Below are 72,089 nucleotides of genomic sequence, written 5' to 3' on the forward strand. Positions count from 1 at the left end.
GGATTAACGAATAAACATGAGGAATGGCAAGAAAGAATCAATGAGAAGTCCCCAGACATCATAGCAGTTACAGAAACAAAACTCACAGAGACAATAACAGATGCAATCTTCCCACCATGATACCAGATCATGAGGAAAGATAGAAGGGGCAGGGGGGGAGGTGGGGTTGCTCTGCTCGTAAAAAAACAGATGGAAATTCGAGAAAATGGAAGGCATAGATGAGACGGGAGAAAGAGACTACATAGCAGGTACACTTCAGTCTGGGGAACACAAAGTGGTCATTGCAGTGATGTATAATCCACCACAGAACTGCAGGAGGCCAAGAGAGGAATATGAAGAGAGCAAAAGAGAAATGGTGGACACACTTGCTGAGGTGGCAAGAAGAGCTCATTCCAGCAGAGCAAAGTTGCTGGTTATGGGGGATTTCAACCACAGGGAGATTGACTGGGAAAACCTGGAGCCACATGGGGGTCCCGAAACATGGAGAGCCAGGATGTTGGACGGGGTGCTGGAAAACCTCATGCACCAACATGTTAAGAACACTACCAGAGTGAGAGAGAGGATGAACCAGCAAGATTGGACCTTGTGTTCACCCTGGGCAGCTCAGACATTGAGGACATCAAGTATGAGAGTCCCCTAGGAGCTAGCGACCACGTGGTTCTGTGCTTTGAATACATAGTAGAGCTGCAAGTGGAGAGAATAACAGGAGTTGAATGGGAAAAGCCTGACTATAAAAGAGGGGACTACATAGGGTTGAAGAACTTCCTGCGGGAGGTCCAGTGGGACAGAGAACTGGCAGGAAAGCCAGTAAATGAAATGATGGAATATGTAACAACAAAATGCAAGGAGGCAGTTGAAAGGTTTATTCCCAAGGGCAACAGTAACAACGGGAAGACCAGAACGAGCCCCTGGTTTACCCGACGGTGTAAGGAGGCAAAAACAAAATGCAATAGGGAATGGAAAAAGTACAGAAGGCAGAGAACACACGAAAATAGGGAGATCAGTCGCAGAGCCAGGAATGAGTACGCACAGGTAAGGAGGGAGGCCCAGTGACAGTATGAAAATGACATAGCATCGAGAATCAAGACTGACCCGAAACTGTTCTATAGCCACATCAGGAGGAAGACAACAGTCAAAGACCAGGTGATCAGATTAAGGACAGAAGGTGGAGAACTCACAAGAAATGATCAGGAGGTATGTGAGGAGCTGAACAGGAGATTTAAGGAAGTTTTTACAGTAGAGACAGGAAGGACTGTGGGAAGACAGCACAGAAGGGAACATCAAGAGGGAATATACCAACAAGTGTTGGATGACATACGAACAACTGAGGAGGAGGTGAAGAAGCTCTTAAGTGACCTTGACACCTCAAAGGCGATGGGACCAGACAACATCTCCCCATGGGTCCTTAGAGAAGGAGCAGAGATGCTGTGCGTGCCTCTAACCACAATCTTCAACACATCCCTTGAAACTGGGCAACTACCTGAGAAATGGAAGACAGCTAATGTAGTCCCCATATTTAAGAAAGGAAACAGAAACGAGGCACTAAACTACAGACCTGTGTCTCTGACATGTATTGTGTGCAAAGTCATGGAGAAGATTATCAGGAGGAGAGTGGTCGAACACCTGGAAAGGATGTTAGTTAGGTAAGACACATATGCAACAGTTAGGTATCTTTATTATGAAACGTTTCGCCTACACAGTAGGCTTCTTCAGTCAAGTACAGAAAAGTTGATAGAAGCAGAAGATACTTGAAGACGATGTAATCAGTCCATCACCCTTAAAGTTTTGAGGTGGTCAGTCCCTCAGTCTGGAGAAGAGCATTGTTCCATAGTATGAAACAATATGGAGATGAAGTGACAGGATGGAGCTTTTATAGCGCCAAGAGGTGAGACGTAGGCCACTAGGAGAGGTAAGAACTCAGATGTTGAAAGGTCAGGTCCCTCTCAAATCCAGCCGCTCTCACTAGTGGAAGTTGTCGAAGTTGATTGCAGGTCTGTACCAAGATACCCTTGTGTTGCAGTGTCTGACAGATTGAACATTAAAATGGTATAAAATACCGACAGGTTGTTAGGTAAGACACATATGCAACAGTTAGGTATCTTTATTATGAAACGTTTCGCCTACACAGTAGGCTTCTTCAGTCAAGTACAGAAAAGTTGATAGAAGCAGAAGATACCATTTTAATGTTCAACCTGGAAAGGAACAAGATTATAAATGAAAACCAGCATGGGTTCATGGAAGGCAAATCTTGTATCACAAACCTCCTGGAGTTTTATGACAAGGTAACAGAAGTAAGACACGAGAGAGAGGAGTGGGTAGATTGCGTTTTCCTAGACTGCAGGAAGGCCTTTGACACAGTTCCCCACAAGAGATTAGTGCAGAAGCTGGAAGATCATGCGCATGTAAAAGGAAGGGCAGTGCAATGGATAAGGGAATACCTGACAGGGAGGCAGCAACGAGTCATGGTATGTGAAGAGGTATCAGAGTGGGCGCCTGTTACGAGCGGGGTCCCACAGGGGTCAGTTCTAGGACCAGTGCTATTTTTGATATATGTGGACGACATGATGGAAGGAATAGACTCTGAAGTGTCCCTGTTCGCAGATGACGTGAAGTTGATGAGAAGAATTAAATCGGACGAGGATGAGGCAGGACTGCAAAGAGACCTGGACAGGCTGGACATGTGGTACAGTAACTGGCTTCTCGAATTCAATCCAGCCAAATGCAAAGTCATGAAGATTGGGGAGGGGCAAAGAAGACCGCAGACAGAGTATAGGCTAGGTGGACAAAGACTACAGACCTCACTCAGGGAGAAAGATCTTGGGGTGACCATAACACCGAGCACATCACCGGAGGCACACATCAACCAAATAACCGCTGCAGCATACGGGCTCCTGGCAAACCTGAGAATAGCGTTCCGATACCTTAATAAGGAAGCGTTCAAGACACTGTACACTGTGTATGTTAGGCCCATACTGGAGTATGCAGCACCAGTCTGGAACCCACACCTGGTCAAGCACGTCAAGAAGTTAGAGAAAGTACAAAGGTTTGCAACAAGGCTAGTCCCAGAGCTCAAGGGAATGTCGTACGAGGAAAGGTTAAGGGAAATCGGACTGACGACACTGGAGGACAGAAGGGTCAGGGGAGACATGATAACGACATACAAGATACTGCGGGGAATAGACAAGGTGGACAGAGATAGGATGTTCCAGAGAGGGGACACAGGGACAAGGGGTCACAACTGGAAGCTGAAGACTCAGACGAGTCACAGGGACGTTAGGAAGTATTTCTTCAGTCATAGAGTTGTCAGCAAGTGGAATAGCCTAGCAAGTGAAGTAGTGGAGGCAGGAACCATACATAGTTTTAAGAAGAGATATGACAAAGCTCAGGAAGCAGAGAGAGAGAGGACCCAGTAGCGATCAGTGAAGAGGCGGGGCCAGGAGCTGAGTCTCGACCCCTGCAACCACAATTACGTGAGTACAATTAGGTGAGTACACACACACACACACACACACACACACACACACACACACACACACGCACACACATACACACACACACACACACACACACACACACACACACACACACACACAACTCACACTCACTCAAGGAAAAAGATCTGGGGGTGAGTATAACACCGAGCATATCTCTTGAGGCACACATCAATCAGATAACTGCTGCAGCATACGGGCGCCTGGCAAACCTACGGATAGCGTTCCGATACCTCAGTAAGGATTCGTTTAAGACTCTGTATACCATCTACGTCAGGCCCATACTGGAGTATGCTGCACCAGTTTGGAATCCACACCTAGTCAAGCACGTCAAGAAATTAGAGAAAGTGCAAAGGTTTGCAACAAGACTAGTCCCAGAGCTACGGGGATTGTCCTACGAAGAAAGGTTGAGGGAAATCGGCCTGACGACACTGGAGGACAGGAGGGTCAGGGGAGACATGATAACGACATAAAATACTGCGCGGAATAGACAAGGTGGACAAAGACGGGATGTTCCAGAGATGGGACACAGACACAAGAGGTCACAATTGGAAGTTGAAGACTCAGATGAATCAAAGGGATGTTAGGAAGTATTTCTTCAGTCATAGAGTAGTCAGGCCATGGAATAGCCTAGAAAGGGATGTAGTGGAGACAGGAACCATACATAGTTTTAAGGCGAGGTATGATAGAGCTCATGGGGGCAGGGAGAGAGAGGACCTAGTAGCAATCAGCGAAGAGGCGGGGCCAGGAGCTGTGAATCGACCCCTGCAACCACAAATAGGTGAGTACAAATAGGTGAGTACACACAGTACCAGGACGGCACCAGAACGGGTCCTGGACAGTACCAGGACAGCGCCAGAACGGGTCCTGTACAGTACCAGGACGTCACCAGAACGGGTCCTGGACAGTACCAGGACGGCACCAGAACGAGTCCTGGACAGTACCAGGACGGCACCAGAACGGGTCCTGGACAGTACCAGGACGGCACCAGAACGGGTCCTGGACAGTACCAGGACGGCACCAGAACGGGTCCTCGACAGTAACAGGACGGCACCAGAACGGTTCCTGGACAGTACCAGGACGGCACCAGAACGGGTCCTGGACAGTACCAGGACGGCACCAGAACGGGTCGTCGACAGTACCAGGACGGCACCAGAACGGTTCCTGGACAGTACCAGGACGGCACCAGAACGGGTCCTGGACAGTACCAGGACGGCACCAGAACGGGTCCTCGACAGTACCAGGACGGCACCAGAACGGTTCCTGGACAGTACCAGGACGGCACCAGAACGGGTCCTGGACAGTACCAGGACGGCACCAGAACGGGTCGTCGACAGTACCAGGACGGCACCAGAACGGGTCCTCGACAGTACCAGGACGAGTTCTGGACATTATCAGGACGGGTCCTGGAATGGCATCAAGACGGACCCTGGACTTTACCAGGACGGTACCAGGACGGTACCAGGACGGTACCAGGACGGTACCAGGATGGCACCAGGATGCATCCTACACGGTACTAGAACGACCACGTTAAAAAATAATACAACTAGGGAGAAAAGGATTTTAAGAGTCGAATTCAAAATGATATGGCAACTCTCACACCCGTGTCCCGAAAGAAGACACACAACGATAATAACCGCCTCCGTTACTCCCGGGACACGAGCGAAACACATCTGATCAGCTGCTAATATTATACCAGTATGAAAGTGAGCTATAGCTCTGTATCGGTGAACTGGACGATGAATATCATAACGGTATACAATACAGACAAGTTAGTAAGTAAGATACATACCTGGAGTATACATGGAATGGGTTCCAAGGGTCACCGTCCCCGCGGCCAGGTCCGAAACCAGGCCTCGCTGTTACTGCTGGTCGAACGCAAACCCCCGTACGAACCCCAGCTTGGCTAGTCAGTTACTGACTTTACATGTACAACAGTCAGGTTTCTTTATTCCGAAACGTTTCGCCTACACAGTAGGCTTCTTCAGTCGAGTACAGACGAGGCAGCATAAGCAGTAGAGGTGTAAAGACGATGTAATCAGTTCATGACTCTATACTGTGGAACATTGTCCCAGACTATGGAGCAAAACTCTTCTCCAGGCTGAGGGACTGACTACCTCAAAAGTGTTAGAATACCTACGATAGTTTGACATTTGTTGGACAGCAAGAATTTAAGTGGATTTAAGTTTCTGAAGAACGGAAGAAGACGGTGATGGTAAGAGAGACTACATCAAGATATGAAAAAGGGTAAAAATGTAGAGTTCGTCGGGGATCTGCTGCTGACTTTTATTCTTCAGCTGTGATGTTGCGTGTGAGTCGAAGATGGAGCTGTGGTCGTAAAGTAAACACTGCGTGTGTGCCTGGCCTGACAAACTGTGGTGCCTGGCAGCAGTAGATCTCTATCGATCAGTAACTACCCACTTAGCAGCAAACAAAAAAAGTTTATCTCACGCGGAATCACTCGGCAGATGAAATGTCGCTTTGCTTTAAATTACCATCAGTTAGCAAATATACTCTGCAGCAGTTTTGTTCAAAGGCGGCACCAACTAGAAGTGAATCCATAAAGAAAATGGGGAGTCCATATTTGACTTAATGCCTGTGGGATACGCTGTGAGAGACGCTAAAAATTCTTGTGACTGGTCTTATAACTGGAAAATAGCCAGTGTGGCGACCCAGCAGTTAGGGAAGCCGCTCGCTCTACCTCGCTACTACAACGCGCCCTGTTAGATCAAATGCCTAGATTTATTTTTTTATTTTTATTAAAAAATGGATGCATCAGTATTTTCCTCCTACCCTGTTATATATAACAGTTACACAGTGGAAAGTAAGCTAGCTATGATTTCCTGTCACATTCCCTCACACAGTAGAGAGTTTTTACAAGATGCTGAAATCTGTCAGTCTGAGCTGGGCGACTTCAGAGAGGCATTGAAGATGACATCAAGTATTCCAGGAAGGATTCATTCGAAGGTCGTTACCGTCAAATTACCGCCCAATAAGCCTGACCTCAATTGTAGGCAAATTACTAGAGTCAATTATAGCTGAGATTATAAGAAGCCATCTCGATAAGCATAGCTTGATTAATGATACTCAGCATGGATTCACAAGAGGCCGGTCTTGTCTAACTAATTTATTAACTTTCTTCAGTAAAGCTTTTGAGGCTGTTGACCACGATAAAGAATTTAATATTATTTACTTAGATTTTAGTAAGGCTTTTGATAGAGTTCCGCACCATAGACTGTTAAAGAAAGTGGCAGCTCATGGCATTGGGGGAAAAGTGCTCTCGTGGATCGAGTCTTGGCTCACTGACAGGAAGCAGAGAGTGTCCATAAATGGGGTTAAATCCGAGTGGGGATCTGTAACAAGTGGCGTTCCACAGGGATCAGTCTTGGGCCCGTTGTTGTTTATAATATATATCAATGATCTTGATGAGGGAATTACTAGTGATATGAGCAAATTCGCCGATGACACAAAGATAGGTAGGATAATTGATTCAAACGTAGATGTTATGGAACTTCAGGAGGATTTAAACAAACTCTATTCTTGGTCAGAAAAGTGGCAGATGCAGTTCAATGTAGATAAATGCAAGTACCCTAGATAAGTACCCTAGTACTTATAAGTTAAATGATGTAGAACTTAGCCATACAGATTGCGAAAAGGACTTGGGGGTTATGGTGAGCAACCTTAAACCAAGACAGCAATGCCTAAGCGTACGTAATAAGGCAAATAGATTACTGGGATTTATATCAAGAAGTGTAAGCAACAGAAGTCCAGAGGTCATATTGCAGCTTTATACATCATTAGTAAGGCCTCACCTAGATTATGCAGCTCAGTTCTGGTCTCCATATTACAGAATGGACATAAATTCGTTAGAAAACATTCAGCGTAGGATGACTAAATTAATACATAGCATTAGAAATCTTCCTTATGAAGAAAGATTGAAGACTCTTAAGTTACATTCACTTGTTAGACGAAGAATGAGGGGATACCTGATCGAAGTGTATAAGTGGAAGATAGGTATTAATAAAGGGGATATTAATAAGGTCTTGAGGATGTCTCTCCAAGAGAGAACGCGCAGTAATGGATTTAAATTAGATAAGTTTAGATTTAGAAAGGACATAGGAAAGTATTGGTTTGGAAATAGGGTAGTTGATGAGTGGAACAGTCTACCTAGTTGGGTTATTGAGGCTGGGACTTTGGGTAGTTTCAAATTTAGGTTGGATAAGTACATGAGTGGGAGGGGTTGGATTTGAGTGGGACTTGCACATCAGAGCTTATTTCTTGGGTGGCATTGAAAATTGGGTTGGGCAAATGTTTTGTTAGTGGGATGAATTGTAAAGGACCTGCCTAGTATGGGCCAACAGGCCTCCTGCAGTGTTCCTCCTCCTTTCTTATGTTCTTATGTTTAAGGTTTCCTTCCAACAACTCGAGATGAAGATGCTGGGGTAACGTTGTCTAAGGGCCCTTGATGCTACCCATCCTACCCTTTAATTAAACCTGAGCTCCTCCTATTTCCCAGATGTTGTATGGCCCTTACTGGTTTACCTTTCCCCGTGAATATAATATCACAGGATATGCACGAATTAGAAAATCCATAGCAGTAGTCTGGATATATCCATTCATAAGGAACAGTGACCACAGGGCGATCGAGATTACTAGTTAGAAACAGTGACTATGGTAAACATTACGTCAAATTTCTACTGTTTAAGATGCCTTTATCAGTCTCCCAGTTGACTGTCTTAACAACAGTTAAATAATATCCGCAGTGACCGTATACGGCCACTGCGAACTTTATTACGCTTATTTTCAACACAGAATATCTCTTTCTTATCCAGAATGTATTTCATGTGTTCTCAAGCTTATAAGCGGGTTGCTTGTTGCATTCTATTTGCCGTAGAGGGAAGAAGAAGTAGATGAGGGCCCCGCATATACAGCACCTCTTGTTGGTGTTCCACGTTTTCGTCGGCTTTCAACTGAAAGACGAAAAGGAGGTGGTGTACCTCTTGTACAAGCAACGGTAATGCTCCACACACACGTTCGTTCTGAGGAATTTGCTGATGATGTTTTTTGTTTAATTGCTTCCTAACTGAGCTGTTTGTAAGCTCGGATGTGCGTAACTTGGGGGAGGGATGTGTGTTAGAAGTCTTCACGTGTGCTTATACACTAAATTTACCAAGTAACTAGTCGTTGTGAGTTAGAATGTTGATCACGTCAGTCAGCAGTGGTGATCCTTGTGGTCCCTGACACCTGCAGTGGTGAACTTTATGCTCCCTGACACCCGCAGTGGTGAGCCTTGCTATGTCAGGCAGCAATATTAAACCTTACACTCCCTGACACTTACAATGTACGAGCCTCGTTATATCAGGAAGCAGTATACCGCAGGTATACGAACTTAACAAGTGAGTAGCAGTATCACCACAAGACACTAGACACACCCCAGTCAACTGATACTTCAGAAAGACTTATACAAACCACTTAGAACATAAGAACATAAGAACGAAGGAACACTGCAGAAGGCCTACTGGCCCATGCGAGGCAGGTCCAAGTCTCCTACCGGCTTAAGCCAATGCACCCAACCTAGTCAGGTCAGGTCACATTGACTTAAGGGAGGAACACGGCAACCGAGCTGGTAGCACAAGCTATCAGGTCTAACTCACACCCACCCACATCCACTCATGTATTTATCCAACCTATTTTTAAAGCTACACAACGTTCTGGCCTCTATAACGGTACTTGGGAGTTTGTTCCACTCATCCACAACTCTATTACCAAACCAGTACTTTCCTATATCCTTCCTGAATCTGAATTTTTCCAACTTAAAACCATTGCTGCGAGTCCTGTCTAGGCTAGATATTTTCAGCACACTATTTACATCCCCTTTATTTATTCCTGTCTTCCATTTATACACCTCAATCATATCCCCCCTAATTCTACGTCTTTCTAGAGAGTGCAGATTCAGGGCCGTTAGTCTATCCTCATAGGGAAGGTTTCTGATACATGGGATCAACTTTGTCATCCTCCTTTGTACATTTTCCAGAGAATTTATATCCATTCTGTAATAAGGTGACCAAAACTGTGCAGCATAATCTAAATGAGGCCTAACCAAGGATGTATAGAGTTGAAGAACAACCTGAGGACTCCTATTATTTATGCTTCTTGATATGAAGCCAAGGATTCTATTAGCTTTATTGCGAACACTTATGCACTGTTGTCTTGGTTTCAGATTACTGCTAACCAGAACTCCTAAATCTTTTTCGCAATCCGTAATATTAAGATCTACATTATTTAGTTTATATGTGGCATGGTTATTGTCCTGTCCAACATTTAGAACTTTGCATTTGTCTATATTAAACTGCATCTGCCACTTCTCCGACCACTGCATCAGTCTATTCAAATCTTCCTGGAGTGCTCGAATGTCCTCGTCAGAATGAATTCGACGGCCTATTTTGGTGTCATCGGCAAACTTGCCGATGTCGCTCTTTATGCCCTCATCTATGTCGTTTATGTAGATTGTGAACAGCAGGGGGCCCAACACTGACCCCTGTGGAACACCGCTCGTGACGCTTCCCCACTCTGATTTCTCCCCATTTATGCAAACTCTCTGCTGCCTATTTGTCAACCATGCCTCTATCCAGGAAAAAATTTCTCCTCCTATTCCATGTGTTTTAATTTTCCTCAATAGTCTCTGATGTGGGACCCTGTCAAAAGCCTTACTGAAGTCCATATACACAATATCATATTCATTACCATGATCTACCTCCTCAAATACCTTAGTGAAAAAAGTTAATAAATTCGTAAGGCAGGAACGCCCCTTTGTAAAACCATGCTGAGATTCGTTGATTAATTTATGCTTTTCAAGGTGGCTACGAACTGCCTCGGCAATTATTGATTCCATAAATTTTCCCACTATGGAGGTTAGGCTTATTGGTCTATAGTTCGAAGCTAAGGACCTGTCACCTGTTTTGAAAATAGGTATCACATTTGCCATTTTCCACTTATCTGGCACCATGCCAGTTTGTAGTGATATGTTGAAAAGATTAGCCAAAGGTGTGCTAAGCTCCTCTTTACATTCCTTTAGAACCCTTGCATACAGTTCATCAGGGCCTGGGGATTTGTTAGGTTTTAATTTATCTATTTGCCTAAGGACCATGTCACTTGTGACCCTAATAGTGCACAGTTTATTATCGTCCTGTTCTACATAATTTATCATTACTGGAATATCGCTGGTATCCTCCTGTGTAAAAACTGAGAGGAAGTATGTGTTAAAAATTCTACACATTTCCTTATCACTGTCAGTGAGCTGACCCGAGGAACTTTTGAGTGGGCCTATCTTGTCCCTGATCTTACTTCTGTATACCTGAAAGAATCCTTTTGGGTTAGTCTTCGATTCTCTTGCAACTTTAACCTCATAATCTCTTTTTGCTTTTCTAATTCCCTTTTTTATTTCTCTCTTTAACTGAATATATCGATTTCTCAATTGCCCCTCTCCTCTTTTGATTTGCCTATATATGCCTCTCTTTTGACCAATCAGATATTTTAATCTATTGTTCATCCATTTAGGGTCATTTTTGTTTGATCTGATTTCCCTATTTGGAACATAATTTGACTGAGCAGCTAGAACTATGCCCTGGAAAGCATCATATCGGCAACCATCACCACCTACCTGACCCTTAGTCAGGTCATTCCAGTTCAGCCCACCTAAGTAATTTTTCAGTCCTATGAAATCAGCCAAGCGAAAGTCAGGGACGGAGACTTGATTGCCATTATTAGGGGAATTCCATGATATATTAAAACTGAGTGATTTGTGATCACTTTCCCCAAGCTCATCATTAACCTCAAGATTATTAATTAGTGTTTCCCTACTGGCAAGAACCAAGTCAAGGAGGTTACTTCCCCTAGTTGGCTCTGTCACAAACTGTTTTAAAAAACAATCCTGGATCGTATCAAGAAAGTCACCTGACTCTAAATTTCCTGTCAAATTGCTCCAGTCAATCTGTCTATAGTTGAAATCTCCCATTAGCACAACATTTTCGTATGTAGATGCCTTACGAATTTCGTCCCATAGAAGTTTACTGCACTCCCTATCAAGATTTGGGGCCCTGTAAATCACACCCAAAATTAGTTTTTCTCGGCCCTCGAGAAGCTGTAACCAAACAGATTCAGTGGCTGACGCTTCTAATTTAATATCTTGCCGATAATATACCCAAGTTCACGTACCAGAGTGTATATACCCAAGTGTATATATCGTCTATTGTTGACGGTATACACTACCGACAAACTGATTAATAAGGCACCTTTCCATCACACTGGGATCTTTACTGTCAGAACGTTTCGCCTCTACAACAGACTTCTTCAGTATTGTGATGTAAATGGCTCAGAAAATCGACAAGTTGAAGAATGAGAAACTTGTGCAATATTTGGAAATCTTTACTGAGGAAACGTTTCGTTAGCCAGTGGCTTCTTCAGTCCAATACAGAGAAGAACGGTGGAAGAGGAGGGGAACGAGGTAATCAGTCCCTCAGTCGATGTGCTCAGCCCAACAGTCTTGATTAATGGACAACGCTACATCTGGTACTCCAGTAAAGCGAGTACTACTTATACCACGGTACATCTGGTACTCCCATTATACGAGTACTATTATTTTTGTCCCGCGTGACGTCAAAAAACAAAAACTAATCGCTATGTATGCAGTCAAAACACAGATTAATGTTTGGTCCAGCAGGCTGGTGCAGGATAATTGTTCACCGGTTAGTTGCTTGGTGTGTGCAGCCATGGTGGTCTGTGGTCTTACTGGCGAAGTGGTCTGTGGTCTTACTGGCGAGGTGGTCTGTGGTCTTACTGGCGAGGTGGTCTGTGATCTTACTGGCGAGGTGGTCTGTTGGTCTTACTGGAGAGATGGTGGTCTGTGGTCTTACTGGCGAGGTGGTGGTCTGTGGTCTTACTGGCGAGGTGGTCTGTGGTCTTACTGGCGAGTTGGTCTGTGGTATTACTGGCGAGGTGGTGGTCTGTTGGTCTTACTGGCGAGATGATCTGTGGTCTTACTGGCGAGGTGGTGGTCTGTGGTCTTACTGGCGAGGTGGTCTGTGGTCTTACTGGCGAGGTGGTGGTCTGTTGGTCTTACTGGCGAGATGGTCTGTGGTCTTACTGGCGAGGTGGTGGTCTGTGGTCTTACTGGCGAGGTGGTGGTCTGTGGTCTTACTGGCGAGGTGGTCTGTGGTCTTACTGGCGAGGTGGTTTGTTGGTCTTACTGGAGAGGTGGTGGTCTGTGGTCTTACTGGCGAGGTGGTGGTCTGCTGGTATTACTGGCGAGGTGATCTGTGGTCTTACTGGCGAGGTGGTGGTCTGTGGTCTTACTGGCGAGGTGGTGGTCTGTTGGTCTTACTGGAGAGGTGGTGGTCTGTGGTCTTACTGGCGAGGTGGTCTGTGGTCTTACTGGTGAGGTGGTGATCTGTGGTCTTACTGGCGAGGTGGTGGTCTGTGGTCTTACTGGCGAGGTGGTGGTCTGTGGTCTTACTGGCGAGGTAGTGGTCTGTTGGTTTTACTGGCGAGGTGGTGGTCTGTTGGTCTTACTGGCGAGGTGGTGGTCTGTGGTCTTACTGGCGAGGTGGTGGTCTGTTGGTCTTACTGGCGAGGTGGTGGTCTGCTGGTCTTACTGGCGAGGTGGTGGTCTGTTGGTCTTACTGGCGAGGTGGTGGTCTGTTGGTCTTACTGGCGAGGTGGTGGTCTGTTGGTCTTACTGGCGAGGTGGTGGTCTGTGGTCTTACTGGCGAGGTGGTGGTCTGTTGGTCTTACTGGCGAGGTGGTGGTCTGTGGTCTTACTGGCGAGGTGGTGGTCTGTTGGTCTTACTGGCAGTGCTACATCCCCGTCCCTTAGCACCACTGGTGATGCTATCTTCCCTCCCACAGCACCACTGGTGGTGCTACCTTCCCTCCCTTAGTACCACTGGTGGTGCTACATTCCCCTCCCTCAGCACCACTAGTGGTGCTACCTTCTCTCTCTCCCTTAGCACCACTGTTGGTGCTACGTTCCTTCCCTCAGCACCACTAGTGGTGCTTCCCTCCCTCAGCACTACTGGTGTTGCTACCTTCCCTCCTTCAGCACCACTGGTGGTGCTACCCTCCCTCCCTCAGCACCACTGGAGCTGCTACCTTCTCTCCCTCCCTTAGCGCCACTGGTGGTGCTACCTTCCTTCCTTAGCACCACTGGTGTTGCTACCTTCCCTCCCTTAGCACCCCTATTGGTGCTACCTTCCCTCCCACAGTACCAATGGTGGTGCTACATTCCCTCCCTTAGCACCACTGGTGGTGCTACCTTACCGCCCTTAGCACCACTTGTGTTGCTACCTTTCCTCCCTCAGCACCACTGGTGGTGCTGCCTTCCCTTCCTCAGCACCACTGGTGGTGCTGCCTTCCCTCCCTTAACAACACTGGTGCTACCTTCCCTCCCTCAGCACCACTGGTGGTGCTACCTTCCCTCCCTTAACAACATTGGTGCTACCTTCCCTCCCTCAGCACCACTGGTGGTGCTACCTTCCCTCCCTCAGCACCACTAGTGGTGCTACCTTCCCTCCCTCAGCACCACTGGTGCTACCTTCCCTCCCTCAGCACCACTGGTGGTGCTCCCTTCCCTCCCTCAGCACCACTGGTGGTGCTACCTTCCCTCCCTCAGCACCACTAGTGGTGCTACCTTCCCTCCCTCAGCACCACTAGTGGTGCTACCTTCCCTCCCTCAGCACCACTGGTGCTACCTTCCCTCCCTCAGCACCACTGGTGGTGCTCCCTTCCCTCCCTCAGCACCACTGGTGGTGCTCCCTTCCCTCCCTCAGCACCACTGGTGGTGCTACCTTCCCTCCCTCAGCACCACTAGTGGTGCTACCTTCCCTCCCTCAGCACCACTGGTGGTCCTCCATTCCCTTCCTCAGCACCACTGGTGGTGCTACCTTCCCTCCCTCAGCACCACTGGTGGTGCTACCTTGCCTCCCTCAGCACCACTGGTGGTGCTACCTTCCCTTCCTCAGCACCACTGGTGGTGCTACCTTCCCTCCCTCAGCACCACTGGTGGTGCTACCTTCCCTCCCTCAGCACCACTAGTGGTGCTACGTTCCCTCCCTCAGCACCACTGGTGGTGCTGCCTTCCTTCCCTCAGCACCACTGGTGGTGCTACCTTCCCTTCCTCAGCACCACTGGTGGTGCTACCTTCCCTCCCTCAGCACCACTGGTGGTGCTACCTTCCCTCCCTCAGCACCACTAGTGGTGCTACGTTCCCTCCCTCAGCACCACTGGTGGTGCTACCTTCCCTCCCTCAGAGGGAAGGTAGCGTGTTCGGTTCACAATCCAGGGACCCGGGTTCTGTTTTGGTCAGGGTGAGACGTATTGGCCAGTTTCCTAACAACTACTACCTCTATTCACCTAGCAGTAAAGAGGTACTTAGCAGTAAAGAGGTACTTAGCAGTAAGTAGGTACCTAGCAGTAAACAAGTACTTAGGAGTTAGTTGGCTACCATGGGTTGCATCCTGGGGAGGAACACAGAAAACCCTGCTGGAAATAAACCGCACTGGCTTTCTTCAGTAATCCTGGCTTAGTAATCCCTGTGAAGTGCTTCCAGGATCATCAAGTGTATTTACCCGAAGCCTTCCATTCGATGCTGGTGAAGGGCTCTTGATCCAGTGAACTGAAGCTTACCTCTTTCCTGGATCAAACTTATACGCTCCCAAGTCATTCCATTTTGTTCCACCGTCTTTAAACGTCCAAACCACTCAAATAACTCTTCCTCAGCCTTCTGGATAATGCTCCATGCCTCCTAATCTCCAAACTACGGATTCTCTGCATTATATTCACACCACACATTGCCCTCAGACACATCTCCACTGCCTCCAACCTTTTCTTTGTTGTAACATTCACCACCCATATTTCACACCCATGTAAGAGCATTGGTATTACTGTACCCTCATACATTCCCTTCTTTGCTTCCATGGATAACGTTCTTTGTCTCTCCACAGACTCTCCAGTGCACCACTCACCTTTTTTCCCTGGTCAGTTCTATGGTTTACCTCGTTTTTCATAGACCCATCTGCTGACACGTCCACTCTCAAATATCTGAAAAATCACTTCCTCCAAACTCCCTCCCTCCAGTTTGATATCCAGTCATTCATTACCTATTTTTTTTATGTTGTCCTCATCACCTTGCTCTTTCCTATGTTCACTTTTAATTTCCTTCTTTTACATACTCTTCCAAACTCATCCACCAACCTCTACAACTTCAGAATCTCCCAAAAGCACAGTGTCATCAGCAAAGAGCAACTGTGACAACTCCCACCTTTGTGTTAGATTCTTTATCTTTTAACTCCACACCTCTTGCCAACACCCGAGCATTCACTTTTCTTACAGCTCCATCTATAAATATATTGAACAACCATGGTGACATCACACATCCTTGTCTAAGGCCTACTGTTACTGAGAAATAATTTCCCTCTCGCCTACATACTCTAACCTGAGCCTCACTATCCTTATAAAAACTTTTAACTGCTTTCAGTAACCTGCCTCCTATTCCATACATTTGCAACATCTGCCACATTGTTTCCCTATCCACCCTATCACATGCCTTTTCCATATTCATAAATGCAACAAAAGCCTCTTTACCCTTATCTATTGTTCACCTATATGCTTCACTGTAAACACTTGGTCTACACACCACCTAACCTTCCTACAGCCTCCTTGTTCATTTGCGATCATGTTCTTCGTCTTACTATTAATTTTCTCAATAATAACTCTGCCATACAATTTATTGATGATCGGTATTAAAGTCAATTAACAATGTAATGATATTTGGAAAGTTTACACAGCAAACGTAGTGTTACAGTAAACGCCTGGTTATGGTAACCACACGCTTATACTGATACGAATATAAATATCCGGTTTCATTTTGCGGAACGTATTGAAAAGTCCGGCTATAATCACATAAGGTTACATTAGACATACGGGTATTATAAACACACGGCTGTGATAAATATAGTTATAAACAATAAGTCGGTTTAAACGTTTAATTAACAGCACATCAGACACAACAATCGGTTAATCTATACAACAATTAGGGAATCTACACAACGGTCAGGGAGTCTACACAATAATCAGGGAATCTACACAACAATCAGGGAATCTACACGACGGTCAGGGAATCTACACAACAATCAGGGAATCTACACGACGGTCAGGGAATCTACACAACAATCAGGGAATCTACATAACGGTCAGGGAATCTACTGGCGAATTAATGGTTTCTAGCTCATCTTTTTCTCATGTGTTTTGGCAGAGAGCGAATATTCCCCATACTTGTTGTATCCCTCATCCTCCATACTCCCCGGGAGCCCAAGACGTCCCCCTCACCCTCCATATTGATCCTGACGTTTACGAGGTGTAATGCTAAACCAGTGTGAAAATAAACCCCCATTTTCAATAGTTTTACGAAGAGGCCAACACAGAAAGCCGTCGTATTACGTCATCAAAACTTGAGATTAAACTCGTAAACTTTACCCTTCTCCTCCCCCTCCTCGTTGATTAAAGGTGTAAACCGCGTACAGTTTACCCCTGAAGCAATTTGTAGCTACGGGACGGAACGACGGCATTAACCGCCTCAGTACGTAACTATTTATGACGTGATGGTTGTGTGTCAGCCTCTCATGAAGGCCGCTCTGAAATATTACAGGGGAGAGGGTCGAAAACGAGCACTTTTAACCTAATCTATTGGAAGCGTTTAGCAGAAACGACCTGTCAAAAGTGTCGGGTGGTGGGAGGCTGTAATAAAATTAAACAGAGGAATCCAAGTTTATCGGGAATATTCATGATGGGAGGATAGAAGATAGGGGATCAGCTGTTTTTGTCTCTCTCTCTCCCCTACATCAAGGGGAGTGCCTTGATGCTGGCGAGGTACTCTTGATCCAAGGAACAGAAGCGGTCCTTATCCTCGGAACTAATCGGATAACCTGCCATTGCTCAGACACAGCATCCAGATACTGTGTCTGATGCACAGAGCAACCTTTCTTTAGCACAAAATTTCGCTCTGTGTAGACCCTTATCGTGATTTGATGAAGCTCTTCACTGGGTGAAACGTTGTTTTGTTTAAAACTTGCTGTCTAAAACGCTTTTCTTTTTACTTCACTGTTTTGCCCAGGCGCCGCGTGGCCCTTACGGGATTACCTCTTACATGTTTATAACTAACATACATTTTTATTTTAGGAATTAAAATATTTTCCGCTAAATTTTCTCTCTTACCCCATCTATTATTTGCTTCTGTGAGGAAAAAACAAGTAATTCATTTTTTCATAATTCGCGAGACTCTCAGCAACTTCATCACCCTTGGGATCATGCACAGTGCCATCTCTGGAGTAGATTTAGAGTTGCAGGGGACTTCTATATTTTCTGGAATGGGTTAAGGCATCGCTTCCGGATAGCTTGATCTTTACCAGGTGTTTGGCTGAGTGAGGGAGATCACCTCACCTTCATCTTCCTTCAGACAAGCCCTAACTACTGTCTGGTCAGCCGCGGAAGACACTGTGGTTTGAAACAGACTCCGGAAGCATTCTCTTTCGTATGTAAAGAAAATAGGAGGAACATTGCAGCAGTCCTGTTGGCCCATACAAGGCAAGTCTTTCTCAAACCCAAACCCACTAACATAAGTTTTTGCAAGTCCCATTCAAATCTAACCCTTCTCACTCGTGTATTTATCTAACTTAAAATTGAAACTACCCACTTATCTCTCTCTCGGAACTCCACATTTTTCATGTGACCTGTGTTGCTAGGTAGTGGTCTTTTGGAAACAGTCAGCTGTTATTTCATTATGAATAAGTCAGCTTTCCACCACCATCATCACTGCCTACTCCATCTATGTCTGGGCCTTCTAGACGAGGCCTACCTCTTGGTAAGTAAGACACATGTGCAATCACCCTTGAAAACAGAGTCACTCCTTCAAGGGTGATGGACTGATTACATCATCTTCACATCTCTACTGTTTCTGCAGACTCCTCTGTATTCGCCCCTCAAGGAAGGTTCCTTGATGTTGGTGAGGGGCTCTTGATTTAGGGAATTGGATCTGTGCTCCAGTTCCCCGAATTAAGCCTGAATGCCTTCCACATCCCCCCCCCCAGGCGCTGTATAATCCTCCGGGTTTAGCGCTTCCCCCTTGATTATAATAATAATAATAATAATCCTCTGTATTCGACTGAAGAAGCCTACTGTGCAGAACAGCAACACCTAACTCGCGTTGCAGAGACTGGTGTCACTTATTGCAGAAGCGAACCGGAAGTCAGCTGCAAAGCGACCGTGTTGACGGTCACTTACAGTTGCCAATGATCAGCATAACATTTGAAGTCAATTCCTTTTTTCCTTTGCAATCTCACTTTTTTTCCTCTCTCACTGTTTTTTATCTTTCATTATTTCTCACTGAGGAGTCAATCCTATAACTGAAAACTGAAAAGAATGAGAATGAAGTGTTTATTAAGTATGGCGTGAGGGACGTAACACAAGCCCGTAAAACACTGGAGATGTTTCAGTCATTCTTAAACGTAGGCTTTTAAGCAGATTCATCGAAATAGCGGTGTAAATCTTAAGAGGAAACACGTGCAAATAACAGCAATAGACAATGTTGATTCAGTGGAGTTACCAGTCACTAGATTCAGCCTATCGAATCGAATCGAATCGAGGACGACGAGAGCTGTCGTAAGATGGGAAGGAAGAAGGATATGGAAGGATGGAAATAACTGGAAAAGGATGGGGAGGAGGGGAAGAGGATAACTGGTTACCAATCACTAGGTAAATATACATCTAGGTAAGTGGTTACCAGTCAATAAACTAAAACGACGCACCCAGGTAACTGGTTACCAGTTATTAGACTCAACCTACATACCGATGTAACAGGCACTAGGTAAATATACATCCAGATAACTGGTTACCAGTCAATAAACTAAAACTATGCACCCAGGTAACCGGTTACCATTCAACAGACTAAAACTATGCACCCAAGTAACTGGTTACCAGTCACTAGATCACAACTATGCAACAAAGTGACAGGTGTTACTGGTGATGTGCACCTGGACCACTAATTATGACCTGCAACAATCCGCATACAGCAGTGGAACTTCCTATTCGTGTCCGTGGCTCAGTCAGCGACCACGGAGATGACCGACAACTGTCTAGATATCGCAGTGAGAAGGCAAACGAACGGCCACAACTTTAGCTGAAAGGACACGAGTGTCTTAAGTGATTGTATTATTGGTGAGATTTCACTTGATAAACGGAAACGTCTGATTCCTGTTCTCTTCTCGGGATCAGGTGTATCATAGCCCATGTTGAGCATGCTTCCTAGCACCTGTTTAACTAGCGGTGTGTTGGTACTTGAATGTTAGTCGACTGTTGTGGGTGGCATCTTGCGAGGTGGTAGGATGCCTTAGAGAGGTGCTGGACTTTGAAATGAACTAAGTTGGCATAACAGCTCTTAGCTTGTAAATGAATCTGTGGATAATAGCTCTTAGCTTGTAAATGAATCTGTGGATAATAGCTCTTAGCTTGTAAATGAATCTGTGGATAATAGCTCTTAGCTTGTAAATGAATCTGTGTATGATAATAGCTCTTAGCTTGTAAATAAACTAAGTTGGCATAATAACTCTTAGCTTGTAAATGAATCTGTATAAAATAATAGCTCTTAGCTTGTAAATGAATCTGTGGATAATAGCTCTTAGCTTGTAAATTAATCTGTGTAAGATAATAGCTCTTAGCTTGTAAATGAACTAAGCTGGCATAATAACTCTTAGCTTGTAAATGAATCTGTGTAAATGAATCTTAGCTTGGTGTACTGCCAACCGTGTTGAAGTTGCAGAACAAGTGTTTAATGTGAAAACATTTCTCTCAAGAGCTTTAACAAGTTTTGATGCGTTGTAAATATTGTGAAGTACTTACCCAAGTACTTAAAACGGATAAAAACATCCTTTTAACTTTCCAATACAAGGCTGTGAAGAGTATATATTAGTAACTATGTTTAAGAGGGAGACTGGGCATTGATCAGGAGGTAATAAGTAACCGGCAGCGGAGAGTATAGATAACACGAGGCTGTGGTCAGGACACCACTAAACCAGATCCATAATAACTAGGAGTAGATCGAGCTGAACATGGCACCTCAGTAACCACAGCAATTGTGGCTGCTGATAATGCAAGTGATTATGTAAAGTCGTATTATTGACCAAACACTTAACTCATCACCAGCACTTGTACTCTGTTAATTACTATCTTGATTACTGATGCTGATGTGCGGATTCTCCGCCTCGTCCTCTCGAATTTCGAATTTAGGTCGTTTTTGTTCGTCGCTACGTGATGACTATCATTTCTTGCTCTTCTGAGCGAGTGGAATTTGCGGCTAACATCTGATTATTGGTCTCGGAAAGTACGAGAAGTGATTACCCAGGCTAGGGGTGTCGTTCCGCCCGTCGTTCCGAGCACTTAAGAGCGACGGTTGTACCAGAAGGAAGGTAATAACAAGGGTGAGGCCGCTCGCCCTCAGCCACGCTGAGACAGTCTTGGTGGAGTCAAAGAATGTTTGTGGGCTCACAAACATATGTCCACCATCTTGCCCTCATGTGTCCACCATCTTGCACTCTTCTGCCCAGCGTCTTGCACTCTCAAAACCTCAATGGCACAAAATACCGACACAGTGGACTTTATAAAGACTTGATAACCCCCCTCCATTTTGTAGCCGAAAAGAAATCAGTAATGGATCGCATTATACAAACTACATTTGTATCTAGGCAAGAAATTCTTGACATTATACCATGAGCTGGCCTATGGGAGCCATGGCGTCTCAAAAATTGCGTTCAAATTCCTTAATAAAGCGCTTACCTGAGTGAACTCTTCTCTGCAGATACGAAATATATTCTGCTACCATACTAAACGCATTTGGGACAAATTTCCCACAAAAGCCCCAATTAATGCCAGGTGGAAAAGCAATTAATAGCTCGACTCAATGAGTGAGATGGAAAGTGTGTCAGACAAAAGGATGCAACACACACGGTGAGTGCCCCATAAGGTATCATGAAGATGAGTCGGTGAATGTGTCCGACGTGACGAGTCAATTACCTTATGGCGTCACGATTCAGTGTTTGAACCGATAAACCTTACTCCGAGAGCGTGGGACTGACGTTGTGTACAGTTGTGTATGCGTCGCTTTAAAATTCCATTTACTGTAGTGTGCTTGTCTGTATAGGCTAAATCCCATGTATACACGAGACAGTGAATAGCTGTATGCTAGCAAGACCCTTAGACCACCATTTGCTGTGTCCTCAACGGATTACCTGGAGTTTACCTGGAGAGTGTTCCGGGGGTCAACGCCCCCGCGGCCCGGTCTGTGACCAGGCCTCCTGGTGGATCAGAGCCTGATCAACCAGGCTGTTACTGCTGGCTGCACGCAAACCAACGTACGAGCCACAGCCCGGCTGGTCAGGAACCGACTTTAGGTGCTTGTCCAGTGCCAGCTTGAAGACTGCCAGGGGTCTGTTGGTAATCCCCCTTATGTATGCTGGGAGGCAGTTGAACAGTCTCGGGCCCCTGACACTTATTGTATGGTCTCTTAACGTGCTAGTGACACCCCTGCTTTTCATTGGGGGGATGGTGCATCGTCTGCCAAGTCTTTTGCTTTCGTAGTGAGTGATTTTCGTGTGCAAGTTCGGTACTAGTCCCTCTAGGATTTTCCAGGTGTATGTCAACATCAGACAAATTCTAGTATCGTCTGATAAGGTGCATCGATTTAAGCCTTTGTCTATGTCGGATGTGAGAATGAGGAACAGGATGGGAACGAATGCTCTACCTTGTGGAAACGAGCTTTTCACTGTTTCAGCCATTGATTTAACTGTGTTTACTTTTGCTTTGCGTTGTTTTTCTTAAAATGTTTAAAATCCATCGGACCACTTTCCCAGTTATTCCTTCTGTTACACCTTGACCACGTTTGTCAAAGACTTTTGTAAGGTCTGAGTATGTCTCATCCGTACTGTGCATGTCTTCTGTGCATCCAAGACCATGCCATAATGATTCAGTAGATGTGAGAGGCAGGAGTGACATGCTGTAAACCCATGCTGCCCTGGTTGTGCAGTTATTATGAATCTATGTGGCTTGGGATTTTGCTAATTAATAACTCTCAAAGATTTTTACATTGTAGGACATCAGTGCTCTTGATCAAGAGTTCTTTGCTATTATTTTACTACCACTTTTGTGCAGTAGGGCTACATCTATTGTTTTTAACGGCTGTGGGATGACCTCCATGTTTAGGCTTCCTCTCCATACAGTATATAAGGCGTGATACCAGCTTCTTGAAGTCCTCGAAAAACATTGGAACTCCATGGATGTTAAATATATATAAAGTGATTAACGATATATATAGTAGAATTTTGCCAAAAAAAAAAATAGTTTAGGTTAGGTTAAGTAAGGTTTCAAAGTTAAGCTTAGTTAAAAAATAATTTTATTTACATCATTGTCCACGAGTCTATCAATCTGTATTTTTTTTGTGTGTGTGCGTATGGAAGAGTCCATTTTTTAAGGAATCGACACCATGCTTAACCCTTCTAGGGTAGGGTAGGTGCCTGAGCCCGAGCTTACAGTTCACAAGACTGTCATTCCCATTAGCTCCCTTGGGGCGGGGATGGCAGACCAGAGAGGCCTAGCTTGTGGCTAGGCCTGGGGACAGTTGGTCCCAAAGATGAGGAGGTACTTGTGCCTCCTCCCATGGGAGACTTAGGTCTCAGACACTCCCTAAAGAGGGAGCCAAGGCCGGGCCACCACTTGAAAAAGGACCGGGCCGGGAGAATACCGGCGAATCTTTAATAATAATAATAATAATAATAATAATAATAATAATAATAATTTTTAAGGAATTTCGGCCTTTTCGGCAAGTTCGATTTATTAGGCACCACACACACACACACACACACACACACACACACACACACACACACACACACACACACACACACACACACACACACACACACACACACACAAACTGGAGGACCAAGCAGGGATAACAGGGAAGGCACTACAATGGATCAGGGAATACTTGTCAGGAAGACAGCAGCGAGTCATGGTACGTGGCGAGGTGTCAGAGTGGGCACCTGTGACCAGCGGGGTCGCACAGGGGTCAGTCCTAGGACCAGTGCTGTTTCTGGTATTTGTGAACGACATGACGGAAGGAATAGACTCTGAGGTGTCCCTGTTTGCAGATGACGTGAAGTTGATGAGAAGAATTCATTCGATCGAAGACCAGGCAGAACTACAAAGGGATCTGGACAGGCTGCAGACCTGGTCCAGCAATTGGCTCCTGGAGTTCAATCCCACCAAGTGCAAAGTCATGAAGATTGGGGAAGGGCAAAGAAGACCGCAGACGGAGTACAGTCTAGGGGGCCAGAGACTACAAACCTCACTCACGGAAAAAGATCTTGGGGTGAGTATAACACCAGGCCCATCTCCTGAAGCGCACATCAATCAAATAACTGCTGCAGCATATGGGCGCCTAGCAAACCTCAGAACAGCATTCCGACATCTTAATAAGGAATCATTCAGGACCCTGTACACCGTGTACGTTAGGCCCATATTGGAGTATGCGGCACCAGTTTGGAACCCACACCTAGCCAAGCACGTGAAGAAACTAGAGAAAGTGCAAAGGTTTGCAACAAGACTAGTCCCAGAGCTAAGAGGTATGTCCTACGAGGAGAGGTTAAGGGAAATCAACCTGACGACACTGGAGGACAGGAGAGATAGGGGGGACATGATAACGACATACAAAATACTGAGAGGAATTGACAAGGTGGACAAAGACAGGATGTTCCAGAGATTGGACACAGTAACAAGGGGACACAGTTGGAAGCTGAAGACACAGATGAATCACAGGGATGTTAGGAAGTATTTCTTCAGCCACAGAGTAGTCAGTAAGTGGAATAGTTTGGGAAGCGATGTAGTGGAGGCAGGATCCATACATAGCTTTAAGCAAAGGTATGATAAAGCTCACGGTTCAGAGAGAGTGACCTAGTAGCGATCAGTGAAGAGGCGGGGCCAGGAGCTCGGACTCGACTCCCGCAACCTCAACTAGGTGAGTACAACTAGGTGAGTACAACTAGGTGAGTACACACACATTTAATGTATATATATCAGTTGTGAATTAATAGAGTAAAATACACAGCATCAGAAGACTTGCGTTCCCTCCCCGTCAGCTTTGTGGTGGAGAACGCCATCTATCCGCTGCTAAAAACACTATTTCCTTTTCATTTTTCCCCGGACGCTAAATGCTACAGTATTAATTGTACAAAACATTATAAAGAAATCTCGCATGTGGAAGATGACACGCGTCATGTTGTATCATCTCCTTCCATACAATGTTATGTTCATCCTGCTGCTGTTATCCTCTTCCTGTGTCTTTATTTTGGTTATTAATGATTAAATATGAGGACATTTGGGATGTTTATCGATTATGTAAGATATTCCAACTTAAAATAACTGTAATTATTGGTTCAATACACAAAGAATCCGGGAGGCCTGGTCATGGATCCGGGAGGCCTGGTCATGGATCCGGGAGGCCTGGTCATGGATCCGGGAGGCCTGGTCATGGATCCGGGAGGCCTGGTCATGGATCCGGGAGGCCTGGTTATGGACCAGGACGCGGAGGCGTTGATCCCCGGAATACCTTACAGGTAGGAAGACCCTCCAGGTATAGGAGACTGAAATATATGACATTTCGGTCCGATTAGGACCATTAATTATTCATATAGAAGCCTTTCTGTGTGTGACTAGGTAATGGCCCTAGTCGGTCCGAAACGTAGGCGTAAGTTTCTGTCTCCCCCGAAGAATTAGACACAGGTGCAACATCTGGGTATCTTTACAGTTGACGTTTAGCCATCCAGTGGCTTTATCGATATAAATTCAAGGACAAAATTGGAAGACAATGTAACTATTTACAAAAGATAAGTTAATCAGTCCCTCAGCCTTGGAGTTGGTGAAGACACCGTAGTCGTGAAGAGTCTGAAGCACAGGCATGATGACTGGTACTTATATACTGGCGTCAGGTGAGGGAGGTGCAGCAGACGAAGACACTGTCACTGGTAGGCGGGATTCCCCAGTGGTAGTTAAGAAGGTTGTGGAGATGTCTTCTGAACCAAGATTCCATGATGTTACGGTGACAAGTAGTACATGTATAGTATACAATAGAGGTACCATTAATGTGCATTCCGTCTCCCATAAGCGGGCAGTTTGTGTGTTGTCCCACTCGTGGTATATCCCTTTCGTATTCGGTAATTATTGGACCAGGTAATTTGTCAGGAATGTATGACGGAAGAAGACCTTAGTATAAATAATCCCACAGGGTTAGTAACCCAGGGTAACCAAAGAAAGTTAAACATTGAGGCTTATTTCCAGTGGGGTCTTAGGTCTTCTGCCAGGATGCGACGCACAGCAGTTAACTAACAACTAGGTACCTATAGTGAGAGCTTGATGGCTAATTATAATTGTAGCCATAATTTTTAAAGGGTGGACCGGTAAGCCAGCGGAAGGCGGGTCATCATATGACAAAGACCAGGAAACACTTGTCCTGTTTCCTGACAAACCTTATCTAACCTAACCTAGGTACCTATCAATTTCTAGGTATGAAAAGAGCAATACGTATAAAGAGATTTGCCCATAAACATCGTCTTGCCTGGGTATTGATCCCGGGTCCTTTCGACAAGCTTTGAGACTGAGCTACGAGATCGTTGGAAAACAGACGAAATACAACGCTTTAGAAAACGAACGATATATTATGAGGACAGGTTTGCACGCCCAGGCAGTGGTGATGCCTGGTGATCAGCAGCCTCCAGCGGCCTGGTCCAGGATACTGGCTATGATTTGTTGGGGTAAACGGGAAGATTCTTCCTGGAGCAAGTCACACGATGACCCGCGCCGCGGAGCTTTTGGTCATCTGACCGAGATCTTCACCTAGCTTACCGGTCCATCCCTTAACAAAAAAAATAAACATTCGATAATAAAATATTTAATTTCATCAGCATCACCTAAAAGAGAATCACTTCTTTTTTTTTCGTGTCCTAAGAATCCAGACACTTTTATCGAACATCTATGCGCCTGCGCGCCTCTATTATTTCGACTCTTTAATCAATAAATCAAATATGACAAATGGGTCTTTTAACTCCCCGGGTTGCTCTAAGTGAGTCGATTATGAGTGCTAAGATACAAAAAGATAGCAGCCAGGTCTCACGCCTCAGAGGAGTCGTGTCTAGGGGGAGATAAAGAGAGGTCGCTGGAGCCTCCAAGGAGATACATTGTTAGTACGCACGAACACAGGCCAGGCATAAGATACCGTGGGAGCAATCCTGTCTGCCTGGTCCCCGGACTACACGTGTCTGCTCGTGTCCGTACGTGTCTGCTCACATCTCTGCTTATGGCTACAAGCTAAGCATTTACACACACATAAAACGAGGCGCACACACATCCCGTGTTGGACATGTCTGTAAGTGATGGACGTGTTTATACACTATATACATCCTTAGTTCCATAACTCATTGTTGATCAGCTCTGCCATATTTACTATTGAAATAATGGGTTCTCTAATATCTTAGATCTCTCCACACACGTCTTTATATATACATATAATATGTAGATATTTAAGAATTAGATAATTCCCATTGGGAAAGTTTGGGCATTTTCTTCAGACCTTCTAAGTGAAAATATTAATTAATATGATACTGCTGGGACTGCGTTATCATGTACAATATTATTTAATTTCTGCGTTCATTAGATTCCTAATTAACCAACATAAATCTCCAGCATCTCTCAGATGGCGGGAGTGACTCTGGGAATCCTAAATGTAAATATCTCCTTCCATAAGCTACTTAAAGTTGAAATTACAAAGGCGATTCGATCCGACTTGCTCATTCATTTTCAGGCCGTCAGACTCGTGGATGGAAGAGCCACGGGAGGTCCTCACCAATGGAGTTGAAGCATTTAATCAAAATTGCTATGCGATTTAATTCTATTGCATCACAGAGTAAAGGATGAAATCGCTTCTCACACCATGACATAGTCTCATCAAGTTGAGAACTGCCAGTGGAATCCAATCTTGTTCCCCTGCTGAGTCTTTGTTTCAGAGAGTTTATAGGTAGGCTTCGAATCTCTTAACAGGTTGAAGAGTAATGTGATCCATAGCCCAGATTAATGTATTTAATTCACCTGCTGTGTTGTTATTGTTGCAGTAATGAGGTGAATAACTGTGATGTCAGCCACAGTGAAGAAAAACATCTAGGCAGCTGTTTTAAGTGCGTCGTAAACCGGGCAGTGTTTCAGTAAGTGCGGATCATCAAGAGTAAATGCACTGGCATACTTTTATTCTAGATGACTTTAACAATATACCATTTTATTTATAGTTCATAGGTGCGTTCAGTATACTTTGCAAGTGTACCTCGAGCATCTATAACAAAACAGGTGTGAGCTGAGGGAAGCCTTGACACCTGTCAGGGGCTAAATATAAAAAAATATTTATGTAATCACAAGAAGGTCAATCATGTCGGCCATAGTAGTGAAATTCAATGGCACAGTTAAACGCATTTAGATCATACTCTTCATCTTAGTTGCTTTCAAGGAATCTGAGAAGTATCACTCTTAGATCATGTCCAGTCTTTCATCAGTACCCAGGAGCTGTTCCATGACAAATGGTAGAAAAACAGATGTAGCATATGTAACAAAGTTTATAGCTTTGCTTCCTCAGAGGACTAACCAAGTCCTTCAAGCAGCGACGCTTCAACTTGAGTCTCGTTAGAAGGCTAGCCAGGTCCTCTAAGCACCGGTGCTTCATCATTTACGTTGTCACCGTCAACAACAAGAGTCTCGCCATAAGGCTGGCCAAGTCCTTCAAGCACTGCAGTAGCATAGTCTATGGTAGCCTCGAAAACAGGAGTCTAGCCAGGTACCAATAGCACTGCAACAAATCTGATTTTCCACATGTTCCTATATTATCACGACAGATTACTATCCGGTTGGTAGAAGTTCTGTCTACGTTCTTCCAAGTATCCAGTTCTGCAAACTGCAAGCTGTTCCTGATGTCCTTTTCCTCCGAGACTTCCTGTTCGTTGCGCTGACACCTGAATCCTTCTGACAGATCTGTCAAACATGTATAATGATATTTAACTTTTTCATGAAATGTGTTTGGTTAGATATTTCGTCCTCTAGTTGAAAAACCACTTGTAAGTTAGTATGGAGAGTTGATGTACTACTTAAGTTTTCATAGCATCAAGTTTAGTTCCTCCAGCAATGTAGTCCGATGGGTTTTCTTTTTTTCCTTAAAAACAACAATGAAAAGTATGTTGGGTGACATGATTTATGCCATGATTTTTTTTGTAATCGTCTTGTGTGTGGTTGCAGGGATCAAATCACAGCTCCTGGCAACGCCTCTTCGCTGGCGGCTACTAGGTCACTCTTCCTGCCTCCACTACATCACTTCCCAGACTGTTCCACTTCCCGACAACTCTGTAACTGAAGAAATACTTCCTAACATCCCTGTGATTCATCTGAGTCTTCAACTTCCCTTGTTGCCGTTTTCTATTTCTGAAACATCCTGTATTTGTCCACCTTGTCGATTCCTCTCAGTATTTTGTATGTCGTTATCATATCCCCCTATCTCTTTTGCCCTCCAGTGTCGTCAGGTCGATTTCTCTTAACCTCTCCTCGTAGGACATACCCCTTAGCTCCGGGACCAGTCTAGTTGCAAACCTTTGCACTTTCTCTAGTTTCCTTACGTGCTTGGCTAGGTGTGGGTTCCAAACTGGTGTCGCATACTCCAATATGGGCCTAACGTACACAGTGTACAGGGTCCTGAACAATTCCTTATTAAGATATTGGAATGCTGTTCTTAGGTTTGCTAGGCGCCCGTAAGCTGCAACAGTTATTTGGCTAATATACGCCTCAGGAGATTTGCCCGTTGTTATATCACCTCAAGGTCCTTTTTCTTGTGTGAGGTTTGTAGTCTCTGGCTCCCTAGACTGTACTCCGTCTGCGGTCTTCTTTACCCTTCCCCAATCTTCATGACTTTGCACTTGGTGGGGTTGAACTCTAGGAGCCAGTTGCTGGACCAGGCCTGCAGTCTGTCCAGATCCCTCTATAGTTCTGCCTGGTCCTCGCGTGTGTGTGTGGGGAGGGAAGGTTCTGTTTCGCTGCTTAATTGGTCCCTATATATCATCAGTATGAAGCCTCGACACTCTGAAGCTTCGACAGTGACGCGTGAATCCTCGCCAGGTATGTTGGTTAACTGGGCTTCAAGACAGTTGACTACACGAAGGTCATTGAAGCTGCATGTACCCTGCACATCACAAGCCAAGACTACTATAATCCTTTTCAGCATATGTACACAGAGAGAGATACACACCTCTCGGTGTAGATATCCCTAAGACCACTCGATACTGAAAAGCATCAGTCTTGTTCTCTTAAGAGCGTGACTAAGGATCAGTTTGTTGTGAAGGTGAGGCGAATTGTTTGGATGCTCCGAGGAAATCAAGGTGTGCCTTGCTTTCACCATTACTGCCACAACGGAATTCATTGTTCTTGTCGACAGGTCAACAGCCCTGTAACTTTCTTCACTAACAGAACTTTAGGCCCTAGTCCTTAGACCCATTATGTGCCTCTGTAACCGTTTCACTGCAGCCCATAGGACGGGGATAGTAAAACATATATCAGTACTGAAATAATGTTGTGTGGAAACACCCATATCTCCATAATTATGGGATAAAAAAATGAGTAAATTCTTAATATTTTATAGGTAATTTTAAAGGCATTTTTTTTAGGTAAATTGCTGCCAAATTACTCTGTTTCCCTTAAATAGTAATTAGGGTCGCAATAATGTGCTTAAGACAATAATGTGCTGAAGACAATAGTGAAGAAAGGGCAGGTTGCTAAACAAGGTTTGTGCTGAGAAAAGCATTTGGTTTAATAAAGCCCTACACGGAGCCAAATATCGTCCAGATGATACATCTACTACTATATCCGGGTATAATCTCTCTCGCTCTCTACATAAGTGTTCCTAGAACCTGGAATGTGCTTCTGTAGTCTCAGATGTGGTGCTAGCACTGAGATGTGGTGCTAGCACTGAGATGTGGTGCTAGCACTGAGATGTGGTGCTAGCACTGAGATGTGGTGCTAGCACTGAGATGTGGTGCTAGCACTGAGTATGGTCCTGGCGCCCAGGATGTGTGCCTACCTGGAGTCGACCTGGTAGATGTCTCGGGGGTTAACGTCCCCAGAACACCTGGTGGATCAGGGCCTGATCAATCAGGCTGTTACTGCAGGCCGCATGCAATCCAACGTACGATTACAGCCCGGCTGGTCAGGTACTGACTTTTTTAAATCTATCCAGCTCCCTCTTGAAGACAGTTAGGGATCTATTGGTAAACTCCTTATTTATGATGGGAGGCTGTTGAACAGTCTTGGACCCCTGACACTTTTTATGTTTTCTCTTAGTGTAATTATGGCGCTCCTGCTTTTCATTGGGAAGATGTTGCACCATCTGTCAAGTCTTTAGCATTTGTAGGAAGTGATTTCTGTGTGTAGATTTGGGGCCAGTCCTTCTAGGATTCTCCAGGTGTAAATTACGATGCATCTTTCTCGCCTGCGTTCCAAGGAACTTCAAATGTTCCCTGTAATTAAGGTGCTTGACCGCACTTATACAAGCAGGGAAGGTTCTCATTACATTCTTCAGATCCACTATTATACCGGCCCCGAAAAGGGCTGTTAGTTTACACCAGTATTCCACCCCTAGATAGAACAATTGGCTTGGCATCCCTTGTTCTGAAGGTTCTCATTATCCATCTTACTATTTTCCTCGCTATTGTGAAGATGACATTGTTGTGATCTTTGATGGTGGGATCTTCTGACATTATCACTCCCAGGTCCTTCACATTAGCTTTTCTCTCTGTGATTAGAATTTATTATATACTCCATTCTATATTTTATTTCCTCAAGTTTTCCATAAGGGAATAACTGAAATTTGTCCTCATTAAACTTCACATTGTTTTCTGCGGCCCATTAGAATACTTCGTTGATATCCACTTGAACATTTACTATGTCCTCATTGGATGGCATTCGTGTAAATTCATTGAGAATATAATCCTAGTGTCTAGGATGTGCTTATCCTTAACCTTAGCGCAGGTCCTAGCGTCCAGGATGTGCTTATTCGCATCCTTAGCGCAGCTCCTAACGCATAGAATGTGTTTAACCTCAGCGCAGCTCATAGCGCCCGGGATGTGTGTAACCTTAGCACAGCTACCAGCCACTACGTTACCTGCCGTGAATATAAATGTGAACCTTACATCTGCATTATTAATGACGGTAATTTATGTTCTGTATCGCTACGCAAATACACGAAAGCCTCCGACTACATGCTGGAACAACACCTCCAGTTCCATTTCTTTCAGTTTCTTGATCCAGAGAATTGAGGTCACCTCTCAGTAAATATCTAATCCCTCTGCGCCTCCCCATTCCTCAGGAGTCGTACGACCCTTACGGGTTTAGCGTCTCCTAGTAAATATTAAAGCTTCGGTTGCAGGATTTTTGTTGCTGTTGTTGATGTTTATCTGTTCTTGGTTCCAGGGATCGTTGATCCAAGACCTGCTTTTCTTTTGACAGCCTGGTCAGTCAGGCTGTTGGTGTTCCTCTGCTTACAGTCTAACACAGGCACCAACAGTTCTAACAGAAGTACCAACATCCCTAACACAGGCACCAATAGTTCTAACAGAAGTACCAACATCTCTAACACAGGCACCAATAGTTCTAACAGAAGTACCAACATCTCTAACACAGGCACCAGCAGTTGTAACACAGGCACCAGCAATTCACCAGACTGTTCACCTCACCAAGTGCTGTATCACGCTTAATTACGATAATAATAATAATAATAATAATAATAATAATAATAATAATAATAATAATAATATAATAACAGTAACAATAATAATGATCACTTCAGATTACCTCGTCATCTCTTCCACAGTTTGCTGTCAACCTTGGAACCATAAAACCAGTGGTGGGCGAAACGTCTCCACAATACAGATAACCAAAAGTTGCACGTGTATCTTATTCCTTTATGCTTATTTATGTATCTCTTAACTTTGATATGCCTTTGATGAGTTTCGAGAGTCTTACTACTCTCGTCTAGTGCTTGCCTGGTCAACCACGCTGTTGCTGCTGGATGCCCGCTGCCCCCACATACCCATCACAGTGTGCTGATTTACAAGTAGTATAATTTCAGGAATTATAGGAGTTAGAAAAAAATATTAGACTCTTGCCTTTAAAATTACTCTGTTTATGTCATTATTTTCACTTTTCGGAAATATGTTGTTAGTGCATAGACATAGTCTTGAAGCTGTGTATGAATCCTGCTGTGTATGTACTGACCACCTCCAACCATGAGTGAGGGACTGACCACCTCCAACCATGAGTGAGGGACTGACCACCTCCAACCATGAGTGAGGGACTGACCACCTCCAACCATGAGTGAGGGACTGACCACATCCAACCATGGGTGAGGGACTGACCACCTCCAACCATAGATGAGGGACTGACCACCTCCAACCATAGATGAGGGACTGACCACCTCCAACCATGGATGAGAGACTGACCACCTCCAACCATGGGTGAGGGACTGACCACCTCCAACCATAGATGAGGGACTGACCACCTCCAACCATGGATGAGAGACTGACCACCTCCAACCGTGGGTGAGGGACTGACCACCTCCAACCATGGATGAGAGACTGACCACCTCCAACCATGGGTGAGGGACTGACCACCTCCAACCATGGGTGAGGGACTGACCACCTCCAACCATGGGCGAGGGACTGACCACCTCCAACCATGGGTGAGGGACTGACCACCTCCAACCATGGGTGAGGGACTGACCACCTCCAACCATGGATGAGGGACTGACCACCTCCATCCATAGATGAGGGACTGACCACCTCAAACCATGGATGAGGGACTGACCACCTCCAACCATGGATGAGGGACTGACCACCTCCAACCATAGATGAGGAACTGACCACCTCCAACCATAGATGAGGGACTGACTACCTCCAACCATGGGTGAGGGACTGACCACCTCCAACCATGGATGAGGGACTGACCACCTCCAACCATGGATGAGGGACTGACCACCTCCAACCATAGATGAGGGACTGACCACCTCCAACCATAGATGAGGGACTGACCACCTCCAACCATGTGTGAGGGACTGACCACCTCCAACCATGGATGAGGGACTGACCACCTCCAACCATGGATGAGGGACTGACCACCTCCAACCATGGATGAGGGACTGACCACCTCCAACCATAGATGAGGGACTGACCACCTCCAACCATAGATGAGGGACTGACTACCTCCAACCATGGATGAGGGACTGACCACCTCCAACCATAGATGAGGGACTGACCACCTCCAACCATGGGTGAGGGACTGACCACCTCCAACCATAGATGAGGGACTGACCACCTCCAACCATAGATGAGGGACTGACCACCTCCAACCATAGATGAGGGACTGACCACCTCCAACCATAGATGAGGGACTGACCACCTCCAACCATAGATGAGGGACTGACCACCTCCAACCATAGATGAGGGACTGACCACCTCCAACCATGGGTGAGGGACTGACCACCTCCAACCATGGGCGAGGGACTGACCACCTCCAACCATGGGTGAGGGACTGACCACCTCCAACCATGGGTGAGGGACTGACCACCTCCAACCATGGGTGAGGGACTGACCACCTCCAACCATAGATGAGGGACTGACCACCTCCAACCATAGATGAGGGACTGACCACCTCCAACCATAGATGAGGGACTGACCACCTCCAACCATGGGTGAGGGACTGACCACCTCCAACCATGGATGAGGGACTGACCACCTCCAACCATGGGTGAGGGACTGACCACCTCCAACCATGGGTGAGGGACTGACCACCTCCAACCATGGGCGAGGGACTGACCACCTCCAACCATGGGTGAGGGACTGACCACCTCCAACCATGGGTGAGGGACTGACCACCTCCAACCATGGGCGAGGGACTGACCACCTCCAATCATGGGTGAGGGACTGACCACCTCCAACCATGGATGAGGGACTGACCACCTCCAACCATGGATGAGGGACTGACCACATCCAACCATGGGTGAGGGACTGACCACCTCCAACCATGGATGAGGGACTGACCACCTCCAACCATAGATGAGGGACTGACCACCTCCAACCATGGGTGAGGGACTGACCACCTCCAACCATGGATGAGGGACTGACCACCTCCAACCATGGATGAGGGACTGACCACATCCAACCATGGATGAGGGACTGACCACCTCCAACCATGGGTGAGGGACTGACCACCTCCAACCATGGATGAGGGACTGACCACATCCAACCATGGATGAGGGACTGACCACCTCCAACCATGGATGAGGGACTGACCACATCCAACCATGGATGAGGGACTGACCACCTCCAACCATGGATGAGGGACTGACCACCTCCAACCATGGGTGAGGGACTGACCACCTCCAACCATAGATGAGGGACTGACCACCTCCAACCATGGGTGAGGGACTGACCACCTCCAACCATGGATGAGGGACTGACCACCTCCAACCATGGATGAGGGACTGACCACATCCAACCATGGATGAGGGACTGACCACCTCCAACCATGGGTGAGGGACTGACCACCTCCAACCATGGATGAGGGACTGACCACATCCAACCATGGATGAGGGACTGACCACCTCCAACCATGGGTGAGGGACTGACCACCTCCAACCATGGATGAGGGACTGACCACATCCAACCATGGGTGAGGGACTGACCACCTCCAACCATGGATGAGGGACTGACCACATCCAACCATGGATGAGGGACTGACCACCTCCAACCATGGATGAGGGACTGACCACATCCAACCATGGATGAGGGACTGACCACCTCCAACCATGGGTGAGGGACTGACCACCTCCAACCATGGATGAGGGACTGACCACATCCAACCATGGATGAGGGACTGACCACCTCCAACCATGGATGAGGGACTGACCACCTCCAACCATGGGTGAGGGACTGACCACCTCCAACCATAGATGAGGGACTGACCACCTCCAACCATGGGTGAGGGACTGACCACCTCCAACCATAGATGAGGGACTGACCACCTCCAACCATAGATGAGGGACTGACCACCTCCAACCATAGATGAGAAACTGACCACCTCCAACCATAGATGAGGGACTGACCACCTCCAACCATAGATGAGGGACTGACCACCTCCAACCATAGATGAGGGACTGACCACCTCCAACCATAGATGAGGGACTGACCACCTCCAACCATGGGTGAGGGACTGACCACCTCCAACCATGGGTGAGGGACTGACCACCTCCAACCATGGATGAGGGACTGACCACCTCCAACCATGGATGAGGGACTGACCACCTCCAACCATGGGTGAGGGACTGACCACCTCCAACCATGGGTGAGGGATTGACCACCTCCAACCATGGATGGGGGACTGACCACCTCCAACCATGGGTGAGGGACTGACCACCTCCAACCATGGATGAGGGACTGACCACCTCCAACCATGGGTGAGGGACTGACCACCTCCAACCATGGATGAGGGACTGACCACCTCCAACCATAGATGAGGGACTGACCACCTCCAACCATGGGTGAGGGACTGACCACCTCCAACCATAGATGAGGGACTGACCACCTCCAACCATGGGTGAGGGACTGACCACCTCCAACCATGGATGAGGGACTGACCACCTCCAACCATGGGTGAGGGACTGACCACCTCCAACCATGGGTGAGGGACTGACCACCTCCAACCATGGGTGAGGGACTGACCACCTCCAACCATGGGTGAGGGACTGACCACCTCCAACCATGGGTGAGGGACTGACCACCTCCAACCATGGATGAGAGACTGACCACCTCCAACCATGGATGAGGGACTGACCACCTCCAACCATGGGTGAGGGACTGACCACCTCCAACCATGGGTGAGGGACTGACCACCTCCAACCATGGATGAGGGACTGACCACCTCCAACCATAGATGAGGGACTGACCACCTCCAACCATGGATGAGAGACTGACCACCTCCAACCATGGGTGAGGGACTGACCACCTCCAACCATGGATGAGGGACTGACCACCTCCAACCATAGATGAGAGACTGACCACCTCCAACCATGGATGAGAGACTGACCACCTCCAACCATGGATGAGGGACTGACCACCTCCAACCATGGGTGAGGGACTGACCACCTCCAACCATGGGTGAGGGACTGACCACCTCCAACCATGGATGAGGGACTGACCACCTCCAACCATGGATGAGAGACTGACCACCTCCAACCATGGGTGAGGGACTGACCACCTCCAACCATGGATGAGGGACTGACCACCTCCAACCATGGGCGAGGGACTGACCACCTCCAACCATGGGCGAGGGACTGACCACCTCCAACCATGGATGAGGGACTGACCACCTCCAACCATAGATGAGGGACTGACCACCTCCAACCATGGATGAGAGACTGACCACCTCCAACCATGGGTGAGGGACTGACCACCTCCAACCATGGATGAGGGACTGACCACCTCCAACCATAGATGAGGGACTGACCACCTCCAACCATGGATGAGAGACTGACCACCTCCAACCATGGATGAGGGACTGACCACCTCCAACCATGGGTGAGGGACTGACCACCTCCAACCATGGGTGAGGGACTGACCACCTCCAACCATGGATGAGGGACTGACCACCTCCAACCATGGATGAGAGACTGACCACCTCCAACCATGGGTGAGGGACTGACCACCTCCAACCATGGATGAGGGACTGACCACCTCCAACCATGGGCGAGGGACTGACCACCTCCAACCATGGGCGAGGGACTGACCACCTCCAACCATGGGTGAGGGACTGACCACCTCCAACCATGGGTGAGGGACTGACCACCTCCAACCATGGGCGAGGGACTGACCACCTCCAACCATGGATGAGGGACTGACCACCTCCAACCATGGGCGAGGGACTGACCACCTCCAACCATGGGTGAGGGACTGACCACCTCCAACCATGGGTGAGGGACTGACCACCTCCAACCATGGGTGAGGGACTGACCACCTCCAACCATGGATGAGGGACTGACCACCTCCAACCATGGGTGAGGGACTGACCACCTCCAACCATGGGTGAGGGACTGACCACCTCCAACCATGGGTGAGGGACTGACCACCTCCAACCATGGGTGAGGGACTGACCACCTCCAACCATGGATGAGGGACTGACCACCTCCAACCATGGGTGAGGGACTGACCACCTCCAACCATAGATGAGGAACTGACCACCTCCAACCATAGATGAGGGACTGACCACCTCCAACCATGGGCGAGGGACTGACCACCTCCAACCATGGGTGAGGGACTGACCACCTCCAACCATGGGTGAGGGACTGACCACATCCAACCATGGGTGAGGGACTGACCACCTCCAACCATGGGTGAGGGACTGACCACCTCCAACCATGGGTGAGGGACTGACCACCTCCAACCATGGGTGAGGGACTGACCACCTCCAACCATAGATGAGGGACTGACCACCTCCAACCATGGGTGAGGGACTGACCACCTCCAACCATGGGTGAGGGACTGACCACCTCCAACCATGGGTGAGGGACTGACCACCTCCAACCATGGGTGAGGGACTGACCACCTCCAACCATGGGTGAGGGACTGACCACCTCCAACCATGGGTGAGGGACTGACCACCTCCAACCATGGGTGAGGGACTGACCACCTCCAACCATGGGTCAGGGACTGACCACCTCCAACCATGGGTCAGGGACTGACCACCTCTAACCATGGGTGAAGGACTGACCACCTCCAACCATGGGTGAGGGACTAACCACCTCCAACCATGGGTGAAGGACCGACCACCTCCAACCATGGGTGAAGGATTGACCACCTCCAACCATGGGTGAAGGACTGACCACCTCCAACCATGGGTGAGGGACTGACTACCTCCAACCATGGGTGAGGGACTAACCACCTCCAACCATGGGTGAGGGACTGACCACCTCCAACCATGGGTGAGGGACTAACCATCTCCAACCATGGGTGAAGGACTGACCACCTCCAACCATGGGTGAAGGACTGACCACCTCCAACCATGGGTGAAGGACTAACCACCTCCAACCATGGGTGAGGGACTGACTACCTCCAAACATGGGTGAGGGACTGACCACCTCCAACCATGGGTGAGGGACTGACTACCTCCAACCATGGGTGAAGGACTGACCACCTCCAACCATGGGTGAGGGACTGATCACCGCAAAACTGCCCGTTCTATTGTCTCCAGTGTTATATTCATCGCTCTTGAACTGAAGAAACCTGAGAGACAGTAGAACTATATACAAAGGATAAGGTAATCAGTCCTCAGCCAGTCTTCTTGCCTGTGCTTCAGAGTTCAAGGCTATGGTCTTCTTCACTAACTCCAAGACTCAGGGACTGATTACCCCGCCTTTCGTATATAGTTCTACAGTCTTCATATTGTGTCCTTTAATTTGTATTGATAAAGCCACTGGATGGCTAAACGTCTACAATAATGATACCCAGATGTTGCACATGTGTCTAAGTCTTCGTATTGTCGATATTGTAGACCATCAATGTACAACACTTACCATTGATAACAATGTTCGTTCTTTAAATGTTGGTGGAGCTGCCTGCTGCCTGTTGTTGCTGCTGCCTGTTGTTGCTGCTGCCGCCTGCTGCTGCTGCCGCCTGTTGCTGCTGCCGCCTGTTGCTGCTGCTGCGTGCTACTGCTGCCTGCTGCTGTTTGCTGCTAGCGCCTGCTGCTGCTTCTGTTACTGCTGCTGCTGCTGCTTGCTGCTGCTGCTGCCTGCTACGGCTGCCTGCTGCTGCTGCTGCTGCTGCTGTTACTGCTGCAGCTCCACAATTACCTTAAACAAAATTCACAATAAAACGAATCAAATTTATTAACACAACCAGAACTAACTTTAACAAACAACAATACAAAGATAACTTACTGAAAAATTCGTAATAAAACAACGTAACGTCAAAAATGAAGCAACAACCAAAACAGCTGTGGTAATTACGTCGTTAATTCTGTCGTTTACAAGATAATTAATACGTCAGGTTAACTACGTAAATTGACTAATGTGAATAAATAGTTTTTTCCTGCCTCTTATTTCTTAGCTAAGATAGATAGAATATATTAGAAAGGAGATAGATGGGATGAGGGAAGAGCTGAGAGAAAGAGAGGAGAAGGAGAGGAGGTGCGGAGAGACAAGGAGAGAAAACTAGCATTTATTCCAAGTTAAAACGCACGTTTAATTACGTTACCCATTTGAATGCTCTTTCTCTCTCTCGTTTATTGTAGGATTTTTTTTCTCTCTCTCGTTTTAGCCACAGTTAAATTTTTTGAGAAGAATCTTGTTGGGGTTCCTCATTCTGGGGACAGTGCAATAGTTAGAGGGGAAGCGTTAAAGTCTTAGGGGTTCTACAGCGCCTGGGGAATGGGAGGTATATAGGTTTGATCCGACTAAACAAGATACCACTAGTGTACCAGTGTTGGATCTCAGTAAGTTACCACTAGTGTACCAGTGTTGGGTCTCAGTAAGTTACCACTAGTGTACTATTGTTGGATCTCAGTAAGTTACCACTAGTGTACCAGTGTTGGGTCTCAGTAAGTTACCACTAGTGTACCATTGTTGGATCTCAGTAAGTTACCGCTAGTGTACCAGTGTTGGGTCTCAGTAAGTTACCACTAGTGTACCATTGTTGGATCTCAGTAAGTTACCGCTAGTGTACCAGTGTTGGGTCTCAGTAATTTACCACTAGTGTACCATTGTTGGATCTCAGTAAGTTACCACTAGTGTACCATTGTTGGATCTCAGTAAGTTACCACTAGTGTACCAGTGTTGGATCTCAGTAAGTTACCACTAGTGTACCAGTGTTGGGTCTCAGTAAGTTACCACTAGTGTACCATTGTTGGATCTCAGTAAGTTACCACTAGTGTACCATTGTTGGATCTCAGTAAGTTACCATTAGTGTACCAGTGTTGGATCTCAGTAAGTTACCACTAGTGTACCAGTGATGGATCTCAGTAAGTTACCACTAGTGTACCAGTGTTGAGTCTCAGTAAGTTACCACTAGTGTACCAGTGTTGGGTCTCAGTAAGTTACCACTAGTGTACCAGTGTTGAGTCTCAGTAAGTTACCACTAGTGTACCAGTGTTGAGTCTCAGTAAGTTACCACTAGTGTACCAGTGTTGGGTCTCAGTAAGTTACCACTAGTATACCAGTGTTGAGTCTCAGTAAGTTACCACTAGTGTACCAGTGTTGAGTCTCAGTAAGTTACCACTAGTATACCAGTGTTGGGTCTCAGTAAGTTACCACTAGTATACCAGTGTTGGGTCTCAGTAAGTTACCACTAGTGTACCAGTGTTGGGTCTCAGTAAGTTACCACTAGTATACCAGTGTTGAGTCTCAGTAAGTTACCACTAGTGTACCAGTGTTGAGTCTCAGTAAGTTACCACTAGTATACCAGTGTTGGGTCTCAGTAAGTTACCACTAGTGTACCAGTGTTGAGTCTCAGTAAGTTACCACTAGTGTACCAGTGTTGAGTCTCAGTAAGTTACCACTAGTGTACCAGTGTTGGGTCTCAGTAAGTTACCACTAGTATACCAGTGTTGAGTCTCAGTAAGTTACCACTAGTGTACCAGTGTTGAGTCTCAGTAAGTTACCACTAGTGTACCAGTGTTGGGTCTCAGTAAGTTACCACTAGTATACCAGTGTTGAGTCTCAGTAAGTTACCACTAGTGTACCAGTGTTGAGTCTCAGTAAGTTACCACTAGTGTACCAGTGTTGAGTCTCAGTAAGTTACCACTAGTGTACCAGTGTTGGGTCTCAGTAAGTTACCACTAGTATACCAGTGTTGAGTCTCAGTAAGTTACCACTAGTGTACCAGTGTTGAGTCTCAGTAAGTTACCACTAGTGTACCAGTGTTGGGTCTCAGTAAGTTACCACTAGTATACCAGTGTTGAGTCTCAGTAAGTTACCACTAGTGTACCAGTGTTGAGTCTCAGTAAGTTACCACTAGTGTACCACCGTTGGATCTCAATAAGTTACAACTAGTGTACCAGTGTTGGATCTCAGTAAGTTACCACTAATGTGCCAGTGTTGGATCTCAGTAAGTTACCACTAGTGTACCAGTGTTGAGTCTCAGTAAGATACCACTAGTGTACCAGTGTTGGGTCTCAGTAAGTTACCACTAGTGTACCAGTGTTGAGTCTCAGTAAGTTACCACTAGTGTACCAGTGTTGAGTCTCAGTAAGTTACTACTAGTGTACCAGTGTTGGGTCTCAGTAAGTTACCACTAGTGTACCAGTGTTGAGTCTCAGTAAGTTACCACTAGTGTACCACCGTTGGATCTCAATAAGTTACAACTAGTGTACCAGTGTTGGATCTCAGTAAGTTACCACTAGTATACCAGTGTTGGATCTCAGTAAGTTACCACTAGTGTACCACTGTTGAGTATCAGACTTCTGTATCCTTTGGATAAACGATTAACTATTTATGTAACATTAAACGCAAACTTAACGAAGCTCATTAATATTTACTTTCCTCCCGGACACATTCCACTTATCCCAGTATAATAAATCACAGCAATAAAGGTCGTGCTGACACGGGTTTCATTTCAACTCTTTCTCCTGCAACACTAATAAAGTCACAGACTTGAGCAGCATCGCACGTTATTTCAATAAAATCTCTAATAGGTTTTTTCCCCATTATCGTTGAGGAGCAGCAAAAACAGCCGTGGTTATCTATAATTTCACGCGGCCGCCACAATGGAATCCAGAGAAGGAGTAAAACCTTCACTTGTGACTCAGTTGACGGTAAACACTCGCTGAGAGAGATGTAATTATCTTACCCTGTAGCAAGACACGTCCTTCCCTGCTCAGTGTGGAAGAGGAGGAGGAGGAGGAAGAGGAAGAGTACAAGGAAGAGGAGGAGGTGAACTACGAGGAAAAAATGGAAGAATGGTAGGAGTAAAGTCATAAGATTTAAAACTACTAAGAGCCACATCATATCTGTACCGTTAGTAATATGACTCTTACACTACCCGCTACCTACACTAACACTTCCAGATGTCAGCGGATTCAGTTGTGTGGAAAGCTCTCTGTCACATTGAAAGAAGGGAGTCACAGTATTACCACTCAGAGGCGGCGCCATGTGGGAGCTACAGGGACTTCAGCCCCCCAATAAAAATAGCCCCTCACCCCTTCCAATCATATAGCCACCTCTAAGACCTCGCCCAGGTTTAGAAATTCCGGTGGCACCCATGTGAACACCAAGATCCGGGCTTGGTCATTTAAGTAACGTGTGAGTATCAGTCTAGCACGAGTGATCATCGATCAAGCATCACACAGACTAAAATCATACACAACAGTCGGGGTAAAAGAGTTACTATGATTCACTACTACTCAGAAACTTTCCCGACTGTATAAACTTATATACATATTTTTTTTTATACTCTTTGTACATTTGTAGTGACCGTAGTTCCAAGAATTAATATTTCCCATAAAATACCCAAAAGTATTCACATCAACCCCCCGCTGCTTATCGGTATCTTACAGGTTTATAAGACTGATTAATCAGTGAGAGAGTCATAAATGACAGACAAGTTTCATGAGACAGGTTCCTATTTCCTGACTCCCCCCCCCAAAAAAAAAAAAAAATCACATTTTACCCCCTGTTTCTGATCCTGAACCGATGCTTTGTGATGAAATTCATGTTCTCAAGAGGTCTGACTAGACGTTTATTATTTTTTGCATAAATTTGCATGTAAAAATACTGGTTGGGGATAGTAATCGATAGTTGAATTGACTGCGTGTCGCCCGTGAATATAAAACTTCAGTCATCTTGCAAGTGTCGTGTAAGCTCCGTGTTTCCGGTGATTTATTGAAGTTGAGCACAATAGTTTGTTCAGTGTTGTTGTGACCTCTATCAGTAACCCAGGCATTATCTTAGTTATTATTTAATTTTGTGGTGTTCAGTGATGTTGTGATTTTATCTTCCTTATTTGATACTTTGTGTGTGTGTGTGTGTGTGTGTGTGTGTGTGTGTGTGTGTGTGTGTGTGTGTGTGTGTGTGTGTGTGTGTGTGTGTGTGTGTGTGTGTGTGTGTGTGTATGTGTGTGTGCTCACTTATTTGTGGTTGCAGGGGTCGATTCACAGCTTATGGCCTCGCCTCTTCTCTGGTCGCTACTAGATCCATTCTCTCTCCCTGCTCCATAAGCTTTATCAAACATCTTCTTAAAGCTATGTTTTTATCCTACCTCGACTACATCGCTTTCCAGACTGTTTCACTTCCTGAAAACTCTGTGACTGAAGAAGTACTTCCTAAGATCCCTGTGACTCGTCTGAAATTTCAGCTTCCACTTACGACCCCTTGTCGCTGTGTCACATCTTCCAAACATCTTGTCCTTATCCCCCTTGTCAATTCCTCTCAGTATTTTATATGTCGTTATCATGTCCTCCCTATCTCTCCTGTCCTCCAGTGTTGTCAGGTTGAGTTCCTATAATCTCTCCTCGTAGGACATTCCCCTCAGCTCCGGGACTAGTCTTGTTGCAGACCTTTTCCTTTCTCTAATTTCTTGACGTGTTTGACTAGGTGTGGGTTCCATACTGGTACTGCATATTCCAATATGGGCCTCACGTACACGATGTACAGTATCGTGAATGACTCCTTACTTCGATGTCGAAACATTATTCTCAGGTTTGCCAGGCGCCCATTTGCTGCAACAGCTATTTAACTGATGTTCACCTCAGGAGATGTGCTTGGTATGATACTTACCCAGAGATCCTTTTCCTTGAGTGAGGTTTGCATCCTTTGGCTCCCTAGCCAGTACTCCTTCTGCGGTCTTCTTTGACCCCACCTTAATCTTCATGACTTTGCTCTTGGTGGGGACAATTTCCAGGAACCAGTTGTTGGACCATGGTTTCAGCCTGTCCAGATCCTTTTGTAGTCATACCTGATCCTCATCCGTTTCAGTTCTCCGCATTAAGTTCACATCGTCTGCTGAGAGGGACACTTCTGAGTCTATCCCTTCCGTCATGTCACTCACGTATACCAGAAACAGCACCGGCCCTAGGACTGATCTTATGGAACCCCACTCTGACACCTCGTAGTTTCCTTCCTGTCAGGTATTATCTGTTCCATTGCATTACCTTTCCTGATACATGCCCACTCCTCTAGCTTTTGGACTAATCTCTTGTGCGGAACTGTGTCAAAAAACTTCTTACAGTTCAAGAATATGCAGTCCACCCACCCCTCTCTCTCCTGTATTACTTCTTTCACCTTATCGTAAAACTCCAGTAAGTTTGTGACACAAAATTTCCCTTCCCTGAAACCGTGCTGGTTGTCGTGTCTAGGTGCTCTACCACTCTTCTCCTGATAATCTTCTCCATGACTTTGCATACTATACATGTCAGTGGCACTGGTCTGTAGTTTAATACTGAGTGTTTGTCTCCATTCTTAAATATTCGGATTATTATATTTGATGTCTTCCACACCACAGGTAGTCGCCCTGGTTTCAATAGAAGTGTTGAAGACTGTTGTTAGTGACACACACAGCACCTCTGCTCCCTCTCTCGGGACCCTTGGAGACATGTTGTTCTGTCCCACCGCCTTTGAGTTATGTAATTCACCTAGCAGCCTCTTCACTTCCTCCTCAGTTGTGTGTAGGGTGTACCCTACCATTCTGGTTTGCTGGAATCCTTTCTGTCTCCACTGAAATACTTCCTTAAATCTCATGTTAAGTTCTTCACATTTTGGTCGTTCCTTGTGATCTCCCCTCCTTCCATCCTCAGCCTGATTACAGGGTCCTTGACTGTTGTTTTCCTCCTGATGTGGGTCAGACTTTGCTTTCGATGCTATGTCATTCTCGTATTGCCGCTCGACCTCTCTCTTTATCCATACATATTCGTTTCTGGCTCTTCGACTAATCTCCTTATTTTCCTGGGTCCTTTGTCTTCTATACTTTTCCATTCTCTATCGCATTTAGTTTTGGCCTGTCTACACCTTTGGGTGAACCAAGGGCTCGTTGTGGTCTTCCTATTGTTTCTGTTGCCCTTGGGTACGAGTTTCTCCTCTCCTCCGCCTCCTTGCGTTTTGTGGTCACATAATCCATCATTTCATTTACTGTTCTTCTCGCCAGTTCTCTTTCCCACTGTACCTCATGCAGGAAATCCCTTATGCATGTGTAGTCCCTTCTTTTATAATCTGGCTACTCCCATCCTACTGGTGCTGCTTCCCTCTCCACTTTTGGTTCTAAAATATTAAAATTTAGAGTTCAGGACCACGTGATCATTATCTCCAAGGGGCCTTTCGTAAGTTATGTCTCCAATGTCTGAACTACTCAAGGCGAATATGAGATCCAGTTCATCCTCTTTTCTCTCTCTGGTAGTGCCCCTAACATGTTGATGCAGGAGAATTTCCAGTACCACATCCATCATCTTAACCCTCTATGTTTCTGGTCTCCCATGTGGCTCCAGGTTTTCCCAGCCAGTCTTCTTGTGATTGAAATCACCCACAACTAGTAACTTTACCCTGTTAATGTAGCCCCTTCTGGCAACCTCAGCCAGTGTGTCCACCATTGCTCTGTTTTACATTATACTTTTGTCTTGGCCTCCTGCTGTTCAGTGGCAGATTGAACATCACTGCACTCACCATCTTGGGACCCCAAGTCCGAAGCGTTCCTACTATGTAGTCGCTTGCTTCCTTCTGTCCACTCCGTCCAACTCCTCAAAACTCCACTGATTTTTTATGAGCAGTGCAACTCTTCATTCCCTTCTGTTCCCTCTATCTTTCTTCATGATCTGATATCTAGCTAGAAAGATCGAATCTGTTATCATTCCAGTGAGCTTGATTTCCATGAGTGTTATGGTGTCTGAAGATGCCTCCATGATTCTTTCTTGCCACTCCTCACACTTATTCATTATTTCATTTCCATTGGAGTACCATACCTCCAGCTTCTCGTTTTTCCAAAATTATATTTTTGGGGTTTATGGAGCCAGGGGAAGTGGGTGACCTGGCAGGACACTGTGGGAGGCTGCTGTGGAGGTGGAGTTTGTGCTGGGGGAAGGGGGGAGGATGTGGGTGTGGAGTGTGGGTTGTTTTGGGTTAATTTGTTTGGTTGAGGTGTATCTGAGGTGTATCTACAGGTGGTAGTGTTTGCTGGTGTGTGTGTGTGTGTGTGTGTGCGCGCGTGTGTGTGTGTGTGTGTGTGTGTGTGTGTGTGTACTCACCTAATTGTGGTTGCAAGGGTCGAGTCACAGCTCCTGGCACAGCCTCTTCACTTGGCGCTACTAGGTCCACTCTCTCCCTGCTCCATGAGCATTATCATACCCCTTCTTAAAGCTATGTATGGATACCGCCTTCACTACCTCACTTTCCAGACTATTCCACTTCCTCACAACTCTATGAAGAAATATTTCGTGTGTGTGTGTGTGTGTGTGTGTGTGTGTGTGTGTGTGTGTGTGTGTGTGTGTGTGTGTGTGTGTGTGTGTGTGTGTGTGTGTGTGAGTGTATGTGTGTGTGTGTGTGTGTCTTCTCCATATTCTAGAACCTGTTTGGTTTCCACTCGAACGTGTAACACACGTGTACATCTTTACATTCCTCATGACATCACTGCCTTCAGCATCTCTCATCTAAATGATCAGTTAATTAAAAAAAATCGTCTACGAACAAAAACTAAGACAAGTTAAATTACTGTCTCTTAAATCCACTAAACTCCTTAAAGGTGTGTGAAAACAATGACGAAGCAAGGCAAATTAATTAATTAGAATTTGCCTACCAGTCTATAGACTGCTAATTATCCTCAACCTGTTCTCCTAACAACACCGTTCAACTAACAAATCTGTTCTAACAAATCGTCTTTCTTGCGGCTGTGACACTAAAATATGAACCTTGTGGGTCTCTACCTAAAGCTCAATTTATTATAGAGAGTGAGTTCCCATTTTCTGTTCGCGATTCAATAGAGTGTTTTTAAGATTATTGACCACAGCAACATGTTGGGAGGCTGCTAGGGAGCTAGCGACCCCATCAGGCTGCTAGGAAGCTAGCGACCCCAGCAGGCTTCTAGGAAGTTAGCGACCCCAGCAGGCTGCTAGGAAGCTAGCGACCCCAGCAGGCTTCTAGGAAGCTAGCGACCCCAGCAGGCTTCTAGGAAGCTAGCGACCCCAGCAGGCTGCTAGGAAGCTAGCGACCCCAGCAGGCTTCTAGGAAGCTAGCGACCCCAGCAGGCTTCTAGGAAGCTAGCGACCCCAGCAGGCTTCTAGGAAGCTAGCGACCCCAGCAGTCTGCTGAGAAGTCCTTTATGCAGTATAACACGTGAAATACATCTGTCTCCAATATCTTGTTAGTTCAAATGCAAGAACCCTGTGACTTGACTTTCTGCTCCTGAAGTTAATGCTGTACTCTTCAAGTGCTAAGCCTCTCACTCGAGCTCTAACAGCGACTCTCCAGCCTCTGTCAACAATACGTGGAGACCTCGTGGTGAATTTTCCCACTGAAGCTGACCTCTCTAGCCCAAAGTTATGGAGAATATAGAGGCCTTTGTGAGCCAAGGAACAAGTAACTAGAGAGATTCAGTTTCGAGTCTTTGCCCAGGGTTTAGCTGGAAACTCAGTGAGGACTTGGGCAGGAATTCTCTCTCTGGTTTGGAGAGCTGGAACTTTCCTGTGGGAGGAGCTGGACTTTGAATTATACTCCTTGGAGTTAGCTAATAGTCAGTTCAAGTAATTAAGTTTATTTAGGTACAGGGACACACAGGTACAATAATCATGCACAGTGTAAATTACCCAGGATGACCCCCCCCCCCAAAAAAAAAAAAAAGTCAGACAAAATGACTTATTTCCATTGGAATTCTTGTAATATCTTATTATTTAAACCTTAGATGTTAAAACAGTTTATTATATTTCTCTATTTTCAAGTGTTGCACTGTGTTATGTTCTCAAGTGTTGCACTGTGTTATATTCTCAAATGTAAAACTGTGTTAAATATTTCCCAGATATATTATCAGTTCTCTTTCTCATTTACTAAGTACACTTACTAATAAGTACAATTACTAATAAACTGCAGTAATGTAAAAGGTTAGTCTTCGCTTTCCTCATCTTTTGTCTGGATAAGACCGAATGTTAAATGGTGAGTACCAAGTGGAACTGAGTAAAGTCCACAGTGCAGTGCAGTGAGGTAAGGCGGTGTACTACTGACTTACCTTATTACAAGTGTATTTTGTATATCCACTGTTACCCAGGCAAGAAGTTTACCAATGTAAGTATAAACATGTCAAGATAAACATCTTGAGCTCATGATAGCAAAGCTTCTCCAATCCCATTTTGATATTTTCGTATTCTTCTTTAAATCTGTTGAGTGAGCATCGCTTCACACGGTGAGTGTCCGGGTTCGATTCTCGGCAAGGGTAGAAACATGAGGCGTGTTTCCTCACACCGGTTGTCCCTGTTCACCTATGAGTAAAGTGGGTACCTGGGTGTTAGTCGACTGGTGTGGGTCGTATCCTGGGAGAAAATTAACTAATTTGTCCGAAATGCTCTGCATAACAAGGGGCTTTCTAGGTAGTAGTATGTCATTGTTATCAGCTTGGTCTGTATACCATTTACATATACTTGTAGAAGTAAAGAAATTATATTATTATTATTTATTTATTATTATTATTATTATTATTATTATTATTATTATTATTATTATTATTATTATTATTATATTGTGCAATAAGACACATTAGAAGCTTCTAATGGAGCTGTTTGTAAACAACCGCCAATCTCCTGGTCGATATTCAAGTCCCATTCGAAGAAGAAGTCTTGGGATGTTGTTGCTGTGTACAAGTTCTTCATCTTGGCTGAAGTAAGGAAGGAGTTCAACCTCTCTTGTCCGATGAGCTGTTATTTTAACTTCTTGTTGTAGACAGTTCTTTCTTTTAGTCTGGATGTTAAAAGTTCAGATGGTTGCCTCGACAGACTGAGGCCACACATCAGATCACTGAGTTCTTCTTGGGAGAACTGTTGGGCTGTTGAAATGCTTACTTTATATTCACTTCCTCTGCTATCACCTTTGTTACATCCTAAAACCTGAGTTTCTTCAACATCTGACAATGGAAGGTCAGGCAGTGTTGTAAACACTGGTATGGTAAGGTCTTCACTGTGTGGCACAGGTCTCCTTGCTGACTCCAAATCAGGATATTCCAACTTGACTTTCTTGTATCGATTGAAAACTTTCACATTCACCATACAGCAGAAGGAATCGTCATGGAGGTTCTTCGGTTCTCTCCACACCATAGACACACCCAAGTTTAAACTTTTCCCATACGGGGAGTCCAAGACTTGTCTTGTTCTCCAGCACCAATCCAAAATAAACAAGATAAACTTGTTTTACAAAATTATGCAAAAAGCATAATTTTAAACATAGTTGTAATTGGCTACAACTGCTTATAATTGTTTTAATTTTAATTGTTATAAAATGTATAATGTATTATGTATCCTATTATAATTAATTATATTTAGTTATATTTGGCTATAATTAGTTAAATTTGGTTAATAGACGCTAAGTTTAACAACGCACGAGAGAAATTGTAATGTCTACTTCCATAAGTTGTGTGCGAGTCATGACGGCTGCTCTAGCCAGCTACTCATGACTGTGCTGTCTGCATATATTAGTCAAAACGAAAATTTTGGGTCAATTTCTCCACTCATTTGGAACAATGACCTGCATGATTATCATCCTGGGTGATAAACTTGCAGCTGAGCGATATATCTGACCGCATCCCCGTCAGCTATGTTTAATTATCACTATTTTTTTTCCTAGTTTAGTTATCACTTTATTTACGTTTGAGAATGTTTTTAAACCCAGGATGTAAAAATATAAATCCAGGATGTGGAAACATATATATATATATATATATATATATATATATATATATATATATATATATATATATATACATATATATATATATACATATATATATATATATATACACACACACACACACACACACACACACACACACACATATATATATATATATATATATATATATATATATATATATATATATATATATATATATATATATTTAAATGACATACACCACATTTTATTTTTCCTGATTCCGTTACAAAGAACGTTTATATGTATTTATACCTGGAGATATCTGGAGAGGGTTTCAAGGGTCAACGCCCCCACGCCTCGGTCTATGACCAGGCCTCATAAGTGTGTATATAAACACAACACCTGTCTCCCAGTAAGGCAGAGTGACCCTAAAGGGGAGGAAAAAAACATTCACCGTCGTTTGTTCAGTTGCTGTCTTCCCATAAGTGTGCAAGACATCACAGTTCAAATGATCTTCAGGACTGCAACTCGTAGCTCAGTTGGTAGCGCACTCACCTTACACATTGAGGTCTGTTGTTCGATCCCCTGTACGAGTAGAAATATTATTACGTGTTTTATTTAAGACACCTGCTGTCCCCTTTCACCCATCAGTGAAATAGGTACCTGGGTGTTAGTAGACTGGTGTGGGTCGCATCCTGGGACAAAACTGACCTAATTTTCCCGAAATGCTCTACATAACAAGCGGCTTTCTATAGGATGTCAGTGATGTCAGCTAGACCTGTATACCTTGTACATGTACTTGTACACCTTGTACATGTACTTGTATACCTTGTACATGTACTTGTACACCTTGTACATGTACTTGTATACCTTGTACATGTACTTGTACACCTTGTACATGTACTTGTAGAAATAAAAATAGTTTTATTATTACACAAATAACCCGCACATATGAGAGAGGAATTTACGACGACGCTTCTGTCCGAACTGGATCATTTACAAAGTGACTTTGTAAATGATCCAAGTCGGACCGAAACGCCATCGTAAACTCCTCTCTCCTATTTGTGGGTTGTTTGTGTTTTGTTCCAGTCACAGTATTGTGCCCTTTTTGTTATTATTATTATTATTATTATTATTATTATTATTATTATTATTATTATTATTATTATTATTATTATTATTATTATCATCATCATCATCATCATTTGCTGACAGGTCCCAATTTATTCATTAAATTCATTCACTCCTTCTATAATTAATAATAGCAGCAGAAGCAGCAGTAGTAGTAGTAGTAGTAGTAGTAGTAGCAGTAGTAGTAGTAGTAGTAGTAGTAGTAGTAGTAATAACTTAATGTGTATTATGCTTGTAGGTTAGGTATGTCAACAGTGTGTGTGTGTCTGAGTTAGATCGTATATTTTGCACTTGTATAGAGGTCACCACCAACAAGATACATAACAAACCTGTTACAGAGTATCCAGGTCAAACTCTCGTCAAGTCTCAGTCATAACAATGTCTACAACAATTTTCTGTCGTTCTTTTTTTTATATATGTGAAGATGTTCATAGGAGCTGTGTATGTGCTGATATCTATAGTAAGAAGTGTTTAAGTTGGTGACATCCGTCGTAGCCCATGCCTAAGCTAGCGGTTACCATCGTAGCCTATGTCTAAGCTGGCGATACCCATCATAGCCTATGTCTAAGCTGTCTATCCCTATAGTATTTAAAACTGTCCATAGGAGGAGCTGTATACTTGTCGATACCCATAGCAGAATATCTAAGCTGGCGATACCTGTCGTACCTTCTGCCTAAGCTGTCGTATTTATCGCAGCTTCTGTCTAAACTAGCGATACCTTTCGCAACCCCTCCCTGTCTAAGCTGGCGATATGTATCGCGGCTTCTGTCTAACCTGTCGGCCCTTATCGCATTTCGGTCTACAAGCAACGCTTGCTAGATTTGCATATCATCATCTGGTCCTTAACGGGTCTAAACACCTGCGAGGCCAATTTTACGACTATCAAGAACTGAAATTAAACGGGGCAGCAGTGAGCTGAGGTGTTGTCAAAGGCAGTACAGGAAATTAACGAAGATTCAACTGCGGGCTTTTTTTTGGCGATCACTTTAAGAGATAAGATAACTTATAACACCCGGCTCAGCCCCCAGCGTCAGGACGACGTAAATAATGTGGCTAGATGAGAGAGAGAGAGAGAGAGAGAGAGAGAGAGAGAGAGAGAGAGAGAGAGAGAGAGAGAGAGAGAGAGAGACCCATACAGTAAAATGAGGAATCCTGGCTGGTCAGACACTGGAACCCGCGGTTACCGGACGGAGGATAGAGCCCGCATTATTCCTTTCGCTCAGTAACTTCTCTCTCCCCCTCCTGGCTTTAGAATTCATAAAAAGGACTTACGAACTGCAGTTACAGACAAAATACTGTTAAAAATGCATATATATATATATATATATATATATATATATATATATATATATATATATATATATATATATATATATATATATATATATATATATATATATATATATATATATATATATATATATGTCGTGCCGAATATGTAAAACTGGTCAATTAGCAAGAACTCCCTTAAGCCCTTTTTAAAATTTTCTCTTATACGTTTAAAGATATATTTTTGTTATTAATGTTGATGTAAAAATTTATAATTTTGCACCAAAAGGAACTTAGAAAACTTACCTAACCTTATTATAACAAGCGCAATTTATTTTAGCGTAATCCAATTAAATATATTTTAGATTTGTTTACAGTAATTTAATACTAAACAAACACAGTGAAATATATTTTTTTCGTTAGGTTCAGAATAATTTTGGCGAAATTATTGCATACACAAATTTTCACTTGTCCTATATGGCAAGATGAGCGTTGCTATTTAAGCCAAGATCGCAAGTTCTGCCTATTCGGCACGACATATATATATATATATATATATATATATATATATATATATATATATATATATATTCTTTCTTTTTTTTAACGCACCGGCCGTATCCCACCGAGGCAGGGTGGCCCAAAAAGAAAAACAAAAGTTTCTCTTTTTAAATTTAGTAATTTATACATGAGAAGGGGTTACTAGCCCCTTGATCCTGGCAATTTAGTCGCCTCTTACAACACGCATGGCTTACGGAGGAAGAATTCTGTTCCACTTCCCCATGGAAATATATATATATATATATATATATATATATATATATATATATATATATATATATATATATATATATATATATATATATATATATATATATATATATATATGTCGTGCCGAATAGGCAGAACTTGCGATCTTGGCTTAAATAGCAACGTTCATCTTGCCATATAGGACAAGTGAAAATTTGTGTATGCAATAATTTCGCCAAAATCATTCTGAACCTAACGAAAAAAATATATTTCACTGTGTTTGTTTATTACTAAGTTATTGTAAACAAATCTAAAATATATTTAGTTGGGTTAGGCTAAAATAAATTGTTCTTGTTACAATAAGGTTAGGTAAGTTTTCTAAGATTCTTTTGGTGCAAAATTAAAAATTTTTACATTATCATTAATGAAAAAAATATGTCTTTAAACGTATAAGAGAAAATTTTAGAAAGGACTTAATTTTAAATGAGTTATTGCTAATTGACCAGTTTTACATATTCGGCACGACATATATATATATATATGCATTTTTAACAGTATTTTGTCTGTAACTGCAGTTCGTAAGTTACTGAGCGAAAGGAATAATATATATATATATATATATATATATATATATATATATATATATATATATATATATATATATATATATATATATATATATATATATGTCGTGCCGAATAGGCAGAACTTGCGATCTTGGCTTAAATAGCAACGCTCATCTTGCCATATAGGACAAGTGAAAATTTGTGTATGCAATAATTTCGCCAAAATCATTGTGAACCTAACGAAAAATATATATTTGATTGTGTTTGTTTAGTACCAAATTATTGTAAACGTATTTAAAATATATTTAGCTGGGTTAGGCTAAAATAAATTGCTCTTGTTATAATAAGGTTAGGTAAGTTTTCTAAGATAATTTTGGTGCAAAATTAAAAATTTTTACATTAACATTAATGAAAAAATATATATCTTTAAACGTATAAGAGAAAATTTCAGAAAGGACTTAATTTTATATGAGTTCTTGCTAATTGACCAGTTTTACATATTCGCCACGACATATATATATATATATATATATATATATATATATGTATATATATATATATATATATATATATATATATATATATATATATATATATACATATATATATATATATATATATATATATATATATATATATATATATATATATATATATATATATATATATATATATATATATATATATATATATATATATATATATATATATATATGATTTTACGTAAACATAATCACATATATGTATATGTACAAACATGAATACATATGTGCCTCTGTTGTATGCACGTACACATGTATACATATGCTCAAGTATACATTTATTCACGCATATATTCACAGTCTCGTGCATGCGTACATACACGCATTCATACGCACACTCATATGCAATCTCACATTTTTCTGCACTAAAATTTTATAATGGGGGGTGGGGGGGGCTGGAGTATACCTGTGGCGTGCACTAAGGTAGAGAGGGCTGGGGTTATGCAATACGGGGGATACCTGTCTGGGATCACACTGCCAGGGAAACACATTAAGTTGACCATATATTTTGCCCTGGTGTTTGTGTAGGCACTTGTGTGGAGACCCTCTGAAGCGCACTCTGCGGGTTGTGTACTCATGTACTCACCTAGTTGTGGTTGCAGGGGTCGAGTCACAGCTCCTGGCCCCGCCTCTTCACTGTCCGCTATGTGTTTGTGTGTGTGTGCGAACACTCACCTAGTTGTGTGTGTGTAGAGGTCGATTTATAGCTCCTGGCCCCACCGGCATGCTTGGCTAGGTCGTACTTACTCATGAAACTGTCTAATGTTTTTTTTTTCAATTCCTCACTAAACAAAGGCTGAAAATCTTGTAAACAAAAGACATTAACAAGGAAACCTCTGTCACTTCACCCACAGTGATGTTTTATCACCCACAGTGATGTTTTATCACCCACAGTGATGTTTTATCACCCACAGTGATGTTTTATCACCCACAGTGATGTTTTATCACCCACAGTGATGTTTTATCACCCACAGTGATGTTTTATCACCCACAGTGATGTTTTATCACCCTCACCGCTCTCAACAAGAGTGCCACCGTGGGTGGCACTCTTGTTGAGAGGTCACGGCAGTTTGTAGTCTCGTGACTTCAATACGACTGAAGAACTCTGCAGTTCAGGCATAAACCTTTCATCACATAAAGGTTTCCTAGTGTTGCACCTGAGTCCTACTTATAAATGCTTTCATCACATAAAGGTTTCCTAGTGTTGCACCTGAGTCCTACTTATAAATGCTTTCATCACATAAAGGATTCCTAGTGTTGCACCTGAGTCCTACTTATAAATGCTTTCATCACATAAAGGATTCCTAGTGTTGCACCTGAGTCCTACTTATAAATGCTTTCATCACATAAAGGTTTCCTAGTGTTGCACCTGAGTCCTACTTATAAATGCTTTCATCACATAAAGGATTCCTAGTGTTGCACCTGAGTCCTACTTATAAATGCTTTCATCACATAAAGGTTTCCTAGTGTTGCACCTGAGTCCTACTTATAAATGCTTTCATCACATAAAGGTTTCCTAGTGTTGCACCTGAGTCCTACTTATAAATGCTTTCATCACATAAAGGTTTGCTAGTGTTGCACCTGAGTCCTACTTATAAATGCTCTACAAGGCCGACAAGTTGATGAGTGCATTTACGTGTGTTTCCAAATTCTACAAAAACTGCTTTTGTTTTTCCTTAGTTTCATGGCACTGTTCGTGCCACTTTGGCACTGCAGAATTTCTTGGCGATCTGGCCAGCAACGGCTGCATAGGAAGACTCACAGTTCAGAGGAACCCGTCTGTTTCAGGCTTCGTTTCGCTCAGGACTTAGCTTTACCAAGACAAAGTCATGATCCTCGTGGGACCCCACTCATCACGCTCGTTCATCAAAATAACGTTCCAGAAGTAAACTAACATAGCTCTATAGATCGACTACAAAATTACATATCTTTTTAAGCTGGAAATCTGACACTTACATCATAAGTTTTGCAGAGTCCGAACATAAAGTTAACTGAAATACATAGAGGCTTTTTGGTCTCTCAATTCGACTGTCAAACCGAAAAATTTTGAGCACTGGTTAAGCATTCTTAGATTCATTCTGTTTATACCTTCCTAGTATCCTAAATTACAGCGTCTTGTGCTCTAAGTGTCTCTTTTACAGAGAGTCTCGATAACTCAGCGTTGCGTGTAAAAGGCCGTCGCTGCTTTTCACACGATTTCTCAATCTCTCACAAGCGCCTGTGTTGCTAAGGGAACAGGTTGCTTGCGCAAGTTGAGTGCAACACTGCGACATGTACACCCTCTTGTAATTTCTCTTGGCGATGTAATACGCACGGGATTATATGCTCTCCCTCGCGTGGCCGGGGATTTAACTTCATCGAATTAAATCCCGCTGAGGCTCCGAGTCCCTTTAATACTCCTAGTAGCGTCCTAGCATAAACACCTGGGTATTATATCAACAGAGAATTGTTAAGGCAGTATTCAAGCCATAACGTAGTGTTGACACGTAACCTGCGTTGCCTACACTATGTCCAGACACTTATGTCCTTAGAGATTATCCTGCACTTCTAGCTAGTATAAGGCGGTATTCTAGGCGTTCTAGTTTCTCATTCTAGGTATCCTCTAGTATACTAGGCCATCATCCTGCGCTTTTTCTAGTATACTAGTTTCACATCCTAGTCATCTAGCATACCACGGTATCATCCTGTACATCTAGAAAGTTAGGATATTTATGTCTATCATCTAGTACACTGGGCCATTTTTATTGGGCGTATTCTAGTATACTAGTCCATCATACCAGGAATCTTCTAATATCCTAAGCATTCATCCTGGACAACTACAATACTAGAGCCTCATCCTGGCTATATTCTAGTATACTGGTGCCTAATCTTAGACATCATAGACAGGTGACATACAGGTTTTTCATTTGGTCATTTTATGGTAATAAATTAAATCTTACCTCCCAAAAGCAGTTAGATGATAGTTTATTAATGTCTCCTCCCTAGTCGAGGGCAGCGAGAGATCACATGAATATTCACAAAGGCCTAGGAACTAGGCCTTAGGAATATTCACAAAGGCCTAAGAACTAGGCCTTAGGAATATTCACAAAGGCCTAAGAACTAGGCCTTAGGAATATTCACAAAGGCCTAAGAACTAGGCCTTAGGAATATTCACAAAGGCCTAAGAACTAGGCCTTAGGAATATTCACAAAGGCCTAGGAACTAGGCCTTAAGGTTAATGTTTTTTTTTTTTTAGCCTATCAACTACATGAGAGTCATCGAAGCTGCATATCACCTGGTCTTCATCAGTCAAGAATACTTTAATCCCTAACGTATGCATATACAGTGAGAGCCATACACCTCTAGGTGTATCTTAGTAGCGTCCTAGTATAAACACCTGGGTATACATACACCTCTAGGTGTATCTTAGTAGCGTCCTAGTATAAACACCTGGGTATACATACACCTCTAGGTGTATCTTAGTAGCGTCCTAGTATAAACACCTGGGTATACATGGATAATGAGACCCGTACATCTTAAGTGTAAACAGCGTATCCAAATTCTGTGCCCTGAAGGAGTTAACCGGGGTGTGAGCATCCATTATGTTAACCGGGGTGTGAGCATCCATTATGTTAACCGGAGTATGAGCATCCATTATGTTAACCGGAGTGTGAGCATCCATTATGTTAACCTGAGTATAAGTATCCATTATGTTAACCGGAGTGTGAGCATCCATTATGTTGAAGATTGAGACACTTATGCAGCATATGGGAATCTTTATTCAGGAAACATTCTACAAGATTGATGGACTGAACACATCGACTCCAGGTTGAGGGACTGATTACCTCATTCTCCTCCTCTCCTTACGCCTTCCTCTTTGTATTGGACTGATGAAGCCACTGTGTGGCGAAACGTTTCCTGAATAAAGATTCCCATATGCTGCATAAGTGTCTCAATCTTCAACTTGTCGGTTTTTCAAACCATTCATCACATCCATTATGTTAACCTGAGTATAAGTATCCATTATGTTAACCTGAGTATAAGCATCCATTATGTTAACCAGAGTATAAGCATCCATTATGTTAACCTGAGTATAAGTATCCATTATGTTAACCGGAGTATAAGCATCCATTATGTTAACCGGAGTATAAACATCCATTATGTTAACCTGAGTATAAGTATCCATTATGTTAACCAGAGTATAAGTATCCATTATGTTAACCGGAGTATAAGCATCCATTATGTTAACCTGAGTATAAGTATCCATTATGTTAACCAGAGTATAAGTATCCATTATGTTAACCGGAGTATAAGTATCCATTATGTTAACCGGAGTATAAGTATCTATTATGTTAACCGGAGTATAAGCATCCATTATGTTAACCTGAGTATAAGTATCCATTATGTTAATCGGAGTATAAGTATCCATTATGTTAACCTGAGTATAAGCATCCATTATGTTAACCGGAGTATAAGCATCCATTATGTTAACCTGAGTATAAGTATCCATTATGTTAACCAGAGTATAAGTATCCATTATGTTAACCGGAGTATAAGCATCCATTATGTTAACCGGAGTATAAGCATCCATTATGTTAACCGGAGTATAAGTATCCATTATATTAACCGGAGTATAAGTATCCATTACATTAACCGGAGTATAAGTATCCATTACATTAACCGGAGTATAAGTATCCATTACATTAACCGGAGTATAAGTATCCATTACATTAACCGGAGTATAAGTATCCATTACATTAACCGGAGTATAAGTATCCATTACATTAACCGGAGTATAAGTATCCATTATATTAACCGGAGTATAAGCATCCATTACATTAACCGGAGTATAAGTATCCATTACATTAACCGGAGTATAAGTATCCATTACATTAACCGGAGTATAAGTATCCATTACATTAACCGGAGTATAAGTATCCATTACATTAACCGGAGTATAAGTATCCATTATATTAACCGGAGTATAAGCATCCATTACATTAACCGGAGTATAAGTATCCATTACATTAACCGGAGTATAAGTATCCATTACATTAACCGGAGTATAAGTATCCATTACATTAACCGGAGTATAAGTATCCATTACATTAACCGGAGTATAAGTATCCATTACATTAACCGGAGTATAAGTATCCATTACATTAACCGGAGTATAAGTATCCATTACATTAACCGGAGTATAAGTATCCATTACATTAACCGGAGTATAAGTATCCATTACATTAACCGGAGTATAAGTATCCATTACATTAACCGGAGTATAAGTATCCATTACATTAACCGGAGTATAAGTATCCATTACATTAACCGGAGTATAAGTATCCATTACATTAACCGGAGTATAAGTATCCATTACATTAACCGGAGTATAAGTATCCATTACATTAACCGGAGTATAAGCATCCATTACATTAACCGGAGTATAAGTATCCATTACATTAACCGGAGTATAAGTATCCATTACATTAACCGGAGTATGCATGAGTATCCATTATTCACAAGAAGAAAAATATTTCTCTAGTTTACATTTTATCGAACAAACATTTTATGCTCAGGATTTATCGGATAATATTTACGTTGAAAGGATATCTCTACCTGACGTATCTATATTTTCTTCGCTGTTCTGACGATCAAGAACAGTGTTCATTTAGTTTGATCATCGTCTGTGTATACGTCAGTCTGCCAGAAGAACTTGTAAACAATTAAACTTGTCTGCTACAACAACATCCTTCACTCTGTTTACAATGGCAAGTTTTTCCTTCGTAAATCTGCTTAGCTTGATTTTTTTTTATTACACAGGTGAATTATCCGATTTTCAATTTCATTATTGTTACATTAATTACCTCGTAGCCTCTCTTAATTAAGATTATTCATGGGTAATTTTCCAGACTTATAATGCAGAAATAAATAATTGTAAGATGAAATCCCTAAGAATTGTGCATTACCTTTATTCACCTAGATTTTTTTCTCATAAAGTCTAGGGTGTTCAGTGAGGGTGTTCATGGAGTTATTACGTGAACAATGTTCTTCGCACGCGGCTGGAGGCATTATATTGACGCTCGTGAAACTTCAGGTACAATAATTATATAAATAATAACATTGGCGTTATCTTGAAGAGAAGACATATATTATCACCCTTTTTTTATATTAAATTTACTGAATATTTCATTGAAAAATTGCCCGAAATGTCAACATTTCGTAAGTTAAATTTAGTTTCTTTAGGATCAATAAAGTACCGAGGTAGCCACTCGTGGCGAAATGTCTCTTTAGGTAAACGTGCTGACCTGTACCTGCGTGTCTTTACCCACAAAGCAAAAGTTTGGGACGTAAACCAAAAAAAAAAAAAATCGCCATTCTGTTTGTCTAAGTCGACATGGTTCTTAGCGTTCATGTCTGAGTTTACAACAACATAAACAAAAGCATCTTATCCACTTGGCTGGTGTTTACAGCCAGCAGTGTATATAATGTTACATATGCTGATTGACAGGCGAGAAATTTCTTCTTGGGCTTTTTTTTTTTTTTAATTTAAGCAGGTGATTACTGGTGATATGCTTTTTGGGAGATGCTGGGAGGAATATCAGGGTAAGTGACGACATCTTCCATGGAGGGTTTTGTTGTCTGTTGATACAGTTCAGGCAGACTTTTGTTACCACTTGCTCTTGTGTTGACGTCTATACCTTTATTATTAAAGCCTAAGACTAACATGAGTGATTTATGAGGGATTTTGTCAGAATTCACTATGTATATATGTATATGTAATTTTATATATATGCATACATACGTGTGCTATGTTTTCTCTGTATGAGAGAAACACTTTTTTGATATCAGTATCTTCGACACCTTATATATTTGTTTTCAGTACAGCAACCCGAGTATCATTACTTCTGTCTCTCACCATCCAGAGTACTAGTACTCTCGTGACTTGGATGAAAGTCTTCTCTGATGTATGATGATGTGATTACAACCCAGAATTTTATTTAATTACAATCAGGTTCAGTTCCAGTTTAATACTTGATTAGAGATCGATAGCACGACACCTGGCGGGAATTATAGCTAGTTATGCGGAGAAAATTTTCCAGTAAAAAGGGTATCTCTCAGCCCTTTCAGCTCCCCTCAGCCCTCTGAGGGACTTAACCCCTCCCAGAAGGGGCTAATGGACTTTTATTTCCTCACAGATTAATCGAACATACATGTTCGTACCAGCATCACGAATCACGCTATACTCTCCTTGCTAGAGTTCGGTTTTCGTTGCAACTACAAGTGAGAGTTAAACTAGAGTAATTACTCTCTTCCCTTTAGCAGGAAAATTGAGGGAAAACCTGCACTCATTTTATCTACAATTTGGGGACATTATGAACTGTAGTCTATAGCTAGATAACAAGAAATCTCCCATCTTTAGCAAGGGAGAGAAATCAAGCTGAGTTCAGCATATCATTTGTGGGGAAGACGAGGGCGGAGGGCGGTGGCTCAGATTGCTTCAAGGAAAGAACGAGGACGTGTGTCACGAGGGTGTTGCCTCCTTATCGAACAAAAGACAAAGGGACAGTAGTGACCAGTGCGTTCTGACTCTTGTTCATTCTGACAACCTCAGGAAACTAGAGAAGTTAGACTAGTTCCTTTGTATAAGGCAGGAAATTCGCGTTAGAACTAATCACGCAGTGTTATTTGATGGTAGTGAATGATGCATGCAGGCATGCGGGTGATTGCAACAAACATTTCCGACGTATTGTGACGAACTCAAGTGCAACATTCTCCGTGTGACACCTCTACATTCATCCACATGACAACATTCTCAGGGGTATCCTGTTAACTGGACCTAAATGGTCCAGTTAACACCACACACTCACGTTACATGAGCAAAGTAAGTCTTAATCTCGCTTGCAGAGCCTATTAAATACTGCAGTATTTTGGCAGACACAAGGTGATTAGGGCTGACCTATTCTAGACCATTATGTGCAAGCCATCCACAAAATTCAGTCGAGTGACGTACCACACTCCAGTAAATTGTTATACTGGAAAATATATGTTAGGTTCTTAACCTTAACTATACTCGTCATTCTACAGCTCAGAGATGACGCTACCACGATTCGAGCGAAGGAGACTTCGTGAACACGGCTGCAGGAAGTTTGAGTCATCACTGAAACTAAATATATTTCATTTTAAGTCAGAAGTAGACTTTGCAGGTAAATTTCCCCATAAGTTAGTTGATGAGTAAGATACATGTGCAGCACTAGGAGTCATAATTAGCAAAACTTTTCTCCTTCATCAGTCGACAATAGGGCTGATTCACACTTCGTCTTGGTGGAAGACGAAGTAGACGAAGCGGTGAGGTAGTTTGATGGAATCAGTCCATCATCTTTGGTGCATAGTAAACAGCTGCTTAGGACCTACTAGCTAGTAGTTCATATCTGCTAGCTCATTAGGTCAAAATAGCAAGTAGTCTTAGGTGGGCCGCACTTCGCAGTCCGGTGGGCTGCATTCGGCCTCGGTCGGCATATTGGACGCTGTTGCTCTAGACTATCGTAATAATCACAACGTTTCTCATCCACAATAACCTATCACAAGGAAAGAGATTGCGGCGAGCCACAACTCATTGTTATCTACCCAGGCCAGGCAATAACTCCTCTTCTAATAACCATAAAATTGACTTAAAACGCATCACAATAGAGTGCGCTCCTTGCCCTCCGCAGCCAGCCTCGCTGAGCGCACTGTGATCGTCGCCTCCTGCAGTAGCTTCTCCGGTAGCCAAGAAAAACACCTCGCAAAACAAATTTTATTGAATGTATAAAAACTTCAGAATAAAGGGGCACTGCAATAGGCTTACTCATGTATATTTTACAGCAAGAGAAAAAAAACACAATATTCGGTTTATAGAATTTTGTTGAATAGACATTTAGTCCACCAGGAAATTGATTAATTCACAGAGCTTCTGGTGGGCGAAAAGTGTACTCAGTAAAATGTGAAAGCAGCCCGTGCTAGGCAGGTTCTTCTCGATTCTAACCCTTCTCACAACCTTCTTTCAGACTTGCACAAGAGGTCAGGTTTGATAACTCTACCTGCCAGACTTCCACTACTCGAAAACCAGGAAATTCATATATCTCTTCTAAATCCGAATTTATCTATCTAGAATCTATTGGCTCGATTCGTTTCTTTCTTACGTATCCTCATCATTCCGTTTTTATCTTCGCTCATACCCGTCAGGGCGAAGATTTTGTTCAGCGTAGAGCTTCAGCAAGTCACGGCATGATAAAGCGCTACAAGGAGCGAAATGTCTCAAGAAAAGCTTGCTCAGCAAAGTGTGTCCCATCTTTCCGTTTTACTTAGTAATGAGTTATTAGGATCGGAGATCAGCGTCATTAAAACAACCATTGAAGTGGTTAAGTTAGGTTAGGTTAGGTTAGGTTAGGTTAGGTTAGGTTAGGTTAGGTAAGGTTAGGTTAGGTAAGGTTAGGTTAGGTTAGGTTAGGTTAAGTTAGGTTAGGTTAGGTTAGGTTAGGTTAAGTTAGGTTAGGTTAGGTTAAGTTAGGTTAGGTTAGGTTAGGTAAGGTTAGGCTAGGTTAGGTTAGGTTAGGTTAAGTTAGGTTAGGTTAGGTTAGGTTAGGTTAGGTTAGATTAGCTTAGGTTAAGTTAGGTTAGGTTAGGTTAGGTTAGGTTAGGCTAGGTTAGGTTAGGTTAGGTTAAGTTAGGTTAGGTTAGGTTAGGTTAGGTTAGGTTAGGTAAGGTTAGGTTAGGTTAGGTTAGGTTAGGTTAGGTTAGGTTAGGTTAGGTTAAGTTAGGTTAGGTTAGGTTAGGTTAGGTTAGGTTAGGTAAGGTTAGGTTAGGTTAGGTTAGGTTAGGTTAGGTTAGGTTAGGTTAGGTTAGGTTAGGTAAGGTTAGGTTAGGTTAAGTTAGGTTAGGTTAAGTTAGGTTAGGTTACGTTAGGTTAGGTTAGGCCAGGTTAAGTTAGGTTAGGTTAGGTTAGGTTACATTACGTTAGGTTAGGTTAGATAAGGTAAGGTTAGGTTAAATTAGGTTAGGTTAGGTTAGGTTAGGTAAGGTAAGGTTAGGTTAGGTTAGGTTACATTGGGTTACGTTAGGTCAGGTTTGTCAGGAAACAGGACAAGCGTATTCCGACGCGGGTCTCATTTGTATGATGACCCATCGCTCGAGCTTTTAGTCATCTGACGGAGACCTTCCGCTGACTTACTGGTCCAACCCCATAAAAAAATTATGATTATGATAATAACCATTTTGAAATGGGTTTCTAAGGCCTTGATACATGCCTCTTTTTTTTTTAAATCGAGGTATCAGTTTTCTGAACAAGTTTACGTTTCACTTTGCGCACGAACATGAGAATAGTTGAGCGCTGGAGTGGGTCTAGAGGCCCATGCTAGGCAGGTCTTGAATTTGGAAAGAGTAGCAGTACCAACAGTATGTATGTAAGTTCACTGAGTTTATGCAGGTGATTTACATAAGTAAGGTTGTAAACTCATTCAGTAAGGCTGTAAACTCAGTAAGGTCGTAAACTCAATAATTGTCGCTCGTCTGTTGTCTGATGTATTTTTGGCACTACTCAAGGTACCGTCAGCAATGACGCTACCAAAGGTACCGTCATCAATGACGCTACCAAAGGTACCGTCATCAATGACGCTACCAAAGGTACCGTCATCAATGACGCTACCAAAGGTACCGTCATCAATGACGCTACCAAAGGTACCGTCATCAATGACGCTACCAAAGGTACCGTCATCAATGACGCTACCAAAGGTACCGTCATCAATGACGCTACTTGGCACTTTGTTCCTTCAATCGTCCAATCTTTTCTCTGCCATTCAGTCTTTCCTCCCAATCACAACAATCCTTATCCACACTAAGCACTATCTAAGCTCTCCTTTGCTACACAATCCCATCGCTAATGAAAGTAGTGCTCTGTCGTGCTCTGTCGTGCTCTGTCGTGCTCTTTCGTGCTCTGTCGTGCTCTGTCGTGCTCTGTCGTGCTCTGTCGTGCTCTGTCGTGCTCCGTCGTGCTCTGTCGTGATCTGTCGTGCTCCGTCGTGCTCTGTCGTGCTCTGTCGTGATCTGTCGTGCTCCGTCGTGCTCTGGTAGACAGAGTGCTTATTATACAAGTGTTTATTGACGGGTTTCCTCCGTCGTTCACACACACACACACACACACACACACACACACACACACACACACACACACACACACACACACACACACACAGTCCCCCGTACAATTATTCTGTACTGAAGATATAAATCTGCTGGTTGGTGATACGTCTTCATAATAACGACACCCAGTTGTCGTTCATGTTTTTTTCAGTCATCGATCGGTAGTGTATTCGGTCGTCTGTTACTGGCCAATCATGAGTCAGTAAACAGCATCTGGCTAATCAGAAGCCGCGCTGCTCCCTCCATCAGCCCAACTGATCGTATCACACGCATAAATAGTTAAGATGATCACCTGGAGATCTGTAGCGTTTAATATGGAATGAGTCTGGCGCATCAATTCACAGTTTCAAGGTGTGTGCCTAGGTAGGGGATGATTCCTCTGTAACGAGGCTGATGGTTGGCCAGTATCAGTCACTGGGCGTGGCTAATGCAATGCCTTGTTCCTAATTAGTCGGACCAATTGTGAGGACACTTGATTAAGAAAGATGGGAGATAATTCGGTATGTATAGAGGAACGATAAAAAAAAATCATTCTTGGTGATGCAGACGGCGAGGGATTGGAGGCAACTCTGTTGTATACAGAGGAACGCTATTGAAGCAATCTTTGTTGGATACCAAGAATGGATGAAAGACATCCTTTGCTTTGTACAGGAGGCGGGAGATGATAGTCTTCACTACAGAGAGATGGTAATGATACAGTCTTCACTACATACAGAGGGACAGGTGACACTCATCTTCAAATGTAATAAAGTGTAAATTTCTTCAGAGCAAATGATGAACCACTGACTGATATGCAACCCACTAAGGATCTGTTCTGGTGATAGAACAGAACCTTAGTGGGTGTTGTGCTTGTTTCAGTAATACAGAGCATCCTGTGAATTCGTCCCTTCCTGGTGTTTCTAAATTCACGCCCCAGAGAAATATTTCATCATATTCTTCCATTGTTGTGTATGAGACAGAATGATGCAAATTCCACGACTGTTGTTCATTGCTCCATGAATCTGCTGTACAATCAGTCATTGCAAAAAGGGTGCAACACTGGTTCAGTGTATAACCTTGAGGAACACTGCACCAGACCTGCGTCATGAGGAACAATTACACACTGCCACGTTGCAGTGCTGGAAAACAAATTATGCAAGATTATTTGCATGTGACGAGCCCTGAGATACCGAGTATATGTTCAGGTGATATTTTTTCACATTTACGACAGTACAGGCGATTACCAAGAGCCTATATAATCCCTAATGGTTATAATTATAACCATAATTTTTAAAGGGGTGGATCGGTAAGCCAGTGAGATGCCTCGGTTAGATGACCAAAAGCTCTAGCTGCGGGTCATCATATGACCGCGTCAGGCAGCACTTGTCCTGTTTCCTGACAAACCTAACCTAACCTAACCAAGAACATGGCTGGACAAATACCGGGCCGCCTTTAGCGAACGTAGGCTCGAACCTCCACCATTCCTTGCTCTGAATAACCTACACCGGCTTGGTGACATTGCAATATACAGTGACTGCCGTACCATACAAACAGTTAGTTTAATATGTTTATTATGCACCCCATACCCATCCTGTGGACGGTAGTCAAAAGATTACAGAGGTACATAATGGGTCTAGGGACTGGGCCTCAAAGTTTTGATAGCTGAGCAAGTTACAGAGGTAATGAATTCACAATTTACAAAGGTAATGAACTCACAATTTACAAAGGTAATGAACTCCAGGTACATGGCCAATCTTTGACTGACCTGTGGTGAAGCCAACCTGCAGGAGCCCCTATCTTTCTCTCAAGATTAGAGAACCAAGGATCTAAATTCCACATCTCCCGACAATGAGTGGCCAAAATGTATTCATTACTTCATATAATTATAAAAAAATCGTATTGGTGTCACCTGTCCTTGTTTAGAGACATGTTATATGAAGACATCGTGACCTGGCGGCGTGCGTCAAGATGCCAGACGTAAGATGTGCAAGATTTTTCCGTTAACAGTTTTAACAGTTACTCAGTAAGACAGTGAAGGTAACAGATAAGATAAAAAGTATAGTGTCACCAGGTGTGTCTTTACGTGTTGCAGGTGTTTACCTGGAGTTTACCTGGAGAGGGTTACGGGGGTCAACGCCCCCGCTGCACGGTCTGAGACCAGGCCTCGGTGTGTCTTCAAGTGCGGCAGGTTTTTTCAAGAATCACAGGCATGTCTTTAAGTGTTGTAGGTGTATCTTCATGTGTTACAGGTGTGTCTTTATGTGTTGCAGGTGTGTATTTACATGTGCAGGTATGTCTCCAATTGCCACAGGTGTGGAAGGTGAGGCGGGTGTGCGGGACACGTGATCTGTATGGTAAGCACTCTGTACTACCGTCACTCAGAATCATAATATTTATCCGGAGTAGAGAACACACAGGTGTACCGGGGGTCCCTGATGATGTATAAGACACAGGTGTACCGGGGGTCCCTGATGATGTATAAGACACAGGTGTACCGGGGGTCCCTGATAGTGTATAAGACACAGGTGTACCAGGGGTCCCTGATGATGTATAAGACACAGGTGTACCAGGGGTCCCTGATGATGTATAAGACACAGGTGGACCAGGGGTCTCTGATGGTGTATAAGACACAGGTGTACCGGGGGTCCCTGATAGTGGATAAGACACAGGTGTACCGGGGGTCCCTGATGGTGTATAAGACACAGGTGTTCCGGGGGTCCCTGATGGTGTATAAGACACAGGTGTACCGGGGGTCCCTGATGGTGTATAAGACACAGGTGTACCGGGGGTCCCTGATGGTGTATAAGACACAGGTGTTCCGGGGGTCCCTGATGGTGTATAAGACACAGGTGTACCGGGGGTCCCTGATGGTGTATAAGACAAAGGTGTACCGGGGGTCCCTGATGATGTATAAGACACAGGTGGACCGGGGGTCCCTGATGATGTATAAGACACAGGTGTACCGGGGGTCCCTGATGGTGTATGAGACACAGGTGGACCGGGGGTCTCTGATGGTGTATAAGACACAGGTGTACCGGGGGTCCCTGATAGTGTATAAGACACAGGTGTACCGGGGGTCCCTGATAGTGTATAAGACATAGGTGTACCGGGGTCCCTGATGGTGTATAAGACACAGGTGTACCGGGGGTCCCTGATGGTGTATAAGACACAGGTGTACCAGGGGTCCCTGATGGAGTGTAAGACACAGGTGTACCGGGGTCTCTGATGGTGTATAAGACACAGGTGTACCGGGGGTCCCTGATGATGTATAAGACACAGGTGTACCGGGGGTCCCTGATAGTGAATAAGACATAGGTGTACCGGGGTCCCTGATGGTGTATAAGACACAGGTGTACCGGGGGTCCCTGATGGTGTATAAGACACAGGTGTACCAGGGGTCCCTGATGGAGTGTAAGACACAGGTGTACCGGGGTCTCTGATGGTGTATAAGACACAGGTGTACCGGGGGTCCCTGATGATGTATAAGACACAGGTTTACCGGGGGTCCCTGATAATGTATAAGACATAGGTGTACCGGGGTCCCTGATGGTGTATAAGACACAGGTGTACCGGGGGTCCCTGATGGTGTATAAGACACAGGTGTACCAGGGGACCCTGATGGAGTATAAGACACAGGTGTACCGGGGTCTCTGATGATGTATAAGACACAGGTGTACCGGGGGTCCCTGATAGTGTATAAGACACAGGTGTACCGGGGGTCCCTGATGGTGTATGAGACACAGGTGTACCGGGGGTCCCTGATAGTGTATAAGACACAGGTGTACCGGGGGTCCCTGATGGTGTATGAGACACAGGTGTACCGGGGGTCCCTGATAGTGTATAAGACACAGGTGTACCGGGGGTCCCTGATGGTGTATGAGACACAGGTGTACCGGGGGTCCCTGATAGTGTATAAGACACAGGTGTACCGGGGGTCCCTGATGGTGTATGAGACACAGGTGTACCGGGGGTCCCTGATAGTGTATAAGACACAGGTGTACCGGGGGTCCCTGATGGTGTATGAGACACAGGTGTACCGGGGGTCCCTGATAGTGTATAAGACACAGGTGTACCGGGGGTCCCTGATGGTGTATGAGACACAGGTGTACCGGGGGTCCCTGATAGTGTATAAGACACAGGTGTACCGGGGGTCCCTGATGGTGTATGAGACACAGGTGTACCGGGGGTCCCTGATAGTGTATAAGACACAGGTGTACCGGGGGTCCCTGATGGTGTATGAGACACAGGTGGATCCAGAGATCCTTCAGCAGTATAGGTCACACGGTCATCCTTCACCAGAATAGAACACACAGTCATCCTGCAGCAGTATAGAACACACAGTCATCCTGCAGCAGTACAGAACACACAGTCATCCTGCAGCAGTATAGAACACACAGTCATCCTGCAGCAGTATAGAACACACAATCATCCTGCAGCAGTATAGAACACACAGTCATCCTGCAGCAGTATAGAACACACAATCATCCTGCAGCAGTATAGAACACACAATCATCCTGCAGCAGTATAGAACACACAGTCATCCTGCAGCAGTATAGAACACACAGTCATCCTGCAGCAGTATAGAACAAACAGTCATCCTGCAGCAGTACAGAACACACATTCATCCTGCAGCAGTACAGAACACACATTCATCCTGCAGCAGTATAGAACACACAGTCATCCTGCAGCAGTATAGAACACACAGTCATCCTGCAGCAGTATAGAACACAGAGTCATCCTGCAGCAGTATAGAACACAGAGTCATCCTGCAGCAGTATAGAACACACAATCATCCTGCAGCAGTATAGAACACACAATCATCCTGCAGCAGTATAGAACACACAGTCATCCTGCAGCAGTACAGAACACACATTCATCCTGCAGCAGTACAGAACACACATTCATCCTGCAGCAGTACAGAACACACATTCATCCTGCAGCAGTACAGAACACACAGTCATCCTGCAGCAGTATAGAACACACAGTCATCCTGCAGCAGTATAGAACACACAATCATCCTGCAGCAGTATAGAACACACAGTCATCCTGCAGCAGTATAGAACACACAATCATCCTGCAGCAGAATAGAACACACAATCATCCTGCAGCAGTATAGAACACACAGTAATCCTGCAGCAATATAGAACACACAGTCATCCTGCAGCAGTACAGAACACACAGTCATCCTGCAGCAGTACAGAACACACAGTCATCCTGCAGCAGTACAGAACACACAGTCATCCTGCAGGAGTACAGAACACACATTCATCCTGCAGCAGTACAGAACACACAGTCATCCTGCAGCAATACAGAACACACAGTCATCCTGCAGCAGTACAGAACACACAGTCATCCTGCAGCAGTACAGAACACACAGTCATCCTGCAGCAATACAGAACACACAGTCATCCTGCAGCAGTACAGAACACACAGTCATCCTGCAGCAGTACAGAACACACATTCATCCTGCAGCAGTACAGAACACACAGTCATCCTGCAGCAGTACAGAACACACAGTCATCCTGCAGCAGTATAGAACACACAGTCATCCTGCAGCAGTATAGAACACACAGTCATCCTGCAGCAGTACAGAACACACAGTCATCCTGCAGCAGTACAGAACACACATTCATCCTGCAGCAGTATAGATCACACAGTCATCCTGCAGCAATACAGAACACACAGTCATCCTGCAGCAGTACAGAACACACATTCATCCTGCAGCAGTATAGAACACACAGTCATCCTGCAGCAGTACAGAACACACAGTCATCCTGCAGCAGTACAGAACACACATTCATCCTGCAGCAGTACAGAACACACATTCCTTCTGCAGCAGTACAGAACACACAGTCATCCTGCAGCAGTACAGAACACACATTCCTCCTGCAGCAGTACAGAACACACAGTCATCCTGCAGCAGTACAGAACACACAGTCATCCTGCAGCAGTACAGAACACACATTCCTCCTGCAGCAGTACAGAACACACAGTCATCCTGCAGCAGTACAGAACACACATTCATCCTGCAGCAGTACAGAACACACAGTCATCCTGCAGCAGTACAGAACACACATTCATCCTGCAGCAGTACAGAACACACAGTCATCCTGCAGCAGTACAGAACACACATTCATCCTGCAGCAGTACAGAACACACAGTCATCCTG

Source organism: Cherax quadricarinatus, chromosome 19 (genome assembly GCF_038502225.1).
Source record: "Cherax quadricarinatus isolate ZL_2023a chromosome 19, ASM3850222v1, whole genome shotgun sequence".
In the NCBI taxonomy this organism is placed as follows: domain Eukaryota; kingdom Metazoa; phylum Arthropoda; class Malacostraca; order Decapoda; family Parastacidae; genus Cherax; species Cherax quadricarinatus.